This window comes from Centroberyx affinis, unplaced genomic scaffold (genome assembly GCF_046629955.1).
Source record: "Centroberyx affinis isolate AG114_WGS23_722 - 3 ecotype Tasmania unplaced genomic scaffold, CSIRO-AGI_Caff_v1 ptg001245l_1, whole genome shotgun sequence".
NCBI classification, from domain to species: Eukaryota; Metazoa; Chordata; class Actinopteri; order Beryciformes; family Berycidae; genus Centroberyx; species Centroberyx affinis.
The window spans coordinates 545,743-607,138 of record NW_027279756.1 but is presented as its reverse complement, the minus strand read 5'-3'; the positions used below and the strand labels follow the sequence as shown (position 1 = coordinate 607,138).

General features: G+C 44.4%; 2 protein-coding genes across 4 annotated transcripts; one reads left to right on the top strand and one right to left on the bottom strand.

Annotated features, from left to right (window-relative positions):
• The first annotated feature begins 1,507 nt into the window (after positions 1 to 1,507).
• On the top strand, positions 1,508 to 46,937 carry arhgef25a (Rho guanine nucleotide exchange factor (GEF) 25a). Of its 3 annotated transcripts, none has more exons than XM_071524872.1 (17): positions 1,508 to 1,767; positions 3,477 to 3,609; positions 32,141 to 32,448; positions 33,051 to 33,161; positions 37,533 to 37,657; positions 37,916 to 37,982; positions 38,393 to 38,496; positions 38,781 to 38,850; positions 40,679 to 40,768; positions 41,122 to 41,214; positions 41,695 to 41,745; positions 41,867 to 41,944; positions 42,074 to 42,265; positions 42,548 to 42,728; positions 42,965 to 43,194; positions 43,564 to 43,698; positions 44,777 to 46,937. In XM_071524872.1, exons 1-17 carry the CDS (start codon positions 1,672 to 1,674, stop codon positions 44,903 to 44,905), a joined length of 2,193 nt encoding a protein of 730 aa, XP_071380973.1. In that variant the 5' UTR covers positions 1,508 to 1,671; the 3' UTR covers positions 44,906 to 46,937. The 3 variants fall into 3 exon arrangements, with proteins under 3 accessions (XP_071380973.1, XP_071380972.1, XP_071380974.1); XM_071524871.1 differs by having other exon boundaries at positions 44,774 to 46,937; XM_071524873.1 differs by lacking the exons at positions 1,508 to 1,767; positions 3,477 to 3,609 and adding an exon at positions 13,570 to 14,073 and having other exon boundaries at positions 44,774 to 46,937.
• A 2,077-nt stretch (positions 46,938 to 49,014) lies between these two features.
• Positions 49,015 to 50,585, bottom strand: sp5l (Sp5 transcription factor-like). Its single transcript, XM_071524896.1, has 2 exons — positions 50,532 to 50,585; positions 49,015 to 50,052 (listed from the first exon to the last, which is right to left on the bottom strand). The coding sequence occupies exons 1-2, from the start codon at positions 50,583 to 50,585 to the stop codon at positions 49,015 to 49,017; spliced, it is 1,092 nt and encodes a 363-aa protein (XP_071380997.1).
• Positions 50,586 to 61,396: the final 10,811 nt, after the last annotated feature.

The following is a 61,396-nucleotide window of genomic DNA, read 5'->3' as shown; positions in this document are numbered from 1 at the left end:
CCTCTCTCAGGGGAGCATTTTTGCAAAAATAACTGATGGTCATGGAAAGTAAAATAATTAATAACATTTGGCTCCAATGTAAGGGTGTATTCAGAGATTCATTGTCTGTCTAATACCTGATTGATTGATCCTCATAATGTGACCTGTGTTTATAACTGAGACTGTGAATCATTCTCAATATAGGTGATGATTCCAGATTTGATCTGGGGCAGCTGCATGCTCAACTGACATGAGTATTAACTGGTGTTATTCAGCCATGGTTGTCCTCATGAATTGGTGTTTATTTTTTTTTACTCGGTTTAGTGTTTTACTTGTTTTACTACGAGACCTGAATGAATTGTGATCATTTATGCTGTCCACCCATGAAAACAAAATGTCTACCAGATGGATTCATTATGGTGCTGAGCCTGCACACGCACACACACACACACACACACACACACACACACACACAGAATCCTCTTTCCATCACACACACTTTCCACTACCCCGAGGGTCAATCTGTCTGCAGAGGATGTGGCGAGCTTACCATCTTTTAACAGCAAATAATCTCTCACTAGTACGCACAGAAATGAGTCACATTATCTTCAGTTAAAATCTTGGTTTGATTAATCTGCACTTCAGCAGTTTTAAGCACTTCAGTAAGATGTGTGTGCAATGTGTGACAGTCTCTTTTAAATAGTTGTGCTCCATGGGCTGTGTGTTCATACCTTATTTGGGGCTGCCCCGCTGCTTAAGAGTTCACACAAACCATGTGTCACTGCCTGAGACTGGGGCAAAGATAAAGAGAGAGTAGGGTGCCAGGACAGTTCTAGAAAAGACGGGAAGAGACAGAGGGAAGACTGAGATAGTCTGAGATTGGGGTGAATCCAGGTGGTGAAGACAGAGAGAAAGAGATGAAAGAAGAGATGGATGGATAGAAGGAGGAGAGGTTTTGGGGAGGGGGGTGGTGAGCCTCTATAGCCAATGAAGAACAAGAAAGGCGGATTTCAGGGAGGGTGATATGCTCGATCCTCAAGTCACGCAACACAGTTTCAACATCCAGAGAAAAGAACAGGAGAAGACCAATCCACCAGCAAAACAATGCAGGGGACAAGACTCTTCTTCCACCAGGAGAATGGAATAAGGGAGAAAAGCTGACTCTGTGAAACGCTCAGGAGGAGGCCCAAGAAAATCTTCTATCTTCGTTTCCGGGGGGAAGCTTATTTTGAGAGGACCAGGTGGACGTATTCAGTGGACTAAGACAGAGTTGGGGACGCTCAGGGCCAGTCCACCTGTGTGTGTGTGTGTGTGTGTGTGTGTGTGTATTCAGGGAGGACAGGGAGGGACGAGGACAGAAGAGCACGTCCCCCCCCCCACGTCCAGACAAAAACATACCCCCCTCCTCCAGGATCAATTATTCATATGCATGAGGGTCTCTGTGGGTCAGTGCAGAACAAGGCGGGCTGCGGTGGCTCGGCTCCAAACTGACACAGCGCCCAGCGAGACTAGAGGTGAAGGAGGAGGAGAAAATAAAGGGACAAAGAGAGACAGACAGAGACAGAGAGAGAGAGAGATTGTGTGAGAGTTGGAGACCAAAGGCCATAACAGCAGAGGAGTGGAATTTCAGAAGGAGCTGAAGTGAAAGTGAGAGAGACTGAAGGAGGGTAAAAGGCTTTTTTTTGTGGGAGAATGAATTCTCTACAGAAGAATCAGGGGCGCACTGACCAGATGTTGGGAGCCATGGCTGACATGCTTACTTCCTTGGCAATGCCCAATCAACAGTGGGTGAGTTGCACTTCTGTTTTGTTAGCTATGCTGTTTGGGGTGGGGTGGGGTGGGTGTTTGTATATGTAAGGGCTGTTTATATGAAAACATGGTGCAGAAATTTAAATGGAAATCACATGGACATATGGAGGTATTTTGAAAGCATGGTGGAAGGCTTCTGAGGGTTTCATGAGCATGACGTGTAGCTGATCTCTGGCCTGCATCAAGATATATCAGATGAGCTAATACAAGTCACTATATACAAACGCATTCCTGGGATCAGATGCAGAGGGTGTATGACTAAATTGATCTTGCATCATCAGTGTAACTTGGTCATAAACCTAAAATGGTCAGAGAGAGAGAGAGAGAGAGAGAGAGAGAGAGAGAGAGAGAGAGAGAGAGAGAGAGAGAGAGAGAGAGAGAGGTTGCTAGTCTCTCTTCAGTGCTTGGGAGGAATCTTGGATGTTTCCGAGGCGCAGGAAGCAGAGTAGCAGTGATTAAGACATCTCACCATAAACAAGCTCATGCAGGCCCAACGCCTCACTGCAACCCTGCAACTTCACAGCACACCCTTTCTTTCCTTCCCTCCCTTCATTTCTCTCTCTCTCTCTCTCTCTCTCTCTCTCTCTATATATATATATATATATATCCCACTTCATCTCTCTGTCTCTCTCTGTCTGTCTCATCTCCCTCTTTCTCTATCCCACCCTCAATCTCTCTCTCTCTCTGTCTCTTGCTCCTTTCCCTTTATCTCTCTCTCCTTCGTTCCCTTCATCTTTCTCTCTTTCTCTATCCCACCCTAGATCTCTCTCTCTGTCTCTGTCTCTCTCTCTCTCTCGCTCCTTCCCTTCATCCCTCTCTCTGCTTCGCTCCCTCCCTTCATCTCTCTCTCTCTCCTTCTGAACACACAAATGTGGACGCCTCTACATTGAAAAGCAGTCTGAAATCACAGCTGTTTACAGGATGTAATTAACTACAAATCTGATGCCATAAAAAGGGGAAAAGGCCCACATTAAAAGTAATCTGGTTTCCTGAGGTAATGTGTTCTCTGATTGGTTCAGAGGTCACTATGGCTGCCACCTCAATTTCAGCTAATTTTTTTACATTTACTGAGGGCTAGACACATTTAAATGCTATATTAAATCATCCACCACAAATGCATATTTAGTAGTAGTGTCATGCCAATTAATTGCAGAGTTATAAACCCTGACCACAATTTTGCTGAAAGCTCAAATTACAGTTAGTTGGTACTTAATATCACATTGGGATTCAAACATTGAGGATTTAGAGTGTGTAAAAAGGCCAGTGGGTTTCTTTGTGAAAATCCCTTTTCTCTTTGGAAATTCACAATCTTGATAAATCATTTCCTCCCTGGCAGATAGCAGTAAAAACTAGAACAGTGATTATGATCTCTCTCTGTCCCCGCAGAGGAGTGATAACTCTGCTTGCCTCTATTAACCTCTATTCTGCTGCTGCTGGGTTGAATAAAGATTGGATCTGCTGTCTGAGAAACCCTTCCTTGCCAAGCTCTATGGCAAAAGCTGAACCTCAACAAATTCTCCGGCATTCTTTTTCACTGTGTAATGGAGACAAGGCAAGGATGCGAGGAAGTGGGGAAGAAATTAACCGTTTATATAATGTTGTGTGGTTATGTGACCATAAGCAATCTTACCATCACTTCCTCCTGGAGAGTAGGGCTCCACCACTGACAAAGGCATCTGTGTGTTCAGCTCACAGAGGGCGGCGAGGTGGACCCCCCTGCAAGCGAGGAGGGCAAGGGGCCTGTCCAGGGCCAGTGGGAGCCAGAGGGGCTGGACTGGGAGCAGGGCAGCGCAGAAACCCCAGAGCGGAGAGAAAGAACAGGTAAGACCTGAAACAGCTGCATTTAGCCGTGACCACAAACCCAGAATGCTAGTCCAAACACTGACCTCGCCAAACCAGTCAGAGCTTACCGAACCCATTTGCTCCTGACCGAAACACAAACTTCCAGCCTCGGCTTTGACTCTTTGTGTGAAACGTCTCAGATTTCTGCGCAGTGACATCAAACACAGCCTGCTCAACCACTCAATCACTTTAGCATGATGAAATACTACAGGCTAGAATCATTGTTTGTTGTTTCCATACATCTATTTTTAGCCAAGGAAAAGAGATGGTTTCTTGTGCAAGAGCCATAACTACAGCCTACCTGAAATCTGAAGACGAGGATGTGCTACGTGAGCTACTGCCCAGGCCCTTGGTTTCAGTTTAGCCTGTTAGTGCATGTTAGCCATATGGGAATCTAGCTTGAAAACATGCCTGAATCCCATCTGCCATATCTGATGGTGGTCATTAGGCGGTAATGACTTCAGGGCAGGTATCAGATTGGAGTCACCTGAGTCTTGATGGTTTTTGCTCTTAATTAACTCCACCCTCTGAGCGCTCTATTAGCACTGATAGCACCTAATCACTGTGCTGGGAGGTGGGCCCATGTGTAATGTACCATACTCAAGGAATCAGAGAGAGAGAGAGAGTGTGTGCGTATGCGTGTGTGTGTGTGTATATGCACGCAACAGTTTCCAGATGGGACAAAAAAACACGTTCTGCTGCCTCCCTTCCCCTTCTACCCCAACACTATTGGTTGCAGTTATTCTGATTTAGCTGTGAAAGGTTTGCGTGCATTGCCATTTTCCTTGAGTGCAATGGAACAAAAGGAGCTTTGTAGCTGGATCTGGGTTTGGGTGAGGGGGAGTGTGTGTATATATGGGAGGGCTGGTGGTGTGTACCATGTGGCTGGACCGCTAACTGTTGTGCAGAACAGTACATGGCGTACTGATGTGTGGGGGGCTCAAGGGGGCGGGGGATGGGTGGGGGGCGGCAGAGGAAACTGTCAGTGATGCTTATCTATAATGGTTGTACTTAGATGGATTGTCCTGTTGAAGTTAATGCACCCAAATATTATCTTAGCTTGCAGCCCATGGCTTGGAAGGGCAAAAAAGTAAAGAAATGCATTATTCATGGCCATGCGGAGGGACAACGACGTAAAGAGAGCTTGTTTACTCCAGTCCCAGCCCAACTGTTTTGTTCTGTTGTTTTTACATATCCTGATGTTCTCTGCAGAGGAAATTGGATGGAAAATCAATGAGGCACGGGGTAGAAACAATTCAAACCAAACCAATAAGACAGACATTGTCATAGCCCACTGATGGCAGTACAGAGAACATAAAACCTAGTCCACACATTAAAACTTTGAATTTTTACAGCTACTGATCTGGATGCAATCTCACATTTCGCCACTGCTTTCTTTATATTTTAAAGCTCTGTAAATTAAGGTGCTGACAATCTTCTAAAGCTGCAAAGCTAATTGGTGTAGATAGCACCTTCAGACATGAGCATCAGAGGGCATGTGGCCATTCTGCCATGGTTTGATTGGCAGAGGTCATGGTGTTCTGTCCATCTCTTGCTGTGTCTATGGAAGAGACAGAGGAGAGCAGGAGGCCCCTGCTTTCTTTCAAGACTTGGTTCATTGGACCATAAGGATCCATCTGTTAAGTATTAGAAACAAGATGCCTGCGAGTGGCTTCCCAGGAATCATAGGACAGTGCCAGCCTCCACAAAATCAGATCCTTCCTTCGCTCGCTCTCTCTGTCTCTTAAATCTTGCTTCCCACTTTCCTCTTCTTCCCCTCTCTGGATATTCTGTTCTCTCCAAAGCACGGAGACGATAATCTTACCACATCTCAACTTCCTCTTTTCTTCTGATCTTTTTCTCATTAATTTTCCCTGTTCTCCTTTCTTATTCCAGTTTTTTGTTGTTGTGTCTTCAGCAGTGGTATTCAAAACCTGGCCTCCCCTCCAAGTACACAGAGCTGCTGGTCATATTTCTCTCAAATCTCGCCGGATTCCAACCCGTCTCTTTGCTCCCGAGGCTCCCAGCCATCCAGTTCATGGCTTCCTCCGCCCCAGACAACATGTGTGTAGTCTGCAGCCCCCTGTTTCGTAACACACTGATCAGTGATGGACGACCACGTGTGTCCACATACTCTCCGCTTTATGATGTTGTCTTTTTTCGGGGTGAAATGCTTGAAGCCACATCAACAGGAAACTGCACTGAACCAATAACTGTAGTATTGCTGCATTAGGCACACAACTGCACATGTGCACATACACACACATTCTGCATGTCTCTTTTTAACCTTGAATACAGCATACATGCAACCTAAAAACACATGCTTACTATTAGTAGAGGAAAGGTTATGCCAATGAACTGTGATATTTATAGCAAATAGTGATAGTTTGTTTCACATAGAGCAAAGTAATGATGGAGACTTATGGGAACAGAATATGAAGAATACTTTATATTCTCATTACCTTTTTACAAAACAATGCACAATTCAATTTCTCCACAGTGGCAGCACAATAATTGTCTTTTTGACAATATTAAAGATTTGATGTCTTTTGGTTTGAATGCGCTTCACGAGTCTATACTTATGAAATACTGAAATAATTAAATAATATACCAGATTTGAAACACAACCTGAGATATCTGGTAGAACGAGAAATGAAAATAACTCTGTTGCCACTTATGTCGACTGTGATGGAAAGCAATACTTCTGGAAACACTGTCCTGTTTGGGAGAGTTACATATCCACTTAGGCACTCAATTGCCTCATTGGAGTACAAGCTAAATAAGATCATTTACCATATTCATCAGTAGTTGTGAGGTAAACTATGCAGAAAATCATGTCCTTGTCCATATCTGGTTTTGTGAGAGTCTGGGAGAGTGTGCCATCCGAGGAGAAGTGCTGATCCCAGAGGACCCTGGGACTAAACTGTGTGTGTGACCTTAAATGGGCAGAGATCAACCTGAAGCTGCAGCATATTGTATTGTCAGGACCGGAGATGGCAGCATTACCTCACCCAGGTGGACTGTGTGTGTGTGTGTGTGTGTGTGTGTGTGTGTGTGTTCACGTGCGTGTGTGTACTAACACAAAACATCCCGCCTGTTGTAACTGCCATTGTACTGCAGTGGGTTTACAGTGTTTGTATACTTTTTGTTTGTACAAATGTGTCTGCTTAGCACTTACATCCTGAATCTGAATCACAGTCAGTCGCACATACAGCATGTGGAATGGTTGTTATGTGTACAAAGACCTTTACAGTGCTAGATGATGTCTTGTCGACTTAAATGCCATAAATAGGTTCTGAGATATTCCATATGAAATGTGTAATGAAGAACCCAATATTCCTGATGTTGTTTTTGTAAACAAAGGCCTAAGAGAAGTCCTGATTCTGGAAATAGCTTGCACCTTTGACCTGTGCATCTGGCCTTTTCTGAAAAACTGTTTTAGTATCAGTCATTAGCCTCAGGTATATGTGGACTTGGGTTCCCATGTAGACTCATGGTTTCGGTTTTTGGCAGCCTTGGCCAACGCTGGCGGTCAGCGGCTCGAGGTCTGCCAAGAGCTAAGCAGCTGGCAAGATCCTGCTCCATCTTGACTGTCACTGGCAGCCTGGCTGTGTGGCGGAGGAGCTGCCACCTGTACCCTTACATGTCCGTAACCATAGAACCTGGAAACATTTGATTCCTGTGCTGTTATGTGAATAAGCGGGTTCAAACAGTATTTCATGTGTGTGTGTGTGTAGAATTGAACGGCAGGAGAACAGGTTGTGTTCCTTCAAACAGCTGGAGAAGTGGGTCAGGTTGGGCTATGAATGAATGAATGAATGAATTTCTTTATTTGAACAGGGACAAAGTACAAAGAACATTAACCTTATAAAACAAGGAGAGATGTAATGTACCAGGTTTTAGCAAATTGCTATTTTCCGCCCGTAGTCCCTGGGCAGGTAAGTAAAATAATAAAATTGGATAGAGCAGGGCAGGCAGGACACAGAGACGCCTTACAGGTCACTGCTCCACAGCACAGCTGGCATTTAGGCCAGAGACGGACACACACACACACACACACACACACACACACACACACACACACACACACACACACACTCAGGAATACTGAATTAAAATCCTTTTTATTTATAAGGATCTGCTCAGCCTGATTCAGCTCTAACTAATGTTTCAATATAGCAGAAACACTCCTTGATAAGTCTCTTTTTTCTAAAACCACTCTCCTCTGACTGGGGGGGGGGGGGGGTGTGTGTGAATATATTGTAAAATTGTATTGTCATTTATATACCATTTGTAAAATAAAAAGACTTTGAACAAAAAAACCCCAAAAAAAACACTCTCCTCTGCATTCATTAATCATGAAGGAAGCTGCAGTGTCTCCCCATGTGTGGTCTAGGTTTGCCCAGCATTTGCTTAATTAACATTTTCTCCTTTGGGTGGCGTTTTAGCTCTGGCTTAAGCCTTGAATACAGTCATCAGCTGCAGAACCTCTGTGCTGGCATTGCAGCGGTAGTGTAGGGTTCACAGCCAAGATCCAGACAGATAGAGGAGAGAGGCTGGAGCCGGTGGGTCTTTGATCCAGGGTCAGGTAGAGGAGGGAAAGTCTGACTGCTGACAGTCTCCAGTCCAAGTATCAGCACTACAGTACATAACACCAGCTGGTATGGAAAACGGAGAAGCAGTGGATGGGGAAAGGTTGAATACAGCCAGGGAGTATTTGTGTGTGTGTGTGTGTGTGTGTGTGTGTGTGCTGGTGTGTGTGTGTGTGTATGTTGGTTTTGGTGTGTATGCTAGTAACTGTGGGTGGTGTGTGAGTATCTGGTGTTTTGAGAAAACTGTGGATGGTGTACCTCCCTTCGATGTACTGTAGACTTCCTGCTGCCTCGGAGCTGCACGGTGAACACAGTGGGAGGTACAGAGTGGTACTAGCGCACACACACACACACACACACACACACACACACACACACACACACACACACACACACACACACACACACACACAGATAGAGCAACATACCAGTCTATCTGCCTGGTGTATGCCAGCCGTGTGGTGTGGTGCTGGGTCTAATTGGATGGACACAGCAGCTCCCTGGAGACCAGCAGAACGGGCCTGAAGAGAAGAGAACCGGACAGTTACGCTGCAACCTCAGCTCCGTGATGGGACCTCAGCCAAAACCCGACTCACACCGACTTGTCCAGAATGCCAGTTCGCCTTAATTGGCGCTCAGCATAGAGAGGAAGAGGGGAAGAGAGAGACAGAGAGAAAGAGAGAGAGACAGAGAGAGAGAGAGAGAGAGAGAGAGAGAGACTGTGTGTCTGTGCGTGTATCTGTGTGTGTATCTGTGTGTGTGTCACTGTGTGTGTATGTGACAAAGAGAGAGAGATAGAGAGGGAGAAGTGAGAGACAGAGAATAAAATCTGTGTGTGTGTGTGTGTGAGAGAGAGAGAGAGAGAGAGAGAGAGAGAGAGAGAGAGAGAGAGAGGAAGTGAGGGAGAAAGGAAAATGAAATCTAAGTGAGCATATTTTGGCAGGGTTTCAGCTGGCTGATGGGGTGAGGAGAGGCTAATGTTAGTGGGGGGCTGGGGAACACACTGCGACTAAGCAACCACATATCTGCCGAACTGAGACTCCATTACCATGCATGCTTATGTCATACGAATTCTGCGTATTTAAGAGAGCTGTTCCTCCCGTACTTGGAATAAAGTGCATGTTAAATGGCATGCATTATGAATGAGTTTGGTCCAGCGGAGTGTGCATTGTAATTATGATACCACTTTTCAGAGCACACTACTACAAAAACCATTGTGTTTAGTTTAATTGTTTGTGTGCATTTGCAGGAGACATTGCACAGGAAGAGAGTGTGTGTGTGTGTGTGAGAGAGAGAGAGAGAGAGAGAGAGAGAGAGAGAGAGAGAGATCAACATGGTCAGTTACAGACAATTTATCGTCCCCACTAAATCGATTATAAGACATTCATAAATCACATTCATGATCCTGATTCCAACTTGCCTCCTAAATATCTCTTATCTACAGCATCCATCTGCAACGTGCCTCGGCACACAGAGTCTTTAGACAAGCCGTTCAATCCGGTCCAGCGTGAGTGTGCATGTATAGATTTTCCAATCCTCTGTCACCACAGTAGTCCAGGATGAGCGACTCTTTCTGCACATCTGTGTTTATGCATGGGCATACATGTGTGGATGAATCATGTTTGTTTTGTGAGATTGAAAAAGAGGAGGAAGGTGGGATGGAGGGAGGGAGGGAGGAAACGAGAGAGAAAAAAGGAGCGAGATGCTGGGTGTTAACGCACGCCTCACCTCACATCCCTCCTCTCCTCCTCCTCCTCCTCCTCGTTGGAATCACGCAGTGCTGGGGAGGAGCATTTTTTCCATACTTTCATTAACATTCATGGCTTTGCGCACGTCCGCTGCGCCAAAGTCAATGTTCATTTATTCAAAGGTTTCACTCCATATTGAGAGAATGATAGGTGTTGGGCTCCAGGGCTGATCCACAGAAACACAGAAACAAGGTTCCCTCAGTACTTACAGTCACAAAAATCACCACACAATATAAACATCATCAAGTGCATTTTGAGTGTTGGCCAACTTGCCCATTTTCCTTTATCATATCATCATTCTGTGTATAATCATAATAATGTCAGTGTGTTCCTGAATGAAACATTTCATATTCCACTCGTAATGGTGTTACTGCTGACAGAATATTGTTGAAATATGAGGCTAAAAGAAAACAATCTCTTTCTATGTTTGCAATACTTTGAGCAGCGGTGCTGACTGAGTGAACCAGCAGTCACCGCAGTTTGAAGTAGCCTCATGCAACAGGTACAAACGCCCTCTACTGGATGCCTTGTAGAAGCACAAGCACATCCAGCAGCTGCTAACTTAAGAGTACATGAAAAGCTTATTCTGCATTCACTACATGAACACTGAAAACACCTCAAGAGCAATGTGTTCTCTGTTATCACTCCGCTGTGTAGTCGTTCTGTGTATAAAGCGACAGTGCAGTCATTCTCTCAATTTGTAATGTTTTGTCCTTGGATTCTTGTCTCAGTGTCTGCTTTTTATCTTCTTTCCTTTCAACTCTCAGTTCTGCCATCAAATCCATTGTGTCTCAGCCCTCTTTGAATCGTGTTCCTATGCTCAGACAGCGTTCAGCAGCCATATCGGCATCAGACGAGTGGAGACATTCAGCAGTGCTGCTCAATATTCCCCTGGTGATTTGCCCCTTCAATCACAGTCGCTTAAAGCATCCATTATAAGCAAAGAAAGGGAGAGATGGAGGCAGGCGGCGAGGGAGAGGAGAGATTGTGATCTCTTTATATCTGTACAGAGCCGGCATTTGTACATGTTTGTGGATGGGTTGTGTGTGGCAAAGCAGTGTGTGTGTGTGTGTGTGTGTGTGTGTTGCTTGGGCCTGACCTTCTACCTGAGAGTTGATAATGTGGCTATTATTGTGGGTATTTCCAGAGAAATATCTCCTTGCACATGTGATGTTTGCTTCAGTATGCTCTCTGTGTGTCTGTGTGTGTGTGTGTCTGTGAGTGTGTTTGTGTGTGTCTGTGTGCATCTGTGTGTGTGACAGAGAGAGTGAGCGAAAGAAACAGAAAAGGGGAGAGAGGAAGAGAGTCAGAGAGAAAGCGAAAGAGTAAAGCCTAATGCATACTGCGTGTAACTGTGTGTGTGTGCACTGTACTTTGTGTGGCTAATGGGTGAGGCAGCCAGGCTCCTCTGTTTGCTCTGAGAGTCTCCTGTAGACAGCAGGAACATCCTGACAGAAGTCTGCCACCACCCTGTCACTGTGGAGAGATGGATGCTAGAGAGACAGCCATGCCAAACCACAGAGCACACCTCAGGGATGTGTGTGTGTGTGTGTGTGTGTGTGTGTGCTGCGTGCCTCCCTGTACGGGTGTGTGTGTGTCTGTGTTCGGTGCCAGCCGACACTCAGCCGTCTCCTGTTTCCCTCGATGCCCACGGAGAGGAACCTGAGTGGGTGCCGTGACGCTTGCTTGTCAATGTTGCAGCAATCAGGTGGTGATTTCCGCAGAGTCGGATCGTAGCCTGTGTGAAAAGACCGTGGCGTGACGCGCGCCGCACAATTGGGATGAGCTCACACCATTCTGACTCATAAGCTGGCAGCTGCAGGCCTCGGAAATGCTATTTTTTTGGTCAGAAAAACACAGGGTTGAGTCTCAGAACATGCGATGTCTCATAGTGAGCGTTAACACCACCCTGTTGTGCTTTCCTACTTCTGACGGTTGATGTCTTGAGTTGTTCCGGTGCAGTAGCCTGCCATGTTTATGGGTATTTTAACAGACTGTATGATTTCATCTGTAAGGAAGGATGATGAGTCATAATTTATGGTTGGATGACTTTAATGTGCTCTGATATGTAAAGCGCAAGTCTAAATATGGTACAGTTAGTGTGTACTGCTATGTTGGCAGTCATACAAGTTTTACAGTTTCCAGGTTCAGAGAACTAGAGACCAACAAAGCAGCTGATCACTGGCAACAGACAAATTCATCTAAATAAAAATAAAAACACATTTACTCATTTCACAAGATAGATTGGACAGGTAGAGCATTTCCTGAGTGTGTGTGTGTGTATTGCAGTGTGTGTGTGTGTGGGCAGCAGAGAGTTATTATGGCCCTGCCTGCCTGGCTGTGTCTTCACCTCAAGAGACACACCCCCTCAGTAAGATATGCACACTCATGTCTAGCGCCAGACTCAAATGCCCATGTATGCACTTTCTGATTATCTGCACAGTCACTCAATCACAGGCGTGCGCGCGCACAAACACACACGCACGCACACACACACACACACGCTCACACACACATACGCACGCACACACACACTTAATCTGCTGCACCACAAGCCCTATCACATACTATTTCATGAGTAAAACAGTTGAAACATCTAGGATAAACGTTATGTCCCAGACTCCCAGCTGAAAGTATTGGTTAGTGAAAGATAGTTAGATAGATTTACTGAGCTGTTCTCTTCACTCTAGAGGTCGCTTTGGTTAGGCCGTCCCACTATTTATGTTGAAATGTCAGGCTGAATGACTAGCGTTACACACACACACATACACACATGCACACACACAACACGCACACAAAGAATGCCAACATTGTGAAATTCGAGACCCCCAGCTTCATGGAAAAAAGAAAAAAAGAAAAACGCTCTGTCTCCGTGCCGGCCCCACAATCATAAATGAACACAAAAGTCATTATGGAGCTGCCCCAGCCAGGAAAGCCCACTATATGAGCCATACACTCTCAACAAGCCTCGCATAATAACACCTTTACAGACTCCTACTGGAAAAAGACATGACACCTTCAGCCTAACATGGCCTCTCCTCTGTAAATAGAATTATGTATCATTATAGACCTGGGTGTTCTTATTTCCAGGGTCAGCTCTGAGCAGACACTAGAGAGCGTGGCATTTCATCTGGCCCGGGAGTTGGATTTCCAAGAGAGTCCCTGTTAAGCATTATCCATGCCAAAATGAGGTTCAGCCACGTAGAAAAGAGGATAAGAGACAAGACAAGTGAGAAGCGAGGGACGGCGGACGGGGAGGAGAGGAAAGAGAGGGGAGGAGAGGAAAAACAGCTGAGAGGGTGGGGGGGGAGAGGAGAGAAACAGAGGACAGGAAGAGAGAGAAAATAAGGGGAGTGGGAACCTTATCCTGGAATAGCCAGCAACTAGAGCTGCAGACTCCACCCCTCTCACCCCCTCCCCTTTCTCTCTCTGTCTCTGTCTCTCTCTCTCTTTCTCTCTCTCTCTTGCCCTCACTCTCTCTCTCTCCAAAGCAGTCTCCCAGTCTGTCATTTGACCAGGCAGTTCACAGAGGCGAGAGCTCAGCAACTAAAAAGAAAACAGAGAGAAGAGAGAGAGAGAGAGAGAGACAGACAGACAGAGAAGGAAGGGAGCGGATTCACCTACATGACAAGCGTGCTGGAGTCTTTCCTTGGCTTTTTCTTACCAGATGAAAACCTGAGTGTGGATTTCTTCCCAGCTGCTTTTGTTTTTTTTGCGGGACTGTTTCTCTACTTAGTCTGGACCGTGGGCTTTTACTATCTGTAATCAGCTGAGGAGGCTCATCTGACACCTTTTTGGGATTAACACTTTTGAGGATCACCCCCCCCCACCACCACCAGCCCCAGCAAACCTCTGCTTGTGTGCATGTTTGTGTGTGTGAGAGAGAGATAGAATAAGAGAGAGAGCGAGAGCGAGAGGGAGAGAGAGAGAGAGAGAGAGAGAGTGCCATGCCCACCTCTGCTAGTGGTCGGACCATCCAGAGGGGTTCAGCATGAAAGGGGGCCACCATCACCACCACCACCACCATCACCGGGGCTGCGGCTGCCAACACTTGTTCCGTAAAGTCCTGGCCAAGTGTGGCTGCTGCTATGCCCGAGTCAGAGGTCAGTGTCACACACGCATGCACTCACACTCACACTCACACACACACACACACACACACTCACGCACACGCACACATACACAAACGCTGAGTCTCGTCGAGTCTATCATCGTGAGTCTAGGTACCGCTGTCTTTAGGTTCATACTGGTAAATAGCTTACGTGAGTTAGTTTATGTTTGTGTCTCTGTGTGTGTGTGTGTGTGTGTGTACATGTGTGTATTTCCACGTGTGTACATTTACTTGTATGTGTGTGTATTTGTTGATCATGCTGAACTGAAGCAATAACAAACAACAGTTATCTCCACTCTCCTCTCCTCTCCTCTCCTCCCCCTCTCCTCCCCCTCTCTTTCCATTTGATACCTCCGCCTGCCTGCTCCACATTCACTGGTTTTCCTCTCCTCCACATTTGCTTAGATGTCCACCCACCTCTCCCTTATCTCTCCCTCCATTCCTGTGAGCGAGTGCTAATGGTTTAAGTGTAAGCCTTGAGCCGCTCGCTCGCTCTCCCCGCCTCCAGCTGAAGCAACAGATGTGTGTCACACACACACACACACACATCCACGCACGCAAATAGTCTTCCTACAGATGGCTACACAGTGAGGAACAGGAAAGGGGACAAGCGTCATGCATTCTTCCATTAAAAAAATGGAGGAAAAGAGAAACAGAGAGAGAGTGTGTGTGTGTATGGGACTTAGAGAGTGGTTGTACTCATCACGATGAGTGTGTGTCAGATAGGTTATGTGCAGCACGTGGATGGATGAAACGCACTGGGGGACTGAGCCACTCTGAAACATTCCTCTACCCCAAACAGTGAGAGCAGAACAAAACAGCAGTAATCCCCCTCTCTCTCTCTCCCTCCACCTCTCTTGTTTGCTATAATGAAGTGCAGCAGGAAAAGCAGCAGTCCATTAGAATAGTGTGGGTGAGTAAAAGCAGCGGGTGGCACGATATGTAATAACAACAAAGCCGGTGCACACATTTGTTTAGAATATATACAAAGCCCAGGACTCACTGTAACATCTAGCTGAGTGCAGATAAGACAAGATCATGTCTCTCTCTCTCTCTCTCTCTCTCTCCCTCTCTCTCTCTCTCTCTGTCTCTCTTTCATTCTGTCTCTTTCTGTCCCTCTCCTCCTCTTGTGCACACACATGACCTCTATTACAGTGAGTGGCTTGGAGGCAAAGTTAAAACAACAAGGGTGTCTAGTGGCAGCACTGGAGTTTACATGTGTACATTCCCCTTTACAAGGCTATATCAAAGGGATAAACAGCAGCCTACCCACTGGGGCTCGGTTCATAGGGGGCTCGCAAAGTAGGCTTTCATATTATTGGCCGACATTCTTGGATACATACCTCAGATGCCTTCAGTTTAATCTCTTATGTAATGGATATTCTCCTTTTCCATAGCCTGCAGCACCCCACCGCCTCACTCCTACCATGTTATCATAGCAAATACACCCACATCTAGTTGGTAATACACAGACATGCGGGGGACTGGAAAAATGAAACATCTTGGGCTATAAAAAGAAATGGGAATAAACACAAGAGTAAGAACATAACTCCAACAGACAAGTAGTTTCTCAATTCAGTACACAACCTTTAGCCTATTAGAGGGCTTGTTTGGATTCAACATGAGGTTCTTACTTGCAATTTAATATCATCAGATGTTTTATATTTTACAGTAAGAAGCAGGAAAGTCCTTGATCTTCCTTTACAATCTGAGCTGGAGCAGTGCGAGCGCTATACCCTCTGGAGAAGCCACGCTATAAAACTCCAGTAGTCTCTCCGAGGGAACTTTAACTATTGATGTGAAGCTGTGTGCTGTATGAAACTTCATACTCTTCACAGAGCATGTAAAGTACATTTTTATGTTGCTACTGCTGGTTTGGTCCCGCTAGGACACTGAGGAGCTTGCATAAAGTCATTTCCCCTCATCAGATACAATAAAGCAGCTTCTTCTATAATTAACATGATGTCAGAGGATAAAGTTCGGCTGTGGTGAACCTTAAGGCTTAGAGTCTTTAAAGTCTCAATAAAACGGCATTTTGAGAGCATCTTGCTTCCTTAATTTGATCATTGAAACAGGATATTGAGGTGGTACATAATCATTCAAAAGTGTAAACCAATGGGATATCAGACAGGGAGAGAAAGGCAGTTTTATTGGTTGGACTTTGTTATGTACGCCTACTGGTACAGCATGAGGTCACCATTAAAGATGTTTTATTATATAAAATACAAGAACATAAAAAATGTGTGCATTTTTTTAAAATTTATTGTTAACTAGGTGTATATTATGGCATGGAAAGTTAGCTAACAAGGTGAAAAAGTCACTTTTCATTTCACTATGACTACCACAAAACTCTTGTTTATAGGTCAAGCCAGATGGAGTTTTCTTTAGTCCATGTAGGGCTTTTTTTTTTTTTAGCACTTCCTCTGTCTCTCTCCCTCCTCTCTTCCCGTCTCTAAGCGTCTCTCCTCCTCCGACATTTTCTATCACACATTCTAAACACATTTCTAACTCATTCATCTCTGTGTGGGGATTATGGCAACTCGTCCAATGGGAACACAAGCTGAGTTCACACTCAGGCTCCCGCTGTTTCTGTTGTGGTGTTTATAGGAAAAACACTGGATGATGTGGGTCTGAGCTTGCCATCCGTGGTCCTCAGCACCTCTAGCTTGTCCCAAGACCTTGTTCTGATCAGGTCAAGCATGTCACAGTATGAAGTAGTTTCTAGGCTTCACAGTAGAAGAGTCAAGTTTATTATGGTTTGTGTACAACACTAGGTGAAACGGTCACTGCGTTCCACTAGTTCCTACTCTGAATTGAGATAGGCTCGACACTAGAGGGGGGTTTGCTGGGCAGTCATGCACAGCCAGCCTAAATACAAAAAAATGGCTTGGTGTGACGGCTGCCGGTCTGCTCACATGACTCTCATTTCCATAGAAAACACAGAATTCCCTCTTCAATGTCATCTTTGTCCTTAATCTACTGTATTGTACTGAACTGTGCGCCTGGAGACCCACTGTGGATGACGTATCGACACCATTCACTGATTTAAAAAAAGAAAAAAACATACTCTACAGAAGAGGAAATTATAGTGTACTGAATGATTCATTCTCTAAGTAGGCATAATAACACTTACTCTGAATGATGACACAGTACAGTATGCCATCATGTCACACCATGTGTCATCCCCCCCCCCCCCACACACCCACACACCCACACACACAAACTTCAATGGATATTGGATATATGACTAGATTTGCAAAGGAAATTCCAACAGGTGTCACTCAGTATGAATGATTGACGCTTCCCTCTGAGCTGTCACTGTGTTCCCTGTCGGTTGTGTGTGTTGTCTGATCTACTCACAGTGTGTTTCTAGTGCTGAGAGCCTGAGGCAGGATGGCCGTCGCTCCTGTTTCCTCCCCATTCACCTCCATCAAGAACGGGGACTGCAATGCGCAAGACAACCAGTCAAATCAATGGTTAGCTGTGGCCCAACACAGGCTATACTGCCACGGCCAGCACATTGTTGGCACGTCTTAATCAATGTGTAATGATGCGGGAACGAAATCAGTGGGGCCCCTCGCTATAGGCGCGATCATATGCAAATGTGTACGTGTGTGTGTGTGTGTGTGTTGCATGTTTGTCGCAGGACTGACAAGTGCCTGGAGGCATGGACGAGATAGAGGAAATATTGTGCAGGAACAACATATACGTATAAACATGAGCCTTTAGCCCAGCAGGGGGGGTGGGGTTTGGGGAGGGGATTATTGATTGGAGCAGTACTCAGCATGAAAGAGAAGTGGATGTGAGGGCAAGAAAGATGGACAGGGAGAGAGATGGGTATAATGAAACAGAAAGTACGTATCATTTTGGTGGTGCTTTGCTTGGCACATTAGCAGATGGACTGCTGGAGGGCTATTAATGAGGGCTATTTCCCAGCAAAGACTATTGAAGAACCACAATATAAAGTGTTGGAAAAAATACTGATGATTGTCTGATGTTGTACGCAGTCAGTGGGAGGAGATACAACCTGTGGATTCACAAATGAGATCTGACAGGAGGATTGTGTTTTGGGAAGTGTGTGAGGCGACAGGTGGAGTGGAGCACGCAATGCTCATTATAGCAGAGTCATAGGTCACTAAGGAAATGCAACCTCTCCTCTTTTCTGAGGCCTAGACAATGACTCCTTCCTGAGATACAGGACTTTCAAATATAGGAATTAATTCACATGTATAATGCCTGCAAATCCCCTCAGCCATCCTTTCATTAGCATCCATATATAGGAAAATGATACCGATGATGACCTTGATTTTCCTTATACATACACAGTAATGAAATATACCACTCAATTCCAAGCCATCACAGCCATTTCTATATTGCATTTTTACCTCCCACACACCTAATGGTAATCCACCCGGAGGTAAATCTGACATACATAAATGCAGGTTGCCAGAGGGAAAGAGTGAACGAAAGAAAGATAGGGATGAAATGGAGGAAAGATCACAGTTAAACAAGACAGTGCTGTCAGCCTTTCCTGTGGTAGAGAGACAGAAAGAGGAGGAATGGGAAATAAAATGTTGGGGGCTCCACAAGAAGACTGACTCTTTAGAACTGATTGACTATCCCTAACCCTATTTCCTCTCTCTCTCTCTCTCTCTCTCTCTCTCTCTCTCTCACACACACACACACACTCTCTCTTGTTTGTATCGTTTCCCTCCCTGGTCCCTTGCCTGCTCCGTTCCCCCAGAGCAAGGCGGGCAGGCAGCTGTACCTGTGCCTGGGAGGCTTGGTAAAAGATGACTGGGCTACAGCAGCAGCAGCAGCACAATAACAACAACAACAACAACAACAACATCCTCTCCATCTGTGGACTGCATGTTCATTCTGTCAAAGACTCCATTCCCCCTCCACACTTATCTCTGTCTCTCTGCTCCTGTCTCTGTCTCTCTCTCTTTCTCTCTCTCCTTTTCCTCGCTCTTTCTCTGCAGTGCTGCCTTGAAATATGCATTGCTATATACAGTATGTGTGAATCTGCATCTGTGCCCTGTGTGTGTGTGCGTGCGTGTGTGTGTGTGTGTGTTTGTCTGTGAGTGTTGGGGGGGTGGGGGTTGATTCATGCGTGCAATGAGTTAGAACAAGGATCCCCTCTAGCACTGACACACACACACACACACACACACACACACACACACACACACTCACGCACACATACAGATTTACATGAATATGAGAACACAGAAAAGTGTAAGAATAAAGAGAGGACACTTGCAATTCATAGAACGATAAATGGAACAATAACTGCATCATAGCTCCTCCACCTGTTCTGAGAACAGCACTCTCTCTCACTCTCTCTCTCTCTCTCTCTCTCTCTCCCCCCCTCTCTCTCCGCATCATCAGCACAGTTTCTCCCCCCTCTGGAGCACAGCTTCATTATATACACTTTACACCACACTCAGCACCATTCTGCATATAACTGCACTGCACAAACACTGTATATGCTTTGCAACCATTTGGCAATGCACAGCCTCAAAACATGGCTCATTTGCTGCAGACACAGGATAAAAGATACTTAATTGTGATACTTGATTGATCCTCATAGGGATTTGTGATTTGTGTTGTTCACTTGCCCTCCTCCACAGGCAGGTCAGAGGTCAGTGTCAGGGTAGGGAAGCAGAGCCTTGCTCCAGGACACTTCAGCAGGGCGGTTGTTTGATGACACACTCAGGGGCTTGAACCCCGGCTCTCCCTGCGCCAGCCTGCTCCCCCAAAACCCCGTGAATCATTTTCGATCAGAGGTCGAATGCGCTCCTGAAGGAAAGCAGCCCCGTTGGCTTTGGTGTGGGAAAATTGTCGTGACAAAAGCAGTCTGTCTTTTTATGCCTCAGCTGGAAAAATCTTCCTTTGTCATCAGCTTATAAGGCCTCATTCCTTTGGACATTATGGAAAAAGCAACAGAAATAGCTGAAATTGAAGGTATGCTGAACTGCTTTGGCCCAGCCCTGCGTTCAGTGGTGGGAGATATTTTTAAACCCTACACTCCCCCCCACCCCCACCCCCAACCCCCCCAACCTCGTCATCTCCTCTCAGCCCCTGTCTCCTCTCTGCTGTGCAGCCAATCTCCCTCATATTGTTTCTCTCAAACCTCTCTCTCACACACAAACACACACACACACACACACGAGAGAGAGAGAAAAATGGAGTGAGAGAGAGGGGGAGACTGACAGATACCTACTGCTCCCAGTCCCCCAGCTGGATGAAGAAATAGCCCGGCCTGAATTTTGGGCCGAACGTTGCATGATTTGCCGGCGTGGAATGTGAGCACCAAGTGGAGCATTAAGATCATTCCTGGGGCATTCTCATTCTCCATCTACCCCCCCCCCCCCTTCCCTTCCTCTCCCCCATCTCTCTCTCAGACCGGTCGGCATACAGCCAGTCAACCTGTTATTAATTATGTCTTTTCCCCTTTTCACTATTTTCACCATCTCCTTTTTCTTCAAAGTTCTCTCTCCCTACCTTTTGCTCTACTAAACGGCCCTGCCCCTGACATATTTCCTGTGCTCCCGTGCACTGGCTCCTTCTCCTCGTATCTTTCTCTCTCTCTCTCTCTCTCTCTCTTGCTCAGAGATCTGTTTGTAAACGTGCGGAGGAGAAGAATGAGGGAACAAATTATGAAACACAGGAGTGCATTCCATACCTTGTTTAGAAAGAATCCTCCAACAGCGGAGAGGGGGAGAGGAGCCACTTCCCCACGCGATTCCACCTCCACTTTCAGCCCATATGGCTCTTTTTATGTCTGCATTCTTTAGAGACGTCACTATGAGACTATTTCTTACAATACTACAACTAGGCAACTCTCAAAGGGTTTTTTAATTAATACACTTCCTTACCTTCTATCAAATTCTACAAATTCAAACTGTGCTGTAATGAAGCATTATTGAATATAGTGGGAAAACTTGTTCAGTGTCTACTCAAAAAACTTTTTTTAATGCAACAAGAGCAGACCATGCTTAACTCAACAACACCTTGACTGATTACTTCACTGATTGCTTGTGGTGGTGTTTCAGTCAAGTCACCAAACTTCAAGCTCAAGTCGAGTCCCAAGTCCTCAACTTTCGAATCTGAGTCCAAGTCCGAGTCACCAAGATCATGCCCGAGTCGAGACTCAAGTCTTCAGTACTCGAGTCTGACTCCACGTAACCAGTTTGGATAATCCATGCTAGAGCAGTTTTTTTCTTAAGTATCCTTTTACATATTTTATGTTTGGCACTACTTTTCACACAATTTTTTGTAAAATCCATGTAAGCTCAGAATACATGGTGGTGGAGCCATCTTCATCTATCACCTGACTATAACGACGCTGCTATCCGTGGTTGTGTTGTAAGATATATTTTCACAGCCGATGTCTACATGTAGGCCGATATTGTTAACCCACCAGATGACCAGGTACAAATTTAGTTGAAAAGAAGTCTAAGTCAACAATATTCAAGTCCGAGTCGAATCAAGAGTCATCAGAATTGAGACTTGACGGACTTGAGTCTGAGTCCAAGACTCGACAACACTGGCTTGTGGCCTCATAGTGGCCCTCATTTATCAATCTAACATAGAAACCAGCGCAGATCCGAGCGCAGAAATCATCTTACGACAGGGTTCACGTGTGATTCATGAAACGTTCGTATCTCGTCAATCACAGCGTAAGAATGATCGGGCGTTGATAAATGTGGAGGCTGAAAACAATCGTCATTTAAATATCACGCCCCTAAATATTCTCGGTTTAGAGGCCTCGCCCCCAGAGTTTATGACATGGAGAGGCGTAATACGTCCAAGAAGAGAAACTTCTCCGACCTCGAAATAAAAACTCTAACGTCTAAAGTCCAATTGAACCAATTAGTTCTATTTGGCAGCCTGAAAAGTGGCATCAAAAGAAGTCAGAAAAATGCAGTATGGAAAGAAATCACTGCTGCGGTCAACAGCGTTGCCGTCAACATTCCAGCTGAGGTTTGAATATTTAATTTATACATCCGTGATATGTATAGCCTATATATATATAATAGTAGCCTAATATAATAGCTTGTATCGCAATTCTTTACATTTAGGTGAAGGAAAAACGGTCAGACCTCAAACAAGTAGGCTATCTCAAAATGAAAAAGAAATTAATCTTACACCAGAAAACTGTTAACCCCGTTAATTGCAAACAATTTGAAAATACCTATTTTTGTTAGGGATGGGCTATATGACACATAGTCGATGTAGGCCTTTACAAAATATAATATTTTGCCATAGGCTACATATTTTTAAGTGATGAATATGTGGCTGCATATGCTTAGATGCCAGTCAGAATACTATATGGTCTAATCCTAACAGTTCTCTGACTCAGCCAGATTTACTCTGCTGCACCGCAAGTCCACGCTGACTCCAAAACTTGCGTACACGAGTTGAGACTTGACGTGAGATTTGATCGTAGCCTCCGCTCACGTCCAAATTGATAAATGCCGAGCTTTGCTTGGAAATGACCGTACGCCCAGTTTTCTGTCGTATGTTCGTTTCGTAAATGAGGGCCAGTGTGATTGTGTTAGTGAATTGCATACTGAGCCTGTCAGTGTGCAGAACAGTCTAATTTTGGCCGGTCCTCTCTCCGGTTGTCCCCATAGAATACTTGATAGAGGCCTGGCTGAGAAACTTTCCATAACAGTGCACAAAGCAAAGCAAACAGTGCAAGGAGACAATACTGAGAGGGTTGCGCTGTTGTGTTGGGGGGGATGGTGGGAGGGGGGAGCGGCCTGAGCTTTGGCTAAAAAGCAGAGGAACTGAACATGCTTCCTCTACACTAACTGACCCTGAGAACAACTGTCTGTTGTGTCTGCGAAAGGTTACCTCGCTCTAAATCACATTTACAGTTCAAACAATGGATTTAAAGGCCCAGCCAGTTCATTAGTAACATGATCTACATTAAAGGCTGCCCTATGGGAAAAGTAATGCTGTTACACTGCAACTCCGGAGATATGAATTAGTCAGTATATTGCTGTTTTGATGACTTCTGACCTGAATATTACTCTGAATGAATCCTCCCTCTCATTTCTCTCTCTGGAGTCTGTAACCAGGTCTTCCTACAGTACTTGAATGGATTTGCGTATTCATGAGAGGCATCGTCTCAATAATAATGGCCATATGGAGGGCTCTTGTTCCAAATACAGGATTTGATCTGAAATAGACAAAAGCTGACAGGTGCAGATGGTTTCCTTGAATTTGGAATTAGCTTTTCAAAGGCATCCTGTGTGCGCACAGCATTGTTGTACAAATAACCATAAGGCTTTATGCATTTAGTTGTGTGTTACTGTATAAATATTGATGGAAATCCATACAAATTATAAGCTTTTTGTGTGAGTGTATGTGTTTTGCGTGTGTGTGTGTGTGTGTGTGTGTATGCACACGCACAGGCATGTGTGCACGTGTGTCTTCCCATGTGTGTATGTGTGCCCACAGGTGTAGGTTGATTTCAATCTACACAACAGGCTTTCATCTGCAGGTCAATACTGCCAGATCAACATGTCCAATGCACTTTATTATTCTTTACATTTTATAGAAGAATAGTCTTAGATGTGACACTTGAACCTCTTATTGAAACTTCAAATAAATCTCAGAATATCTATTGAATGCTTGGATCTAAAAGACATGGTCATATGTGATGCTGTATTTTAGGAATTTGCATGCCAGCCAATTAAAATCAAAGCCAGCTTTCAATGCGTATTTGACTCATGCTTTAGGTGTATACAGTAGTCTTCGCTCATCACAGTTCAGAGAAATGACCTTGTACATAGACAGTGTGACAAACAGCAAGGGCCCAGAGCTGAGAGCTGAGAGGTCCAGACCTGTCAGGAAGACTGAGCCCAGGAGGAGCCAGGGGGAGCCAAGAGGAGCCAGGAGGAGCCAGGAGGAGCCAGGAGGAGCCAGGAGGAGCGGCTCCTCGTCCCTGCAGCCCAGCAGGGACCGCAGCTCTGTCTCCAGCTCTCCCAGCAGGCCTCCAGACTGGCACTGCCACAGCTGCCATATGGAATCACAATCGCTTTTAATTTGCTCTGTGTTCTCAGCCACCTCAGGCTTAATGGCAGCCTTGTTTACCCCTAAACAGCAGTGTGAGGCGCTCTCTCTCACTTGCTTTCTGTGTGTGCATGTGTGTGTGTGTGTGTGCGTGCGTGTGTGTGCGTGTGTGTTTGTGTGTGTGTGCTGCCAGCCTGCTGCCTGCTGCTAAAGAGGCTGAAGGGGTTCTGCAGATCAACACTATGATTATCTGGGTACACACACACACACACACACAGGCAGAGAGAGCCATCTGGACACTACAGAAGACAAAAGGTCATGCAAGTGCTTTGCTGTAATATCACATTATCTATACCAATTGCTTTAAAACTTTTCCCTGTGGGTCCAGATTTTCAAAACTTTTAAGAGCCAAAAGTGATTTTGTGTGTAATTAGATTGGCTAATCAACCAATTACCATGTCTTCAGGTTGCTTTGGCAACATAACATAGCCAGTAGCTTTAGATACCAATTTAGTTTGAAAAATTTGTCACGTTGCAGTAACCTTTTCATGACTCCCTTTGGGTCCTGACTCTCAAAACTCTGTTCTAACTAGGAAAAAGTACTTCTGTGCAATTGAATAGAGAAAAGAGAATTGAGTAAAATAGAATCAAGCCAGATTTTTCAACACCCATTATATGTTGTATTACCATACACACAAAAATACTAATATCATACTGTCTTTTGTGAGACAGAACAGCAAGGTGTAAACAATCAATATCAGCAGCTTTTATTTATTACCATGCCAACAGTGACTGATTTTGTCCCTCACCGCTCAATAGTGATCAATAAAGTTTATCCCAAGCACAGCATGGGCAAAATTAAGGTTACGATCTGTGACGCCAATGGGGAATATGGGAATATGGTAGATATCAGTCAGACACACACACACACACACACACACACAGAGAGAGAGAGAGAGAGAGAGAGAGAGAGGGGATGAAATAAGGAAAAGAAGAGAATTTCCACCTCCTCCTCCTGATCCCATGGTGCTCAGTCGTTAATATCTCGGAGTGAGTGTGAAATAGACTGCACTGGAACCCTGATCCCTGCAGTTTGAGTCTGTGAGTGTGTGTGTCTGTGTGTGTGTGTGTGTGTGTGTGTGTGTGTGTGTGTGTGTGTGTGTGTATGTGTATGTGTGTGTGTGTGTGTGTGTGTGTGTGTGTGTGTCTGTATGGCTGGTTTCCCTGGGGCTTATGGCAAGGGGAAATAGAGGCTGATGGTGCCAGCGGCCCGGCTTGTCTCGCCCTGGCTGCTTCTAGTGGAATGGCTGGCTTGAGGTTTTCAGTCTTGCTAACCACAAATGTGCTTCCAGCCTCACATTGCCAGCAGACCAGAGTCGCCGGTAAGATCTCCACTGCCCACTCATGCTGATGCATCCTTTTTTTTTTCTCGACAAAGTCAGATCAAATCTCATGGAAAGACGCTGGAGGATTACTTGAAGCCTTGGCTGAGAAGATAGACACATTATGTCAGCAGCAGGCAGCAGTTGATGATGAAAATGCACAACCTCAGCCACTTGAAATGCAATATCGACACTATGCTCAGGCTGACCTGATTTTGACAGCCAGTTGCGCTGGTGGTTTAGATCTATCCATCACTTAGGGCTGTTTCATAAGCCCTCATCAGGAGAAGTGTCTGACTCACTGTTCCACACTGTTCCATAGACAATAGGATTAATGCCAGCGTCATCTATTCAAGCTCTTTTCTGTGACTAACATCCCTTTGATGCTTTCCACTGATGAGAAATATGCCACAGCAGTCTGTCTGAGAGCGCTGACAAGCTATGGATCACGATGGGAAGGAGCCCATGATGGCTTGTTTGTGAGTCGCTTGAGTCTGTCTACCACATATTTCATTTTGTGCTCCAGTGGAATCATTGGTGTGTGTGTGTATGTTTATGTGTGTGTGTGCGTGTGCATGTGCCTGCTTGCATTTCGGTGTGTCTGCATAAAGTAGGTCAATAGGAGGACAGTCACTGTTCACCTGTCTGTCTGTCTGCAGTGTGTCTCCCCAGACAATTCAGCAGTTCTCGCAAAAAACGTACACACACACACGCACACACACACGCACAAGGATGACTATACTGAGCATTGTGGTGACATTTATTATATCCAGCTCATGTGTCTATGCATGTGATTAGGAATTAACATGAGCTTCTGCTTGTGTGCACTTCAGTATATATATTATAAGGCAGCAGAAGCCCTGGGTCACTTCTCCTCTTCACTGTCTCCTCCTCGACTCTGATCCACAGTGTCAACTTAACCCTGGCTGCCATTCACCTCCCCTTCTCCCGCTTAACCTTAATTTACTGCTCACCTGAGTCGTGAATAATCCCTGTTCTCCCCCAACAGTCCACCTCCCAGCTTCTCCCTCTTTCTTCTGTTCAGTCAAATGTACGCCACCAGAACACATTCCTTGGTTTGGAGGAAGTCCTAGCTTGCTAATCTCTCCCTGCTAATTACAGAGGGATTTCTGAAGTTGTGCTGTAGGTTCAGTTGCTCAGTCTAACCACCGTTGTGAGGAGGAGAGAAGAGAAGAGAAGAGAAGAGACAAGAAGAGAAGAGAAGGAAAGAGAAGAGAAGAGACGAGAAGAGAAGAGAAGGAAAGAGAAGAGAAGAGAAGAGGAGAAAAGAGAAGAGAAGAGAATTCGAAAGTACTTTTAGTTTAAGTCCAGCTAAAAACAGAGACGCTCAAATCGTGATCACATCAAAAGAGAAGAGAAGAGAAGAGAAGAGAAGACAAGAAGCGGACAAATATTCCAAGTAATTTTCCTTTCCTCCCCTCAGACGCATTGGGTTGTGCATGTTGGACTTGTGCTGTGCTCAGCAGCTTTGGGACAGAGCAGGGCATTGCACCAGAGGTAGATCAGCGGTCTGATCCCGGGGCAGGACCCAGCCACTGTGTAAACACTGCACTGCAGAGAGATTTGGAGGAGAGGGGAGAGGCTAGAGTGCAAAAGAGGGTGGCAGAGGAAAAGAAGGAGGGACGCTGTCAGTGCGGGCACAATGTAGAGGCGGACGAGTGAGGGTGAAGAGGAAGGGATGAGGGAGGAAGGGAGGAGGGAGAGAACAGCCAAGTGCCAGCATTTATTAACCAAAAGCAGCAGAAAAAATTTATACATAAATAAACCAGCCTGGGGCCAGGAGTATAAACATCATGACACTGACTAAAACAAAACTGAACAATCTGGAGTCGGAGAGCAACAGACAGGAGGTCCTGAAGGTTTGGGGGGGTCAAGTTGTGTGAGGATTACAGCTGACAGTTATTCAATAGGATTTTATACAGTAAAAATACTACAGAGGTTCAGCACAGGACAGTTAGAGGGTTTCCGGTCATGTTATGCTGCAGGTGCTGAGTGCCTCCTTGTCTCCCAGGTCTTTCAGTCTGTGTGTCTGAGTGCGGCCCAAGCCCTGCTAGTTGATGGGAAGAGTGTCCATTTCCTCTGAGTGGGTGAAATGTAATATACAAGTAGGGCCCTGTGCTCACGAGCAGAGGAGGGGGGTAGTGGTGAGGGAAAGACATTGAAAGAGAGAGAGAAGAGAGGATAAGCATGCTGTGTGCTGAGAGCCGTTGGCCGTGACGCAGGCGGGCATCTGGTGACTGGTGCGTTGATTCCCACTCTCAGACCCCCGGGGTTGTGATCTCTGAGGTGCTGGCTTTGATTGGCAGCTTCAAGAGCCTCTTAGACTCAGCTGGATGTTTGACACGGCGGTGGGCACCATGGTGACCAGCAGGCCGCCTGCCTCTGATCTGCAGTGTTGTTTACGTTGACAGACAGACAAGACAGGACGCCCTGATCACAGGTGAACAGTACAGTGTCTGTCTGCAACTGACCACCTAGACAGGCGCCCTGGAAATACGGAATGAGATTGTGTGTGTGTGTGCGTGCCAGTGTGTGTGCTCCTGCGTGTCTGTCTGTATGTGTGTGTTGGTGCCAAGCCCAGGGATGCCTAAATTGCCTATGGTCCCGAGAGGCCCGGGGATTGAGAGAGAGCTCCACAGTGGAGCGGCTGTGAACAAGTTTGCTCCATTACAACCAACGCTTTTAGCCTGATTTGTTGGCTCAGCAGCACTCACTTATCAACTGATCAATAAAGGGAAATTGGACCAAACTTCTTCAGGAGGGCTAACACTTAGAGCACATCCATCCACATCATCCACCCACAAGCTGTGCCCACAGCAGAGGCTGCTTTGCCTGCGTGACTGACTTGCCCTTATTTTCTTTCCAAGGAGTTTTCTGTTTCAAACATGAATGGCCAGGAAATGTACCTCTGATTCAATCATATCCAAATCAAACCTTTGCAACCTTCACAAGAATAGCATATCGGATGTTTTCCCTTCCCGCGTGACCAGGCAAGCTGGGTCAGAAGTGGTCACTGGATAATTCAATTCAATTTCAATTGAATTCAAAACTCTTTTCTCCCATAAGGGAAATTTGGTGTACAGACAGAGCTTACAGTAAAACCACATGAGGAAAACAAACAATGGAAACACACAGGAAATTGCTACAATATTTACCAAACAGACAAACATCAAATGATAAGACCAGACATGGAGTGAATAACTTGATACAGTGCAATAAAAAGTTATTCATCAGTGCAAATACAATAAAGGAATGAGATTCTAGATAATTTTGTATGTGACCTAATTGCAGTATGGATAAATGAGCTCCTGGTTTTGTTTCTTTTCAGTCAGTCACAAGAAAAGCTGCCTAAATTCTCAGCCCCTCTCAAGCTGCCCTCTGAGGGGGTGGCTAATATCAAACTCCCCTGTCGAAAGTGGCTAACATCAAGACAAAGTCTGGAAATACTTTGCAGCAGAAAGCCACATCCACTCGCTTCTAAAGTTACATTGCACAGCAGAAACATTTTGGGCTAGCCTCCCGGCCCGGCAGCCACTCAGCCTTTCAGTCTTTCAGACAGTGAGTGGGCGTTTGGTGAAAGCCCAGCATTAACTGATCACCACAGATCAGGCCAGCTTAATGCGACGCTGTTGCCCTGCTCCTTTCAGCTGTTAATTATCGCAAGCGCATAAACAATAGTCAACTTGCATTAACAAAATCAGCCTGCGTAATCTTTTCTTAGAAACACCATTATGGAGATGAATGTCGCTGGGCACTATCAGCGTGCAACAAGACAGAGGGAGGGAGGGAGTGGGAAGGTTTTTTCCACTGTGTAGGTGCATAATGGTATCAACTCCTCTTATGTTGCCGTGCGTGGGGAGAGAGGGAGCACATAGCCCTAAGGGGAAACTCATATCATCTCTCTCTGCGTTGTACAATTTCCTCACCGTTTCTGTAAAAAAGCTATTGTACACGTCCCTGTAGTGGCTTGTGCAAGGCTTCACAACAATACAGAGACGCAATCTCTGAAGCTTTCCAGGGTCAATAGGGAAACTGACCCATATGCACGATGAGCAGCGGGTAAACTGCGGAGCCTAGTTGCCATGGTGACAGATGCAGATATGATGATCCTCATTATAGAACCAGTGAATTATGTCGTCTTGGCAAATCGTAAATCTGTACATCTGACAGCGCCACTGCGTCATTCTGACACACAGTTTCGGATCGTTCTGTGTCACTGCTGCCTCCCTTCCCTGTCAGTTTCCCCCAGGCATGGAGGTGGTGTCAGCCTCTCTTCCACCCATGTCTTGATAAGCTATCTCCGCTGATGTCTGGAGATGGTAAGCGGGTGGTGTTACTGGCTGTGTCTGTGCACTTTGGCACCCTGAACCCTGACCTGGCTGAACCTGAGCGTGGAACGCTGGGAAACACAAACCTCATGGGCCTGGCCCTTGTTAAGGTCACAGAAGCTGGGGTTGAGTTTACATATCACATGTGCTCAGCATCATTTTCATCCCCTCTCTTCTCTCTCTAGTTGTGATCCTCCAGAGATGAATACAGAGATGGTGCATGCATCGCCTCAGGTTTTTTACCAGACCATAAATACAACGGCTTTGAGATGTTTTTGACATCCTATTGTCCTCTCCTTCTAAGATATTTCACAAAGAGCAGCTAAGCTTGAACTCAAATTATTGTTTCTTTTTTGTGTCGTCTCTCTGTCTACGGACCCGTCCACTGTTTGTTCAAAGTTTCCTTCCATTCCCCCCAGGATTCAGGCTTCTCCCTTCTTTGTACCCCTCTGCTCTCCACTCCTCCTCTCTTCCCTCCGTTCATCCCCCCATCCTGCCAGGCTCAGATCTCCTTACACTCTCCAGTCTTTCATGTGGATGGGGGGGATGGTGGAGAGGATGAGGAAATTGGCCACCCTGGGATCACACACACACACACACACACATGCATGATGCCTGTAAAATATGGCAAGACATGCTGGAGAGAGGTTAGAGGGGAAAATTCTCCCTCTGTGAAGGAGACACACTAACGCAGACAGCCTTTGGTTAGCAGTTAGGATCCCCAAAAAGTGTATTCCATCATGATTGTGAAAGATTTGTGTGTTGGGGGCAATGTGAGTTCATGGCGGTGAGTTGTTTTGCTCTGAGGTTAGCCATCTCTCAAACACTGTGCCTAAGGTTTTACGATGGACAGTGGGGGACTTTTTTACATACCTCTTTCTCATCGATTGGAACACAGGCCACCATTGTATTTCTGAGGGAAATTAATTGGATGAATAAAGTGTGGAAAAGCTCAATCACTTTAAACATGAACGCTGAAGGGGATTGTGGATTTATGCTGGCTTTGATGTTGGAACACTCACAAAATGGGCCACACCCAGCGTGGCTTTACTGAGCAGTCTGCGTCCTACTGTTGTGCTCTGATAAGATCTCTGTGTCTCATATAGAGAATACACTGAAATTAGGTCAATCCTCTTACAAACAAATGCATAGCAAATTCACAAACTGCATAGAAAGTATATTTTTTATGGAAACCAAAGTTGAGCAAAGCAGTTCTTCCACCAACTTTCTCACATCCAGCGTGGAATCCCAGAATTGTCCCAGAAGTGTGAAATAGCTGCCATATTTGAACAATAATAAGCCATGGCAGTGAGTCCTAGCAGGAGAGAGTGTTTCTCCATCTGTAGAAGAGTGGTGATTAGGGGTTAGAGGTCAAGCCCAGGGCAGGAAGATGGATGGGAAGCAGGTCTGAACTGTGTCCACACACAATAGATAAAAGACCCCAGACACACATCTTAGGAAGAGCTATCTCGGGACTGAGGAAGGCAGAAGGAAGGGTTGGGCGGGTGAGGAGGGGTGGGAAGGGAGGACAAGACAGAAAAAACAAACAGACCCAAGCAAGGATCTTCCCCTCCACAAAGGATTAAAGTGGACTTCCGGTCCCAACCAACCCCCTGCTCACTTCCCATGTCCTCGTGACATCACTGTGCAGGAGCCGATCTGCAATTGGTCAAGGGTTTTTTTCAGAGGCTCGAGGTCACATGACATCAAAACTTGACCATCCTGACCTCCGCCGTCTGCCTCGCATCAGTGTGTGTGCTGATCATGTGATTTGATGCACGGCTCAAATATAACAATTATGGTCTGCTTGAACTAATTCTAAACAGAACAATGCGTCTTTTATGGTTCAGCTAACAGCTGCACAGCTGTGTTTGAGGAGAAAGCCTATTTATATAGCAGCCAGTCTTTATTTTGATTTCTCTCCACTTCTCATCCCCTGGTGTGTTGACGTGTCTTCTGCCTCCAGTCCTCCATCACCTCTCGCTGACCTGCACCAATCTCCTCACAGACCACCACTTAGCAGTCAGTCAGGTGTTTCCTAGCTTTAGACCAAATGGAAATGGTCTGTTTGCACTGTTGTTCCTGTCTATAGATTAATTAATTCACTGACTGTGCTGGCCTGATGTAGACCGGTAGACAGTCTAGGTGTACTCTGCCCTTTGTCCTTCGTCTTCCTCTAGTCATAGACTCCCATTATACAATTGTTTATCAGTTGTCTGCTGTACCTCCACATTGTTTTCCCCTCAGACGCTCAATTCAATAACGTTTTGCTCTCTCTCTCTCTCTCTCTCTCCAGACTCGTACTCGGCAGCAGGCAGCGAGGGCAGCATCTCCACCTCTGTGGCGTCTCTTCCCCCCCAGGCGTCAGGCAGCTCGGCCCCCAGCTCCCCAGGCTCCAGACGCTCCGTGAGCACCCTGAAGAAGTGGCTGACCAACCCTGTCCGCAAACTCAGCGCCGGGGCCACCGCTAAGGGGGAGCGGCAGGTCCGCAAACTGGAGGGAAAGCCCCCGCCTCTTCCATCCCACAGCCACAGCCAGGATCTGGGCAGCCCCCCTGGGCCTGATGAGCCCCTCACGATCCTGCCTGTCACCCACAGAGAACTGGTGAGAAGTTTAGCTTAGCTGTAAGTAGGATGTATTGATGTTTTTTTTCAGGTCACATGAACTAAGCAAACAAAACTTTTTGCCTGCTGGCTTTGCGGTTTAAGTTCCTTTTTAAACTTCCATGAAATGAACCACCTCATAAGTAAACTCATTAGCTTGAATGATTCCCACACTATTGTATCACAAGGGCTTTGTGTGAACAGGTTCTGAGGTAAATAGACAAAGGATTACTCCTTTATGAATACAAACTAAAGCCACCATCCTGACCACGGGTTGTTTACACTAGGTAGCTTACGAATATCAGCGGAGACACATGTTTGATGTAGTGTTGATCCGTGGACTACGTATCATGGCAGGTGATGACGCTGTTATATAACAGCAACACTGCTGGCTCAGCCTGGAGGAACTCACCCTGACACTGCTGCCATGTTCTGTGACTCATGTGCCCTCTTTTCCTGTTGTGGTGGGTTGTGTAGCTGCCTGTGTGTGTGTGTGTGTGTGTGTCTGTGTCTGTGTGTGTATACGCATGCTATGCAGATTTTGCATCATATTGATATTGTGCTAATCTGACACTCTTGTGTGTTTGTGTGTGTGTGCTCCAGGAGTGGAAAGATGGCCTGGCTAGCCCCGAGGACCTGTCACCTGCTACACTACAATCCCCCAGCTACCTAACTGATTCCCTGATGGGCTGCACCTCGCTGCCACACACCCAGGTCAGTCTACACCAGTGATTCTCAACCTGTTTTATGTCAAGGACCCCTAATTTAGTCCATATTAGGGCTACAGACCCCCATTTGATGAGAATTTATCTCTCGAACCCAAATATGAGAATATTTTTATTGTTAGATATGATTTTGTCGAGAATTCCAGCACTATCTGTGTTGTAGGTAGAGAGATAACAGTGAAACTATGATCAAAATTGTAATTGTTCTACATCCTGTAATTGTGTTGACTTCTTGTAAATGAAATAATGGTGAAGTTTAACAATTCATCAATTTGCTGTGGATCCCCTGGAACTCTCTCAAGGACCCCTGGTGGTCCCCGGACCCCAAGTTAGTACTGTAGTACTAACAGTGTATTACTACCAACCTGTACTAATATCTTGTATCTGGATCTTGTATCTGTATCTTGGATCATACAGACTGCACTACATATGCCATATAAAGATAGCAACCAGCAGGACGCTGGTTTCTGTCACTTTCTTAAAGACATATTATTAAATCACCATCTCATGACATGATGCCAGAAAACCGAGTATGCCTTCCCATTTATAGAATCAATAAACGGCTATGATGGGACTCAAGCTATGGGGAGTAAATCCACCGCTGAATCAGTTTACTGTAGACAGTCCCTAAGAGGAGTAGTAGTGATATTCACAGTGAGGATCCAGCCTGGCGGGGAGGTGACATCAGTACTCTTTGTCTCCATGGCCCTTCAGCCAGATCTGAAAATGACTAACTCTACCGCTGCTGGCTGCGCTCGGCTATCAAACGAAACAAACACACACACACACACAAGCTTGTGACTGCACACGCACAGACTCATACAGATACACACACATATACACACATACACACACGTGCAGACACACACATACATGCAGCGGAATCTAAATGAATACAGCTCTCTCTCACAGCAGATCAATGCAGAGGGCAGGGTTTGACAGCGACCTGTGTGATGGATGATTCACATTCACCGTGTTACAAAAGGACATGCCTGGAGATAAATAGGAAATGGCACCAACTGGCAGATGTGATGAAAGATGACTCCACTTCTGAGAAATGACAAAGAACACTATGTGCACATACGCTTTCATTTTCCCATCAAACATTTGGAGTCGGTTGCTTGTAGCAATGGAAAGTCTCAAGTCGAGCGTTCAAAGGTTCGCTGAATGCTGCGAGATGGAACTGTTGCAAAGGATTTGGTAGAACAGCAGTAATGCAGCATGAACCGGCAGTGGCTGAGCCCTTTCAATGTAAAAAAAAAAACATATGTTATCAGGAGTTGGAGCATCGCGGAGTGAGCCCCATTGGTGACTCGACACCGGAGCACTTAAGCCCTAATTTCAGCCTCAACAACACATCAAAAGCCATTAATGGCACGATTACATCAGAGGGATGAGGTCAATGCTTTGGTGTTTTTACTGCCAATCTTTGGGGAGGGAGAGAGAGAGAGAGAGAGAGAGAGAGAGAGAGAGAGAGAGAGAGAGAGGGGGAGAGATTAAATTATGTAGGTCAGTCATCTCCAAGCCGTGGTTTCTGTCTTTCTGTTCTGCCCTCTACCCCACCTCCATAGGCCACATGTCCACTATGATATACATTCTTGTTATTTCCAACTCCCTTTCCTCATGCTGGTGTCTGTAATCTGATCTCTCGACCACAGTGGAGCAGAGTTTTTAATCACATGTTTATTGTTTATCGGTCAATGGAAAATTCTTGTAATGATATGTCAGCAGTTAAACAAGCTGGGGCTTCAAAATAAGCCAGAGCTGCATATCACAGTATTTATCAAAATTGCTTTCAGGAAGAATAGTTAGTACAGTTTCCCATCTTGACCCATAGAAGAGCTATGGATTGAAGAACAGTTTCTCACTGAAATGGGAAAAGTGGGGCAAAAGACTGAGGGGAAAGGAGCAGAGATGTTATCATGAGCTCTGTTTCCCTTTTCCCCATCTCTCCACCTCTTCCCCTCAGAACGTCAAAAACAATGTCCATATTTACAATTAATTTGGTCTCATACTCACTCTTAAAATCTTACTTTTCTTAAAACAAGTGAAAGATTCTGCCAGTTGGGTTGAGAGATCAGTTCAAACAATGTGGCCAGTTCTGTGAAATCTTTTTCCTTTGGTTTTCTGTTGATGAAGTTTGAGTTTCTGAAGGTACTAGTCTTTCCTTTCCTTTTCCTAGTCTGTTCCAGCCTAGTGCTAACCCATTTCTTCTTCTATTTATTCCAAACAAGCTGCTGCTACTGCTGCCGGAAATCTAAAATGCATCACTTCCTCTGCAAGGATTTTCCTGGGAAAGACATACCTGACACTGGGTGTTTGATACAGCAAATGTAAAATCTTTCATGAACTAGGTATAGGATGATTCACCATTGTGTTATATCAAGTGGCCATAGAGAGTAGCAAAATGGGCATTTATTTATATGAAAATGTCCCAGATTATGACTTTAATGCTGCTGTTTAGAAAACCTTTATAAAAGAATTCCAAATAGCACCAAATAACCTTCTGCTATGGTACAACCCTAAAAAACTGTTTTCTGGTACTATATAGAACCATTTTTGTTAAGAGTGTAGTATCAAGATAATGACAGTTGATCCATAAAAAATCTTCCTAGTTTTCACTTGAAACAAAAAAAAAAAAATAAGAAGAAAGAAAAATAGATTAAGACTCAATTGACCAGTTAAGATGGATATTTTTCGCAGCATGGCCGCCGAACGAAAGCAAGATTTCCCTGCAAGAAAAACAAGCGTGATCTCAGCTTTTATTAAAACTCCTTGCCGGTTTTGACTTTTGCTTCTGGGTAGAAAAACAAAACATGCAACAGAGGGAGTGAGAGGGGGGGGGATTTTTTTTTTCCTGTGGGCTTTGCCAGAGCACATCTGGAAGTGATCAGGCAGCCAGGGAGACCTGTCAGCCAGGCTGGAGCTCTCCTAGCGGGGCAAGGCGAGCCAGGGGAGCGAGGGCCTATATGGAGCCTTTCTGTCTCTCTCTCTCTCCCTCTCTCTCTCTATCTCTCTCTCTCTCACACACACACACACACACACACACACACACACATGCACACACACATTTTCACCATGACAAAAAAGAAAGCTCACAATCTGAAGAAGCCAACAAGTCTATCATGGAGACAGCAGGTGAACAAGTTGAACTAGGCCAGAGGATATGTGGGTGGTAAAAAGGAGCGAAGGAGAAAGTCTATCTACCTGTTTGTCTATCTATCCATCCATCTATTTATTTCTCCATCAGGCTGCAGTCTGCCAGGGGAGTCTGAGGGATTAGATGCGTGTCTCTGGTCTGCATGTGTGTGCCTGCGTGTGTATGTGTGTGTGTGTGTGTGTGTGTGCAGGTTTGTGTATGTATCTAAGGTGGGGAGGTTCTGCTTGGCTAGGACATTGGGACACAGAGGGATTTAGGTGAGGACAGACAGCTGCTCCCATAGGTTTACACAGCCAGGAGCGAAAGAATAGGCTAAACAGAAACGACTGAGCGCGAACAAGAGGGCTAAAAATAGAGGGGAGAATTTCTTAAGTAAAGAGAAATGTACAGCGAGATAGTAGTGAGTCATGTGGTGACCATATAAAGGGGGGATTGTGCTCATTGTCAGAGGGAAGTAGGTTACACAAACATGAGAGTTATGTACGAGCTGGAAGGGGGTATCCACTGAGCGGGTGATGCTTTTACTCTCGGGCTTTGTTGTGGCGTGGACAATGACTCTATATCTGCACCAGGACCCCCGCAGGAAATCATATCAATTCCAGGAAAAAGCGTGAAAAGGAGGTCATGTATACGCTGCATGAATACAATCGATTAGATCAGAGTAACCTTGGTTTTTCCTGTATGGATTTCTATTTTCAGCATATAAGCTAGTACTAGGAAAGTCTGACGTTAGATGTTAGTGCAGTAGTGCTCCGGAAGTAGGAGGATTATCCGACCAAACGATACCCATGGTGACAAATAAGCATTGATGGAAATGTGTGACTTATTCCCATATGGGTGGGACCGCTCTCAAGCCATCAACTCATCAAGAACGTCAGCTCTCGTCATGGTTTCCTATAGTTACAGAGCCTGTTGCTCTCTGTCACTTTCCCTCCCTCTAACTCTCTGTCTCTTACTAATCTCTCTCCATCTATTTGTGGCTTGTGTGCAAAGCCCGGACCATTAATGGTGACAATCTGAATCCGATCTCCTTATCATTCTGTCTCTGTTCCTAGTGCCTATCTGCTCTCCCTGGTCACCTTGGCAACCTGCATCATTACCATCTCTCTCCCTCACTTCAGCCCCCTCACCCCTCCCAACAGTATTGACACTGGACCACCTACTTGTCTAATAACCAATTTCTCTGTCTGTCTGTCCCAGGACACTCAGTCCACCAGCGTCCTGCCAGATGACAGCGGCTCTGTCTTGATGGACGACACCTCCAGCCAATCGTCAGCCGCGGCCGACACGGAGGAGGAGAGGAGGAGTGCCTTAGAGAAAAGCATGTATGTGTTTCATCAATACGAAGGTCCAAACATGTCATTCATCCCCACTGACTCAAAGTTTTATCCTCAAGGCAACACCGAGCAGCCACATATTTTGTAAATGCTTGCTTCAAGAAGTGCTGTGTGACATGGCAGACAGTATTTACATATTTTATATTTATATCTTGACTCTTTGTAAAGACCTTTCAAAGAAAGACGCTCTGTCTTCTAATAATGGGCTCTCTAACACTGATCCTTTCTCATTTTTCATCTGCACAGGTACGTACTGAAGGAGCTTATTGAGACAGAGAAGCATTATGTGGCAGACCTGGGGCTCATAGTAGAGGTAAATCTTACACTCTGGTGACTGAGAAAATACCATCAGCACTCAGACAGAGGGATCCAAGTTATACACTTATACTCTAAATCCTTAGCATCGCAATACCTCCAGTTTCAGCTTTGGTCAGGCTCCAAAACCACCGTCTCCATTCTTAAGCACATTTTATGAATTATTAGTTTGAAGAGTATTATGTTGCAAGGCAATCCATCTCTCGGTGCCTGAAATAGCTGAAGATATTTTGGCCTGAGGAGAACTGTCGCCCTCTGAAAGTTAATAAAAGCTCAATAATAGCCGGTGTTATTGCTACAGTGTGTTTTAACGGCATGGCTATATTTACAAGTGTTATTCGAAGCCAGGTGAAGTATTTTTAGGTGTGAATGAATTTCTGTTGAGTTGGCTCTGTTTTTCTATCCCAGGGCTACATGGGCACTATGAACTCTAAAGGTATGCCGGAGGACATGAAGGGAAAAGACAAGATTGTTTTTGGGAACATTCACCAAATCTTTGACTGGCATAAAGAGTAAGTCCCTGACTGCTGACTACATTTCATATCCACTTGCATGTGTAGGTCTATATGTGTGCAACAGAGAGAGTTGCATTCAAAGCACTGGACAAAAAAAAAAGATTAGCAGAGGATTGTGTTTGTGGCTATGTGGAAGTCAAAGGAACAATGGGTCAGGAGACAACTCTGACCTTCCTTGTTGGCTATGTGCATGCTTGTCCTCATTTGTGTGTGCTTGTGCGTGTGTGTGTGTGTGTGTGTGTGTGTGTGTGTGTGTGTGTGTGTGTGTTTTCTCTGTGTAGCTACTTCCTGGGTGAGCTGGAGAAGTGTTTGGCAGAGCCAGAGAGACTGGCTCAGCTCTTCATTAAGCATGTGAGTCTGACAACTGTGCACACACATGGACACACATAGGCACACACACACACACACACGCACACACGCACACACGCACGCACACACACACACACACACACACACACACACACACACACACACACACACACACTTTTGTCAGTGGAAGCGTCTGGGTCTGCTTCCTGGTGCTGTTTGGCGAGAGAGTAAATAGAGCTGAGAAAACACGCAAGGAGCTCCTGTTTATCCTCCACCGTGTCCCTTTCTCTCTCTCTCTCTCTCTCGCTCTCTCTTTCTCTCTCTTTCTTTCTCTTTCTTTCTCTCTCTCTCTCTCTCTCTCTCCCTCCCTCTTTCTTTTTCTCTCTTTCTCAGCTGCCAGCGTCTCTCCTTCCACTTCCCTGTTATTGATACGTCTCAGTCCTGGCTGTGTTTTTACAACAGAGCACACACCAAACAGTCACACTCACACACATACACATACACACACACACACACACACACACACACACACACACACTCACACTCACACACTGGCCAATTTCCAGTCTGGACTGGACCGGTCAGGAAACACCAGGGAAAAAACAGTCAGAAAAGACAACATGAATAAGACGAGGAATAACAAACGCTTAGCTGGAACCCTTTGATATGGAGGCTTATATCCACCCAAAACAGCGACCTACTTCTTCCTCTGTACCTTGGCTCAAGAATGAAGCGATGTGATGTGTGGGAGAAAGATATACTCTGAAGTATATTGTTCTCAGAATAGAATGGAGGTGAGCGGGTATAGAGAGACGGGGCTTACACAAGGAGCAGAATTAGATTTATGTTTATTGGTTAAGTGGTGGCACATGCAGACCGAGTAGACATGTTGGGTAATTTGACCAACTTGGCTTTGCTTCTGGTCTGAAGATGATTGAGTTAAAACGTCTGGGTGTCTCTCTCTTTCCCTATATTCGCTTTCTCTGCGCCTCTTTAAACAATTCAATAAGGCTGAGCCCGCTGGGTAATCGACTTAAAAAGCCTGTGGGGGAATAAAGCAACTTGTAACTAAATCTAAGCATGGTGTCAAACTGTGAAAACAAGCAGACTGGGAACATGGCCCTAATGAAAAGCAGAAAGAGGTGAGAAGGTGCCCAATCCACTTTTAACAAGAATTGTATCACCAATATGCATACATACATACACACACACACACACACACACAAGCATATAAACACATGTAAACATGCACCCATGCTGGTGTATAAGGAACACATTTCCTCACACGTGCTCAGAGACACTCATATTTCACATTCACTCCTCTGCATACGTCCTCTGCAGCGTTGCATGATGTCCATCGTCAGGTGCAGCAGCTTAGTCTCCAGGCTACAGAGCCATGCAGCCGGTTGCTAGGTAGAGTCCTATATCGGCGGGCTCTAAAAGGCTCTGGTTACACGTAGAGTAACCTGGGTAAATTATACATAACCTGATGCTCATCCACACGTAACTCCATTAGGGCTCCCAGGTCTGCCACAGCTGCACTCTGCTGCCAATTAGTCACAGTAGAGTGGGCCCTGACCAGACAGAGTCAGCTTCAAAGGCCCTCGCTCCAAGACAAATCACTATTGCTCTGCTATCTTCCATCCCAAACAGCAAACAGAGACATTGCACATTGATTTTTGTTGTTTTTGCTTGATTCCAGGTGCATTTTCCTTATTTGTAAAGTGATTCAAGATGTATTTCTCTCACACTGAGACCTGTGTTGAAGTTTTGTTGCTTTTTTTTTTTTTTTTACCTTGTGGCATATTTGTATCAAAGGTTTTGTCTAATGGTTTAGTAACAAACTGCTTGTTTGGCTTGTTTGATGCAGGAGAGGCGTCTGCATATGTATGTTGTATACTGTCAGAACAAGCCCAAGTCGGAGCACATTGTCTCGGAGTACATCGAGACTTACTTTGAGGTGAATATCTCTCATCACACACATGCATATCCACAATACGCTGGGGGGATGTTGCTCGCTACACAGACCTGTAGTTAGTAAGCTGCTTATTATGCATGAATGTCTCAAAGTGCCTATAGCATACATTATACATAGCCAGAGGTGTATGTTTTGAGCTGCCATTTATATTTTACAGTATAATCACTTCCTTTTCATGGACAGTAAACACAAGATAAATGGACCTACTGTATAATCCCTGTAAGATATTGTCATATTGACTATTAGCTGCCACAGTCTGTCATAATAAAGGCTGTGTGTGCTGTGGCTGTCATGCTGACTGGTGTTGTGTCTGTTGTGTCCGTCTGTGCTGTCAGGAGCTGCGACAGCAGCTGGGCCACAGGCTGCAGCTCAACGACCTGCTCATCAAACCTGTCCAGAGGATCATGAAGTACCAGCTGCTGCTCAAGGTGAAACGCAGGGCACCGCTGTGCTGTTGATCACCCACCCACACAAACACATATACACCCACACACACACACTGGTGTCCACTGAGCAGCCGTCTGACACACAGCAGGGTCAGTCACTGCGTTGTAAACAGACAAGCACACACACATTCACCCCTCTGTTCAGAAACACTGACTGACACTGAGCACAGTGTTTCTACAAGCTAAGTTCCAGTCAGAGAGGAAGCGGTAAAGAGTAAGGCATGACGAGCAACACTTTTAGAATTAATATGAAGTGGAAATATACATAAAAGACAAGTAGGTCTTTGAAGGTTCTTATAAAATGCCGTCCCTTGTACCAAACTTTGCCAAACTTATACCCCCGGCATTCACATGAATCGTGGGCTCAAAGAACACCCATAAATACTCCTCCAGATGTCCTCACCTTACACCGACTAGTAAACCTGGAATGCTCTAGTGACCATGCTGTGTTTATTTGAACAGGACTTCCTGAAGTATTACACCAAAGCTGGGATGGACACAGAGGAGTTGGAGGTGGGGTGTTCTGATGCATAAACATACTGTTTAAAGCACTATTTAAAATGCATGAGTTTATGCAAAGCTATGTTTGGCATCAGGGTTCTTAATAACAAGCTCTCTTTTGTCTGTGACACAGAAAGCCGTAGAAGTGATGTGCTTTGTGCCAAAACGCTGCAATGACATGATGAATGTGGGCCGACTACAAGGCTTCGAGGTAAGACTCTGGAATTTGGAATATCCCTCTAAGTCTCGAAAACATTTTTCATGCCAGCTATTCAGGTTTTGAAAGCCATACCGTAACCACATCCTTTGTTTGTTGTGTTTCTCCTCGCCACTGTCCCAGGGGAAGATCACAGCCCAGGGCAAGCTGCTCCAGCAAGACACCTTCACCGTCACAGAGCAGGACAGCAGCTTCCTGTCCCGGGCCAAGGAAAGACGGGTCTTCCTGTTTGAGCAGCTGGTCATCTTCAGCGAGCCAATCGACAGAAAGAAAGGCTTCTCACTCCCCGGCTACACCTTTAAGAACAGCATCAAGGTGGGTGTCTGCTGAGCCTCTGCAAAATCTTATCAACCGCACAGGATATTGTAGCAAAATAAAGTATTCAAAATGAGAAAGTACAACAGTTTCTCCCAGGTTTGAGTTACACAAGAGATTCACACCGCACTAAATCTAGCCTAAATCAGCATAGGTTATGTAAGACAGTCCCAGGGCAGGGATCGGGGTTTTTGGAAGCTTGCGTGCGTTAGTGAAGTATTTAACGAGCAGCACGGCAGGATGGCCTCCTCACAGATGCTAGTCAGATGTGATTTGTTCCAGGTGAGCTGCCTGGGGGTGGAGCCCTGCGTGGAGGTTGATGCCGGGCGCTTTGTGCTGACGTCACGCAATGCTGACGGGAGTGTGGTGCGCTTCCAGCTGCAGACCTCCTCCCCCGACATCTGCAGGGCCTGGGCCAATGATGTGGGTCAGATCCTGGAGACCCAGCGCAACTTCCTCAATGGTAAGACCCAACTGCGGAGCCCACCGACAGCCAAAGCCAGACCTCCAGATCCATAACTCATGTTTCAGCTTATTTTCCATTTATTGACTTTGTTGTCAGCTCACAGTAAGCAGATGCACAGTGTGATTAAGTAAAGACACCTATATTTGACCTCACATGATATAACACTTTGTAAATCATTCAAAATCAGTAACAGAGCTTTATATGAATCCTGTCTGTTCCTCTGTGTGTTTCAGCCTTACAGTCACCTATTGAGTACCAGCGGCGAGAGAGCAAGTCCAACAGCCTGGGCCGAAGCATGAGGCCCCCTCTGTCTGCTGCCTCTGCTCTGCGGCCCCACTCCTCCGCCTCCATTGACCGCCATAAGCTGCCCTCCCTGCACTCCCACAACACCTCCCTGCCCACGCTCTACCTGCCCAGTCAGGGCCAGAGCCAAGGAGCCAGCGAGGCGTACTCACTGCGGGACGTAGGTTCCTTTCACCGTACCTTTCTCTACCCTACCTACCTCTGTCCTGCAGCTGCCACCCATCCAAACACAGCAGTGCCGTTTGGTCACAAGACACCTAAGACACATTTTGGGTGCAGGACTGGAATGGGCTGCAGCTGAGCCTGACAGACTGTACACAACTAATGGATAGATACTGTAGGCTGCTGTCTTGTTGTACTCATACTTAGTGCTAGAAGTAGCAGTACCAATACAGTCATTTACCTCCAATGCACACCCACAAACACAAAATGGAATAGAAAAGGACAAACATACACATAAACATCAAATGGTATTATGTGTATGCCCTTCAGTATTGGTGAGTGACCTGCCTGTTGTTTGTATTTGCAGCCCACTATGGTCCAGCCGTGCCCCACTGACCCGCAGACTGTTTCCCCGTCACACATCCAACTGGCCTTTACTGATCAGCCAAACTGCCAAGCTGTGTCAAATGGGCTGTGCACACCCACCGCACAAAGTGCACAGGTAGCATTCACACACACACACACACACACCCACACACACACACACACAAAGACAAAGGTCTCTATATGGGGGGCTTGCTGTAACAGTGAAATGTAATTATGGCGCACATATCTGAACACTGTGCTCTAGGGTTGTCTAGCAGTCATAATTTATCACCAGCGTTCGGAAAATTAATAGCAAAACAAGGCCAGGGGAAACTAACCACTCGGGAAATAATGGGCCATTGCAGGAAGTCTAACAATAATTCCAATGTGCTCATTAATGTTAATTAAAAGATGAAAGACTTTGGTAAATGGTAACCATTTATCTAGACACACATACAGAGAAGGGATTTGTCGAGTCAAAAGGAGAGTTACTTCTCCCCCTATTGGATAAAAAAGGAATTGGTAAAAACTCAGGATATTTCTGAAGGAAAGGGATCACCGTTTGTTTGCTGTCACAGGCAGCTAGATACACTTGATTCAGTGGGTGGAATGTAAAGTAGGGAAATTCCAACATATCAGTGTTTCACCCAAATTCTAAATTTTCCACCCAGCTGTCCAAAATTCCAGGACCGTCTGTCCTTACTTTGAGGTTTTCACCATCTGGCTAGTCAACAATGGGCGCATCCTGTTGTTGGGCTTTAGATTACCATTAACTACGTCTCTCTCTGTCATCACTGGGCACTTGTCGTTAGTGGGGCCATGCTGACAGGCCAGCAGTTGTTGTTCTCCACCTATTTCTCTATTTACCCAGGCTGCATGGGCTTGGTACATAACAAACAGGAAACAGACTGAGCCAGGCAAGGAAGTCAAAGATGCCAAAGACAGATAATTGTTTTCTCATACTAGTGGTGGGGTGAATAGATGGAACTTAGGCCAATGCATTTTGGGATTGAGGCAGTAAACAGAAAATTGCGCTCTGCTGATATTTACCTACAATTACCTAAAGGTTTAGCAGGTCATGCACAGGAACAAAAAAGTAGGGCATATATTGTTCTTTGTTAGACTCAAATTCAGGATGAGGCTTCCTTTTCCATTCAGTAGTTATGTGAGTGAGCCCCCGGCTGTGTGATTAATGTTCCCCATCTCCCCAGCAGAGAGCAGGAGAGGGCTGCCGCAGGGGTCCGGCTGCTGACGCTGGGAGCCAGGCTCCAGTGTCGGGCCCCTGTCCCTCATCTGGACGACGCTCCAGCAACCTGACCCAGCTGGCTGAGGATGACTTATGAACTCTGACACCATCTGACTCCAGGGCCAGGAGAACAGCGGCTAACACCACAGCTGTAGAGACAAGAAGACTCGTCTACCGTCTGTTTGTGTTATTATTGTCGGGCTGGGCCCTAACCTGGTTCAGTGATGATTTCCGGAGGACAGTGAAGGAACGTCAAGGAATATATGAAGGAATAATGGGCTGCAACTATAAAGTGACTTGGCTCCTGTTTTTAGAGAGCTTTTCAATGTGAGGTGACTTGACTTGGCCACCGCCAGTGTTTATGAACAGCACCCAGTGAAATGTTACTGGGCTGAGAGTACAAACGCTCTACACTGGGTGTTACGGCAATTTCTGCTTTTTACCATTTTGAGAGTTTGTATATCTTACTCTCCTCTCTTTCAAGGGGCAAGGGGAATTTGTTCAAAGAAGATAAAATATCCATTCCTGATTGGGGCGGTCACTGGAGTTATGTGTGTGCTTGAATGTGTATGTTTGTGCAACAATGTATGTATGCGTCTGAGTGTATGAGGGTGTGTACAGGATTGGCAGCGGCTCTTCTTGTAAACACTCTGATAAACTCCCTTATTAAAGCTCTTTGATCTGAAGAAGAGCACTTTCAGCTTTTTCCTCACCCTGCTGGATTTTTCTGACGCCCCTTTGTGAAGACAAACACAGCTATATTAACACATAATGTCATTCCCCTGCTGACAATTGAGTTCGCTGTTTATGTAGACAGGAATGGGAAAGGCAGGACACTTGATCTGAACATGCCTCAAGGACTGGACTCACTCGAATTTCAAGTGAAAGTGGAGAACTTTCTTTCTTGCCACGGTGTTGAGAGCCCCTATGCTCTCTTATTCTGTTTGACTGAGATTGGCCCTCGTTTGATCTGGACAAAAAAGGAGTGAGGGAGCCCCCTGGAGGTCCTCTGTGGGCATGACGTCACTTCAGAATACTTCTTGCTCAACTCTAGTGGAGTTGCTGATGGTTAGACAGGTGCAAGAGTCTGTAACTATATTGGAGACAAGAAGACATGGCCATTTAACGGGACTGCTGTGCTGACCCAAAAGCTCTGCCTGCAACATCTCCTTGGTGACTGACTGGCATAGTGCTACTTTACACAGATCTTTCTTTCCAGGTCAGAATGAGTTGCTTGTGGTTGGAGGACACGGCTCCTCAAAGAGAAATGCATTGGTTTAAACTAATATGAAATTCAGTTGTTTTATTAGTCAAGTCCAATGTTGTCATGTCATGGCTGTGCACCATTTCAATATTCTCTGTTCGCTTTTGCCCATATACACTACATACTGTACAGTGCTGCTTACCATAATGCCAAGCTTACATTTCCACTTGTAAGATGAAGAATGAAAGAAGTCAATTAATTTTACTGCTCCAGTTGGTTAAAATGAAGGATATTACTTGATAAACAGAAAGAAGCCGAATCTGCATGCTCTCCCTTCCTCACAGTGCCAAAAAACGACCGTAGCGCAAATATTTCATGCTCTTACTCTATAGTGCAGATTGCCACTTGTCTTGCAAGTAATGATGGAACAATCATAAATATCTGTCTGATTGTATGGACTGTAATGCCTGAGTAACTAGTGGCATATACTATACATAAAGAGGAGACTAGATAGGTTATCCTGTCAGTGTCAGGTCAGTTCCTCTTTGTGGCCAGTAGAGGTCCCCACAAGGCTTTCACGTCCAGTTTAGTTGGATCACACAGCTGCACCAAAGATCAATAGGCCTCATATTTCAATGCCCTCCTTGAAGCAAAAGCTGCTTAACAGTCTATCTCCAACAAACCCAAATTAAACAGAGTGAATTGAAAGGTGAGAAATTAGGTGAGTGGAACCATCTCACAGATCCCATCAGTAGTTATTGTGAGCTGGCGTGTTTTCAGGCATTTTTGCATGTAACACAAAGGAATACCACTACAGAGAACCAAAAGAAAGATATGGACATAAGACCAAGAGAGGGGTTGGTTGATGCCATGTTTGACTGAGTAGAATCTGTTGTATCATATCAAATAAAAAGTGTCTTTTTGAAAGTAAGTGCAGTGTTTGGTCAGTGTTTTAATTTCACTAGACTCAGAAATTGCACTGCAGTGTTGTACTGAATTTTCTCTACAATCTATCTTGATAGAGCCTGTCCCTTTCTCCTTTTGATCAATCAATAAATCAACAAAGAGCGTAACTTTGGCCATATGGACCAGGTGTTCCCATGCTTTTTCATGTGAAGGATCCCTAAATGGATCAACATTAGGCCACAGACCCCCATTTGATAAAAAATATGTCCTTAAATAATCCGATTTGAGGAGATTTTTGTTGTTAATTATGTTTAAGAATAATAATTATATTATTGTGTTATATTACTGTCTATACTGTAGGTGGGATGAACCACTGTGGCCCGAGTGAAACCTATGATCAATATAGTAATCCGTATACATTCTCACATTCTGCGAACCTTGTGAATGAAATAATAGTGAAATTAAACTCTTCCTCATTTTGCTGGGGACCCCCTGGAGCTCCCCACACCCCACTTTGGGAACCATTGATATAGACAAAGGCAGAGCATTTTGCTTGCTTAATTTTCAGTGTATCATCCCCCTAAGATAAAGTTCAAACAGGCTGGAAGACAAAGAGAAGGAACCCCTGGATGAGCTGACATCTGGTTGGCTGGCCTCTGAATAAAGCCCCATTCTGGGCAGTAAAGCGGGGCTGATCGTAACATGGCTGTGATATATGGAGGCTGGGGACAGAGGGGGGAAAGGGTATTAACTTTCACAAGGGTGCAAAATCAAAGGGAGTTCCTGTCACCACCGAGGGGGTCTCAGCAACAGGGGTCCCATTCACAGGGAATTCCTCTCCAGTGCTCTCTGTTGCATCTGTTGACTCAATCTTCTCCACTGAGAGAAAGAAAACACTCATTAAAAGCCACATGACTGTGAACTTGATTGCAGAAGGCGAGACAACCGACCCCCATCAATGGGATCAGTATTTACTTTGAGGTGTGAAAATCTTTGATCACCCCACCATCTCAGGTCTTCTTTGGGAGTTTCTTTCTTCACACCAACGACACAATGAGCAGCATTTGTATTCTGAATGCAGTCAAATTATCATGTAAATAAAATGTTAGGTGTTTTGGGGCTTGAGGGCATTCTCAGAAATTCACACATTTATTGAATGAGGTGGTAAGAGGGTTAATACCGTTAATTCAAACTGTTACTTCACTTTGAGTCTTGAAGATGTAAGGAAATAACATTATTAGAAGCAGTGAATTTGTTTCAGCAAGGATAATGTTTATTAAAATTTACATGCGGCCATAACTTCAATAAAGTTGTTCATGATATTTATACATAATTTACAAAGAACTTACAAGTTTAAAACGTTTGCTTATCTGGAGCAATGGTGTTTCACAATGATAAATATACTGATTAAGAGCAGATGAGATAAATCTGTAGATCAAAGAGGCTCGCGTTTACATTTAAAAAAAAGATCCCTACCTTGAAGCAGACAAATTAAGATACTTTTTTGAATAAAAATCAAATTATCAACAGCAACCAAAGCATTATTCCGTACTGAATCTATTTTCAAAAGAGCAAAAAGTTGAATTTTTATACAGCAACCTTAAGCTGTACTAAGGCATAAATTTATTTCAACATGATAATATGGACAACATACTATGGTAAAACTGGAATTTTGCCCATGTCTGCCACCGCCTTAGAAATATTTACATCATGAATTTTGATTATAAAAAATCGAATTATGGTCGTGGATATTCATAGCAGTTTGTAGAATTTGAAACAACTCTTGATTTGTCATCAGCATGAATCAGTTTTGATCAAACAGATCTCTCATCTGTTTGTGTGGCATCTTGATCAGTATAGTGAATGTACCAAAACTCACACAATCACTGAAAAAGGCTTCAAGTTGTCTTACAATTTACTCAAAATGGTCTCTGAATATTTGAACAAAATTCTATTGTACTCACAGTACCTAATTAATGCTGAAGTCAAAAGTAGGGCTTTGACGACAGAAAATGGAAGAGGAGCTGGATGTTTATGGAATCGTCACACAGTCTGCTCATTGCTGTTTGTTTTGTCTAAATGGTCGACCACAGAGATTACTCTCTCTTGATGGTGGCGAGCAGAGGGTCTGTGGGTCCGTGCTGTGAAGGCTGGCCAGACCTGCTCTTCCTGGTCTGGTGGGTCTTCACATGTTTGGAGAGGTGGTCACTCCTCATGAACCTCTTGCCACACTGCTGGCAGCCAAAGCGCTTCTCTCCGGTGTGCGTGCGGAGGTGCCGCTGTAGCTCGTCTGAACGTGTGAAACTTTTCCCGCAGAAGAGCCAGTTGCAGATGAAGGGCCTCTCCCCGGCGTGCCAGCGCAGGTGGGCCTTGAGGTGAGAGGTCTTCTTGTACACTTTGCCACATTCTGGGATGTGGCAGATGTGCAGTCTCTTCTTGCCAAACTCCAACCCCCCGCCGTTAGCCTGGCAGTTGGGGCATTTGCAGCGTCGACAGCGGCGCGTGGAGCTCAGCAGGCCCTTGGAGGTTCCCTGGAGAAGTGCAGCTATCTGGGGCTGGTGGCCCAGGACCAGCTGCCTGCCCAGGGAGAAGGGATGGTTTGGGGGGGCGGCATTGGTTTGGGGTAGGCTCCACCACTGCTGCGCTTCCTCCACATGGCCTCCAGGCAGGTGATGCCTGGCTGAGGAGTTCTGGAGGAAGCTGGGGAAGTTCTGTCCCACACTGTTGTGCTGAGGATAGTAGGGGCTGTTGCCCTGCGGCTGGGAGGACAGCACTTTGACCGGGGAGAGTTCGAAGGAGTAGGACGAGGGCGGTTCAGCCGGAGGGGTGAGAGGCAGCTCATGGTGGTGGTGGTGGTGATGGTGGTGGTGGCCCAGGCCAGACTGCATGTGTCCAGGGAACTGCACCTTGGGCACTGTGAAGGTCATCTGGTGTGTGCTGAGCGCTGAGTTGGGTGCCATGTCGTTGCTCCAAAGCTGAAACATCCCTGATGTTGAGCTGACTGTGCCCTCGTAGGGGAACTGGGAGCCTTCTGAGCCCATTGGGCCTCCCACCTGCCAGGCCTGGCTACAGGTGGTGGCCAGGAAGGAGAGGGCGTTAGGTGCTCCCTCTGGAGAGGAGCTGGGGGTCCGGTCCTGCGAGGGGACACACATACACACACCAGAATTTTATATCAGCCACCATGCAGCTAACTGGAAAGTTTTAAATAGATCTTTTTTTAAATTAGTATTTTGTGTTAAATAATGCAAAATATTTAGAATTATATGTAATGTCCCTTTTTGTTAAAGAAATTGTGTTTAAAAAAAAATGCTATTTTGACATTTATTTACCTTTATCTGAAATATCCAGTTTTTACTCTTAATTGTCTCTTTTTCTATGATCGCGTTCACTGAAATGTATTTTAATACTAATACAATAAATAGTAATTCATTTCCCAATTACGCGTCGGACACATTAAACATCCAAGTCAACTTAAAACGACTATAGAAACATTACGCGCGTTCATTCATTACGCACAAGCTGTGGCGGATGCGCTTTTACGCGCATCCAGTAGCAAACATAAAAGCGCAATACATGCAGCCTAGTGTATTGTCAAAAGGATTATACAACAAACCTGTAAAAAGGTGTGCAAAAAGTTGTCAGTCCTTTGTATCGTCAGCGCAGCCATCTGTCCTTGCTCCTTCTCCACACACCTGCAGTACAAACCGCGCCGAGAGGCAAAGACGCACCAGTCTAAACGGCGGCACTGAGCGCGCGAGGAGAAGATGCTCGCATTCGGGTCTTGGACTTTGTTCTGTCCTACAAGGCTATAGGTAATCCCGCGTCATTCAGTTGTCCCGCAGTCCACTTGGTCAAAATTTAGGAGCGCTAGCAGTCCAAATCATCTGGTCTTCTTTGACAAGAAGTAGTAGCCTACTCAAGCAGCCGAAGATGCCTTTTGAAGTTCGAGGAAGAGGCGCGCGCAGTAAATCCTTGCGATCATCTCAAAGGCGCCCGGGCTGCATCTTCTCTTTATAGAGAGAAAAGATCCTCTCAACGGGGTCTCCAGTATGATGCAGCAGAGCCAGTCAATAGAGGGGGATGTAAGGGTGGAAGGAGGGGGGCTACATTGACTATTAGGTGAAGGGGTGGGCTACTCATAATTTCACTCAATTTCAACCAAATGCTGACCCCACGAACTGACTCCTCCTCCAATTGTTCTGAAAAAACTTGAGGCATGATAAAGGATCTTCTGTAATATCTCACTTTCAGGGCATGATATTCTATTTGAACTTTCCTGGACGTGTGTAATTACATGTTATATCCTTAATTTTCAAAGGAAACCTACTCTACAGCCATTACTGTATATGATTTAAAGAACATTTCAAAGAGCTACCATTTAGTGTTTCAGCACAATTTCAGCAAAAGTATCTACATTTATGACTAAATTGCACGCTAGAACAAATTGCTTAGTCTGTTAAAAATCTAAGATTAATATAGCCTGCTTAGTCAAAGTATTTCTCACTCTGAGGGTATTTGCATACTGCTTCAACTCCATTGTGGGAATTCAAGCAAAGGTAATGAATAAATAGACTTTATTTATGGTAACAATCAGTGATGTAGTGTTAAATAAAAAAGATGGATAAACCATGACCTCCAGTTGGTGGTTATCAAGACAAACAACCACCAGTAGAAACAAAAATCAATAATATTTACAGAAAAGCATAAACTTATGTGTTATTTTCCTTAAATGACCCTGTCTTCATATATCTTATATCAGTTTGATACAACTTAGCGTCATGTATACTAAGAATTTACGTCAGAAAGATTCATGATAGCCTAAAAAGGTGAGTAAATTGAGTTTAGGTGGGTGTACTCTCTGCTAAATTCCTGATAACCGTACGTTTCTGGTTCAGTTAAATCAAGCATTTGAAGATGGGCCAGCATCATGAAAAATTTCAACTCCACAGCCCATAATTTCTGGATATAGTTTTGCTTAAATGATCTTTGACACCATGTATATCAGTGCAGTCTTGAAGAATATCACCTGGTATGTGATTAACATTAAAAAGTGTTTTTGTACAGAGATGAATAAATACACTGAGGTTAGTTTGGAAGATATCCAGCTACATGTTTTATGTTTAGAAAATAGTCTCTGGATGACAAATTCAAAATGTTTCCTCTTTAACCCTGTAACAGACAGTTCTTGGCCTGGCAGGAGTGAGGCTCACACACTGAAGAATGCCACAGTGTTTTCCCTCACAAAGCTAATTGATAAAACTCAATCAAAGCACCCCAGTTCTCACCGGTAGGTGACATGTCAAATAGGCTGCCCTGTGTGACATTCTCACATTTCAAGGTTCAAGTAGAGGCCGCTTCAGATCTGGTCCATTAAATGCAGATTGAGGCTTAATCTCATTCTGTAAGTCTGTTCACCATTACAATGTTAAGAGTTTAAATCCAGGCTGGGAACCTATTTCTCATGTAAATTCCCAGTCCCTCACTTATCTACTGTTCCCTTTTTCACAGGTTTTCCTGTGATTCTTAAATAAACGTACCCCAGGGAGAAGTCGCCTAAAAGAACTAAAAGAACTAAATTCAACTTTAAAAGTTCTGCCTTATAAATTGATTTGAACAGATATGCAGATACACCATTATTCCACTTGTAATTGTAAGAATTTACAGCTACCAAAAATAAAGGCAATATAGTGACGATTATCTCCTAACTGTACCATTTGGTTCTGCCTCAGGCCTATTTGAAGTTGTGTGACTGCAGAGGAGACAGTGATACATTAGAGTGCAGCCGACTTCATGTCCTTGACAGAGACCTCAGCTTGAAACAAAGATTTATCCAAAAGATTTACCTCCCAATGATGTGCAATATAGTCAAGACTTAATCTGCAGCCTGAAGACTAATCACACTGGTTTTGCTTATTTTAAGTGAGGATTAAAACTGAGCAAATCTAAAAATCAATGTGTTCTCTATAAAATAAAAGCATGGTCTAATTGTGATAATGATAAAATGATAAATCCTCAGCGTCTCTTTCAAAATAATTACTGGATGTTAAACCAGATAAATACTAGATTTAGCAAATGGAACAAGCCTAAGGAAGATGCATTTTAATAAATTATAATAGTCCAATTCCTTCATGTCGCTTGCTTGAAATACAAAATTGGCTGCACTATTTCAATATTAGACAAACATCTGCAGATCGATACTGCTGTTATTTAAATAAAACACAATTCATTTTCTTTTTTGAGACACAAATATCCCATGCAAATGTTAATAAATAGGATTTCTACAGTATTGGGGAAAATAGTCTAATAACCGATTAAAGTAAACATTTACGATGAAAGAAAATGTTAGTAAAGGAAAACAGCGAGGAGGACATCAAAATAGGAGTGTATCTTCCAGGCAGAGGTATGCTGTGTCTCTGGTTTATTACGGAGCAGAAGTTGTTAATTACCCTGATTCTTATTTCCTGTCCCCTCTCCTCCTCCCTCCCTCCCCCCCCCCGCCACCCCACCCCCACTGTACTGCCTCCCAGATGAGTGGCTTTGAAGTGCAAAGTACTCTCTCCTCACTTTGAACTGTGAAAACAATGCTCATGTGGTGGTGCTTACCTTCCCCATGTTACCTCATTTAAATAGACCTGGATACGGCTTCCACAGTTTTCAAGGGAAAACTCATTTCCAGAGAAAGAGGTCCCTGTGTTCATTAAACAGCTGGTGAGATTGCTGGTAATCAGGCCCACTCCCTCTTCATCCCTCTGAATGGGTGGCTAGCAGCAACTTCAACTTCAAAACTGACATGGGCTAAGAGTTTCTCATGCACCTATTTCTAAGTAGAAAAATGACAGACACGACATCTGAGAAAGAAACAAAGAAGACTTCACACCACTGCGGGGCTTTTTGTGTTGGCTTAATGTACTGAAATCTATCCTGATCCCGCATGCAGAAAGAGTTTTCAGCCCCGTTTGCCCACTGCAGAAAACAAATGGTCTTGTTTTTGTTTCCGATAAGTCTTACTCTTAAGCTTGCAAAACAATGCAGAATATGCTAGTAGCTGCTCAAGCTGTTTTTATCATGCCTGGGGGGCAGTTTAAAAGCCTCAGATCACTAAATTGTCCCAGCTGTCTTGACCATCTGCACTCTAAAAGGCCAGCCATGGAGGAGAGCAGCCTTTGTACTGGTGGCCATGTCAAAAAGCCAATTTTACAGCACCGTGCCGACTAAATGGCCCTCATGTGACAAATGTGGCCTAATGGATGAGACAGACAGCATGTAAAAGCCTGCTGCTTGCTATAGTGCTTTACTTTTAACCATTCACCAATCCAAGACAGGACAAGATGGGATGTAATTACCATGACACTCAGTTTCATTGGAATGAGGACCAACACCAGCAGCTGGAGTTTATAGTGCAACTATTTGATACCTCATTCAGGAGTCTCTTTCCTGTCTCCTATTGAGTTAGAAATGTGTGTGTGTTTGTGTGTGTGTGTGTGTGTGTTTGTGTGTGAGAGAATGAGAGGTTCAGAGAGAGAGACAGACAAGGTAAGCAGAGATAGACATACACACTCTGATAAAGGTTCATTACTGCAGTGCCTTGCTCAGTGGCACATCGAGAGGTGTGAGCTAGTTATAGTAGTCACAAAGCCATGTTTTAGTGATGGTGTGGCATTTCTTCAGCGGTATAATTTTATCTCTGCAACGGAGAGACTATCAGTTCTTCTCCAGCAGTGAACATGTTGAATCTTGAAAAACCCACTTGTGTCCAACTACTTTGTCCGGTCCATCCAGGGATTCAAAATGGTTCTCCTTTAACCTCAAAGGTACCTCTCTCATTCTCATTTCTAAGAAGTTAATAGAAAACCAATATGATTTTTTTTCTCTAATCAATAGCAATAATGGGATAACAGCTAAGTTCTGGTGGAATACATCACCTGCTTGAATTCTTTTTTCAGAATCAGAATCAACTTTATTGGCCAAGTATGTACACATACAAGGAATTTGACTCCGGCTTTTCTTTGCTCTCAATGTACTTACACAAAATAAATATACAGCTAAAAACAAGGACAAGATGAACAGAGGTAAACCTAACATTTAACACTATGTACAAATATGCATATATATAAAAAAGTATATATATATATATGTATATACATATGTAAACAACCCTAGGACAATAGTGCAATGGTGCAGAGTGCAAAGATGCTGGAATTTTATCTCTGCAATGGAGAGACTATCAGACTATCAGCAGTGAACATGGTGAATCTTGAAAAACCCACTTGCATCCAACTACTTTGTCCGGTCCATTTAGGGATTCAAAATGGTTCTCCTTTAACCTCAAAGTTACCTCTGCCACCACCTTAACACCCCTTAATCATATTATTGAAATTGTTATTGAAATTGTGTTTTTTCATGTTTACTGAAAGAGTATTTTAAAGTCTGAAATTGTTACTCCTAATTATAATTGCTTTCATGGCTCAAAGGGATATTATCTTAGCTTTTTATTGCCCAGAGGCATATTATTTCAGCTTTTTACTGTGGCCAAATGAAAGGAAATTAAGTGATAAATCACAATATACTGCAGAATCAAATCACAATCACAGTACCAAATTGCAGAAAATTAATCAAGCGCAGAACATTAAGAAATGCAATATTATTGTATTGTAGCAGTATTGTGTTAATATCACAGCGGGAGTTCTGTGGTGATTCCCACCCCTATACTACAGTTTACATTACTGTGTGTGAGAGAGGGGAAAAATATAATTATTCCCTCATCTCTTGTCCATTAGCATGTATGAAAACCCCAAAATCACCACTCTAGTGCAGACACAGGCAGACAGCACGCATCTCCACTTGTCAAAGAAAACTTTTATCAATACCAAGAGCACTTGAAGTTTGTTTGCATTTTGTTTTCCAGCACTCTTAACAACTTCAGAAGTCAGATCACAGGAGTATCTGATCAAAGCGCTTCGTGGTTAGTTCTGGAAACACAGGAGTGCTACGCCACGCTTTGATACTCCACATCAATATTTCAATTCAACAATCGCTTGACATGCACCCATACTCCCAGAGACGAAAGACGAAAGGAGAGAGAGAGATCCAGGGAAGATGGAGGGGGTTTAGGAAGTAGATATAAAAGAGCTGGATTGAAGAAATCGTACACTGCCTTCTTCACCTTTGTGGCAATGTTATATAAAATGAACTGAGATGCCCTATAGGCTACTGCTGTTATCTATTAAAACCTTGTTTTGGTAGTCTAAATAGAGCCAGTAGGCTCTAAATCGCCAGCTACCACTGGTACAGATCATGCAAGAGATTTCAGTCAGCAAACCCTACTTGAACCTAACCTAATTTTTTTGGCCCCTGCGACTTCATGTTACAAAGGGATCCAGTTTTTTCTTTTGTGTAATTGACTTGAGAGGCTCAATAATCTTTCTTATGTAGCATTACTGAAGTAAAAAAGCGTGTCACAAACTGAAAACCTGAGCAGAGGATATGTTTCATGTTTTATCAAAGGAAAGTAGTGCAGGAACTCTGTACTGAAAAATACAGTCCATCTGCCAAATGTCACTTTCATGGTGCTTCTTAATCATTTCATCATCTTGACAGGATATGACAAGCTTTGAAGGTTTCGGCCTATAAAATATGGTGTTTGATCTGAGAAAGGGAGACGTGACAAAGTGTCATGAAAAGATGCATAATCAATCAAGAGGCAATAATACTAATGATAATCACTGCTGCTGGTAAAACCTGAAATGAGGTTTATTGCGTATTTTTAAAGTCTATACTTGGTGGATTAATTTACAGTCATATAACCCTGAAAACAGACCTTCCGGGTTTATTTATGTTATGTCTTTACATTTCTAGAGTCAAGGGGCAGTGTGACAGGTGAAGCCTACAGCACATGCTTTTGTCTGACAGCTCCTGTGAATCTGACAATCTGTCTGTACTGAAAGTATCCACTGTCACACCGTCTCTGAGCATGATATGTCTATGTTAATTCATTTCCCCAACACAACATTCAAAATTGATGATAACTAATTTACTGGGAAAAAAAATGAATTGTTTATTCATAGGGTTTGCTGTGGAAATTCCCTAAAACGACTAATTCCCTACAATAGCTTGTCTGTGTAATGCCACATAATATGAATAATAAAAAAGCAATGGCAGAAACAAATGAAGAAACAATGGGATTATCAATCATAATGCGCCTCCAAACGCATTCACACATAAATGAACAAAGGTAAATAATTAGCTGGAACACTTGACAGTATCATTTACAGCCATCAAGTTAATGTGGGTATTGTAGCAGGCATGGACCCCTGCCAGTTGATCTTATAGCTTTGTTCAGTGGCTGAGGGAGATGTGAGCACCTGTCATATTGATATTGGCGTCTGATCTTACCCAGTGTACTCAGATGGGATTGACTCTTGCATGAAATAGAAATAAAACTATATGAGTTGACAAAAGACTACAGGGTAACAAGAGGCTATGGCTGACTGACTCATCTCCCACATCAAGGCAATTTTTAGCCCTGTTTAACCTCATAAGAGGAAACGATTGTGCAAAATATTATTATGGAGGAATCTGGGTGGCGTGATTCTGTAGTCTGCCGAGGGCCTACAGTTACATAAAAAAAAGAAAAGAAACCAAACCCAAAACGCCACGGATCCAGTTTCACAAATATTACCCGAGAAATCTTGGCACGCCATCTGGAAAGAAGGACTCACGCTGATATGGTAACTAGATCTTGTGGCAAGGCTCCAGCTGAAATCAGTAATGCAAAGCAGAAGCAGCAATACAAGGGGCTACACATGCAGAGGAGTGCCACACAGCCAGAGCAGTAGATTTATTTGTAAATGTACGCCCGTGATGCCACTATCTGTTAAGCCCCTCCGTCAGCTCAGCCTCTGTAATGTGAGGGGAAGTGTCACCCTGTCACCGCCATGCCAGGGATCAGCCTGCTGTTTGTGTGTACCGTGAACCGAGCCGAGCTTTGAGGAGGAGGGGAGAAAATGACACACAGGCTCTTTCATCTAATCCTTGTGGCGTAATTTGCACCTCAGTAAGTTTAATTGATGACTACTGATCAAATGCTTGCCTTTGAAAATAAAATCATTGGGATTGTTATTTTTCCCCCTCAACCTGCAAAAAGAATTCTTAATGCACCTGATGAGAGGTTTCTAACTGATAGATCAGTTTTTGAGAGTTTGAACTTAGGTATATTGAACCAGGGCCCCTTTCAATATTGTGCACAGCTCAATACTGTGTGTATTCTATGCACAATATTGAGGGATTAACTTTAGATTTGAGCTACCCAAACTTCATACTTCATTAAGCGAACTTGGACAGAGTAGACTTTCTTTCTATGGCGCAGCAGCAGCATCACCATATGCACCTGGGTGCTGCATGTGCTCCTTCCTCCGGAGATCTAACCTGAGCATCAATGTCATTCAGACAAATGGATAGTGACAAGTCAAGCTTATCAGTGTCAACGTCAGGCTGCTCTGCGGGACTTTGATTCCGCACTTTTCCCACAGCTGAACAGAAGGCTGTGCTTTGCAAAACAAACCAACAAACAGAGAACCTGAAGAGTGTGATGAAAGAGTAAACAACATGGCCTGCTAACATGCCCCACAACCATGACACTTCCTAAGTAGGTTACCATGCGGGGTAACCCAATTTAACACGCGCGTCTGATCTCGCTCAGGAACACGCTGAGAACTTCAGGAAGTTCACACCGTCCCAACATAGCAAGGCTCATGAAGATTGATCAATCTCAGGACTTTGGCCTTGAAAAATCAAACGCGGCTATCGCTAATGCCCTCGCACGCGCGCAAAGCAGTTCATTATCAAGAAAAATTATAGGGAGTCAACCTATTGATGTTGCTTAACTAATTGTAAAGCAGGGACTCAAAAGCAGATGTTGCATTTCAAAGCAGTTGTGAGCAAGGAGACAGGTTATGATTTATGCTAAAATGTGTGGCTTCAAAGCGTCGAACGCGGCTTCTAAACAAATTGAACAAGTCAAGCGCTATTCACCCAGGACCAGGAGGGAGCCCAGCGCGTGCAGATCAGAGGCGCACGGCTGCCGCTTGTAATATCACTCAGTGGAGGAGGGGTCCCACCGGGGGGAGGCAGCGCACACAGGCTAACACCGAGCACTGCTAGCACAGAGAGGAATTATGTACGAATGCAGCTGCAACACCTGTGCAGAAGCAACACCCCCCCCCCCTTCCTCCTCCTCCTGAAGCATCATCCTGATAGGGGGAGTGGAGAGGGGGTGGGCAGCACCTTGAGACTTGACATCCTTTCTGTGGATGGCACTATTATTTGGGAGGAGATCGAAGAGTCGGCAAAAGATACGGGGCTTATGTCAACATACTGATGCAATTTCAGTAAACATGTATAAAGCAGGGTAACTTGTTGGGAAGATGGGGAGCTTTTAAATGTGTTTATCGCTGTTGTCTTCCAAATGAGGAAAACAGATGAGTTCTGACTGGACTATTCTCATAGAGCTAGCACTGATATTATAGGCTATATTTGTACATGTGGAGACGTGCAAGTGAATGTAATGTAATTAAACAGTTCAAGATAGAAAACCAGAAACATTGATGGATTATCAGTATTTGTTGGATAGTTTATTTGTATTTAGATATAAAATGATATATGACATACATGGATATATTTACTATATAATAAGATACATAGGGAGGATAGGGAAAATGTGGAAAGGATTGTTGTTTCATCCTGAATTTTACACTACAGAAGTATTTCTCCATGTTGACGTTGCCACACATGTAAAAAGACAGACTGCATGGACTTCTCTCATAAGTCATTTTCCCGTCTGTTTTCTTCTATTTGATGCAGCCTAAATTGGGACGGGAGAAACGAATTGCTAAATTTTTAATTAACTTCATAACATCTGCACTTGTGCTTTGAGAGAGCAGCGAGATTTCCTTTTAACCTATTCCAGCACATTTGCACACCAAGGTAAATCTTGATGCTGGCACTCTTACAGAAAGGAAGAAAAAAAAAAAAATCAAAAATGGAAATGAACTCTCACTTGTGTGTGCAGATCAAAGAGGCAGAATTATTCAACTTTTTGCCATTGCTTGATCTTCAAAAAAGAAGAGGAAAAAGTAGGGGAGAATCTAGATGGATGAATCAGTTTGAGTTCTTCAGTTGTTTCATGAGGGTCCGTTTTCTCATCTGGTGTATTTACCCGTACATCCCGACTTTCATGTCTCAATTTTTGGCTACTTCATTGTACAAGTACCACAAGAAGCCTATATGCTAAAAATATTGGTAGACTACACCAAAGCATTTTTTTTTGCCTCGGGTTTCCTTTTCTTTCCCAATTAATAGTAGAAAATCTTTAAAACGTATTCCTCCTTCTATTTCCCTGAATGAATGAATAAAATAATATTGGTATGTCTTTATAATTTAAAATTGAAACATGCTATTGTACACAGTAACATTAACACAAGATATCGACTTTTAAAATAACCAGCTAGTGCACTGAATATAAGCATCTTTGTGCATTAATATTTTTCCATCCAATACACCAGAAAATAACACACTGATGATCTGATGCACCAGTCACTTTAAACTTTACTTTGTACCAGTGTGGCTCTGTTAATACTGCAGGGCTGGAATTAAACGCACCAGGCACTTTATACCCACATCCTGGACTCTTAATACTGTAATACTAGATTTCTATGCACCATTCACTTTATCCTGTACTCCCATGCACCTCATAATCCCTGCTGATTAATACCCAAATACTGTGATTCTGCTAGTGCTGAAATACCTGAATTACTCTGCATCAGTCTCTTATAGCACTATTAATATTGCAATACTTAAATTCCCAACTCTGATTGCTCAGTATGGCACTTGATCTATCATTACACTGTTGTAATTTGTTGTCTGGTTGCACTGTTTGTATTCTCTGTGCTTCTCTCATTTTTATTGTGGAATGTCAGTTAAATTGAATTTTATTGATTGAACACCAGTACATTTAGGGGAATTTAACCCAACCCCCCATTACCATTATATCCTAATGTATATCATCTGATAAAATTATCAACACAATGAGTGAGGCAACATACAGTTCATTGCCACCCCACTAGAGAGAGCTCTTGAGGAGGCAGTACAAGTCACAGAAAGGTAAACAACACTATTTTGGCTGTCCATTAAAGGACAATGGATCACATCTGGGTCACTTGTCAGAAGGCTCATTTTTAGTATTTCATATAATATATAATAAGGAAGAGTGAATTAATCAGTATTATTTGCTTTAAGTCACCGTAAACCTGACCCCTGCTAGTTTTGATACCTTCCCCTCTGCTGTTACAGTCCACTCCGTCAGGTCAGAAGCCTATGAAATAGGAGCAGGCAGTCATCCCCCCCCCCGGTAGCAGGCACCTGCATGGGCAGCCCCTGACTGATGTGGGTGATATCACAGCACACCAAAGCTCCTTTAACAAA

Excerpts from the sequence above, each read along its gene's own strand:
- arhgef25a (XM_071524871.1), top strand. The coding sequence starts at position 1,672 with ATGAATTCTCTACAGAAGAATCAGGGGCGCACTGACCAGATGTTGGGA. Across the intron at positions 37,983-38,392 it reads ACCTGGGGCTCATAGTAGAG|GGCTACATGGGCACTATGAA; the intron begins GTAAATCTTACA and ends TTTCTATCCCAG. Across the intron at positions 41,945-42,073 it reads GCCGACTACAAGGCTTCGAG|GGGAAGATCACAGCCCAGGG; the intron begins GTAAGACTCTGG and ends CCACTGTCCCAG.
- sp5l (XM_071524896.1), bottom strand. The coding sequence starts at position 50,585 with ATGGCTGCGCTGACGATACAAAGGACTGACAACTTTTTGCACACCTTT. Across the intron at positions 50,053-50,531 it reads TTTTGCACACCTTTTTACAG|GACCGGACCCCCAGCTCCTC; the intron begins GTTTGTTGTATA and ends GTCCCCTCGCAG.